At 45.9% G+C, this 71,348-nt stretch overlaps 1 protein-coding gene and 1 long non-coding RNA gene across 3 annotated transcripts; one reads left to right on the forward strand and one right to left on the reverse strand.

Annotated features, from left to right (window-relative positions):
* Positions 1-13,749: 13,749 nt before the first annotated feature.
* Positions 13,750-34,732, forward strand: Slc34a2 (solute carrier family 34 member 2). 2 transcript variants are annotated; one of them, XM_040292577.2, is made up of 14 exons: positions 13,750-14,063; positions 16,175-16,322; positions 22,678-22,789; positions 22,880-23,014; positions 23,149-23,277; positions 24,519-24,662; positions 25,877-25,988; positions 27,857-28,052; positions 28,666-28,761; positions 29,309-29,429; positions 30,333-30,500; positions 31,380-31,496; positions 31,581-31,705; positions 32,376-34,732. In XM_040292577.2, exons 3-14 carry the CDS (start codon positions 22,681-22,683, stop codon positions 33,006-33,008), a joined length of 2,085 nt encoding a protein of 694 aa, XP_040148511.1. In that variant the 5' UTR covers positions 13,750-14,063; positions 16,175-16,322; positions 22,678-22,680; the 3' UTR covers positions 33,009-34,732. The 2 variants fall into 2 exon arrangements, with proteins under 2 accessions (XP_040148511.1, XP_005318971.1); XM_005318914.4 differs by lacking the exon at positions 16,175-16,322.
* Positions 34,733-36,637: 1,905 nt separating this feature from the next.
* Positions 36,638-40,825, reverse strand: LOC144366640 (uncharacterized). The gene is made up of 2 exons (XR_013425739.1): positions 40,577-40,825; positions 36,638-36,993 (listed from the first exon to the last, which is right to left on the reverse strand). It is a non-coding gene; the product is annotated as an uncharacterized LOC144366640 (long non-coding RNA).
* Positions 40,826-71,348: the final 30,523 nt, after the last annotated feature.

The raw sequence follows: 71,348 nt of genomic DNA on the forward strand, positions 1-71,348 counted from the left end.
CAGGGGCGCCCATTCTACTGCTCCGACAGAGTCGGTGGGGGTGGATAGAGTGAGTGGGTAACAGGCCTGCGGATGCCCAGGACATTGCCCATGGCTGAATTAGATGGTGCCGCTTTTTCTTTTTGCTTCTGGGGATTTTAGATAAATAGTCCCCTCAGGGTAGGACAGTTCTCCCTCATCTCAGGGAGGTCTCTTCAAGGCCCTATTGATGCAGGAGGAAGTCACCTAATTGAGGTCTTCCGACAGTACTCTCTTTGAAGATGCAGGACAGTGTGGAAGAGGGACGAGGGTGCCTGCCCATTTCTCTGGGCAGGAACTCAGGATTGAGAAGCATTTTAAATTGGACAGCAACTTCAAAGAATATTTAGTGACAAAGAAAAAGCTCTGGGTAATATGGGAACTGGAGAAGTCCATTTATGTAAGGAATGCCAGCAATTCTGTTAACATCTCCGAGGAAATCTCATGGCCGCAGTAGGGGTAGTCCAGGTTATTTCAGTTCAGGACTCCCATCCTGGAGGGGCAACATGAGAGCAGGCGCTCCACTGAATCTGGAGTCAAAATGTTGACTGCACACCTGTAATCCCAGCAGCTTAGGAGGCTGAGGCAGGAGGAGCACAAGTTTAAGGCCAGCCTCACCAATTTAGGGAAGTCCTAAGCTATTTAGTGAGATCCTATCTCAAAATAAAAAATAAAAATGGCTGGGGATGTAACTCGTGGTGAAGTGCCCCTAGGTTCAATCCCCAGTACCACATGCTTCTTGCTTTAATGTACATACATTTTAGCAAAAGCCGGCCTTGGTTCCAAGTTGGGAACTCATGCTAATGTACCACCTGGTTGGGGGAGTTTTTTCCAGATCTACCCAGATATATCCACAGGTACCCCCCAGCTAGGCCAGTGCACTCTAAGAGTAGATTGCAAATGCTTTTCTATATTTAAACAATTCAAGTAATCCACACGGCTTCTATAAGGCGTCATAAAAGCTCCTACCTCAATAAGATGAGGGTCAGAAGACCAATGACCTTTCTGGCCCACATTCCAGAGTTGACTCAGATAAGCCGCCCAACCTCAGGTTTCCGAAGTATCTTAGATGAAGAAGGTCTCAGACTTCAGCCCCTCAGATTCTGACATCTGGGCTTAAGTCAGCACCCCCCCCCACACACACACACACACTACCTAGGAGACTTGGGAGATTCTGGTTATGTGAGTGCAGCGGTGTATGGGGGGGCAGATGAGGTTTGTTTTGCAGGTGAACTTGAATGCTTTCTGCAGGGCACACCCTCTACTGTCTCAAGGTCCACGTTGGCCTGTCATTGTCCTCTGGTCATTCAAGGTTTAACCTGCTTGGAATGGAAGGCATGGGAAGTCCATTTTGTAAGTCAAAAATAATTTTAGAGTCCCTATTGTGAATAAGGCACTCCAGCTAACAAGAAAAGCCCGAAGCCCTTCCCCAGAGGCCACATCTGAGCAGAGACCTGAGTCGGGAAGCAACTTGTGAAGACCGATGCCATCTGGGCAAGGGGATCTTGTCTGTCTAAGGAGCAGCAGGAAGGCTGTGGCTGGAGAGCAAGGACATGCACTTGGGTCGAACTTGGTTGGTCTCCTAGAGACTTGCAGTTGTGTTGGAAGGGGCTGGGTTACTTAAGGAAGAAGTTTTGAGGAGGATGCGATTTATGTCGTCATGAGCACCTATCTTCCGCAGGACATAGGAAAGACACCCAGATGTGCAGTGGGACACAGCTCCAGGGAAATACAATAGAACTTGTATGTGTGGAGAGATTTAAAAAACAGGACAGGGCATAGTTGTGATTGACTGCCTATAATCTCAACCTCTAGAGGTTGAGGCAGGAGGATCACAAATTCAAGGTCAGCCTTTGCAATTTAGCAAGACCTAGTCTCAAAATAAAAAAATAAGTAAATAGGGCTGAGGCTGTAATTTAGAGGGCTCCTGGGTTTAATCCCCAGTACCAAAAACAAAGACAAAAAAGGAAATGCACCTAATACAATAGTGGCTATTTGGGGCTGGGGATGTGGCTCAAGCGGTAGCACGCTCACCTGGCATGCGTGCGGCCCGGGTTCGATCCTCAGCACCACATACCAACAAAGATGTTGTGTCCGCCGAGAACTAAAAAAAATAAATATTAAAAATTCTCTCTATCTCTCTCTCCTCTCCCACTCTCTCTTAAAAAAAAATAGTGGCTATTTGTCAATAGCTTACTCTCCTTTTATGGAATTTTTTCACAATTTCCACAGTGACTAAATTGCAGGTAGAAATCTTAAGCAAATGCTTTCCCTCTAAATATAGGGATTGGATCAGATTTTTCATCTGCATCTCTGGAATTTGCAAATTTACAGCTCCACCCTCTTCACATGCCCCATCTCCCAAGGCTATCTCTGAAAGGGAGATTGGGAGGAGGTCAGGCCAAAAGACTGGCTTTTTTTTTGTTTGTTTGTTTGCACGGGGAGAAAAAACAACAGGAAAACCGTCGGGCCAGATTCCTAAGGCTTGTTCCAAGTTAAACATTCTGTGCTTTTTGTGTTCCCCATAAATCCTGGAGATGACTGCAGCACTGTGATTGCACCTGGGCGAAGGTTTCCCCAGAATGGTACTCAGGACAGTACCTTAAAAGCCGGGGAGAGGGGGAAGTTTTGCCAACTTCCACCAGAGAAGTGGGAAGGGGTCAGTGGGTGCGGCTGTGCCTGGGTAAGAGGGGCCACACTGAGATTTTCTGGAACCAAGTAAAATTTCATCCACATGGGCTGGGGATGTGGCTCAAGTTGCAGCACACTCGCCTGGCATGCGTGCGGCCCGGGTTCCATCCTCAGCACCGCATACAAAGATGTTGTGTCCGCCGAGAACTAAAAATAAATAAAAAAAAAAATTAAAAAAATTCATCCACATTTACAATTGAAGAGGAGAGACTGAGACTTGTCCAGTGGCCCTAAATTGGGAGGTCCACTTCCTGAAACAAGGCTAGGTAGGCTGCCTGTTGGCAGGAGTCACTTTCAGGAATCCTACGCCCTGTAGCTCAGAATGAAGTCAGCAGGAGCCCTGCCACTGGCCTTTCTCAGGCCAAGCCTCCAGCAAGGTGGGAAAAAGATGTCAATTTTATTGAGTTTCTTTGTTCTGTTTCCTGGCAGCTGGTCTGGCTGCTGTGCTTCCGGGGATGGGGTAGATGATGGAGGGCGGGAGGGGGGTAGGGGTAATTGGAAGGTTGGTAGAAATTGTGCTGCTGCTGCTGCGTCCTGGCAGGGTTGGGGGCTGTTCTCGCTGAGTGTTGTAGGTTCTGATGAAGGGGGACTTGCCAAGAAGACAGGCTGAGCAGTCGAGGGCCACCCGAGTCATTCATTTCTCAGTTGTTAACTGAGCCCTGCTGAGTTCCACATCCTTCTGGATTTGGGGAATCTCTGCTCTGGACTTAAAGATCTTTCGACTTTCCAGTGGTTGAGAAATCAATACACACTCAGTAGAAGCTGCACTTTGAGATTTTGAATTTTGATCTTTTCCTGGGTCAATGATACATGGATGATAGTCTCTGAGGCTGCCGTGCAGCTGAGGAGAGCTGCAGGTCTGGGTCTCACATGCTGTCGCCAGGCTGTGATGCTCAGTAGATTAGGGACATGAGATGTGTTTTTCACTTCCAGTATTTTGTTTTCCTTTGAGGGGCTGGGGATGGGACCCAGGACATCATGCTTGCTAAAGGCAAGGCTCTGCCACTGAGCAATTTGTTCCCCACCCCCATCTTAGTATTTCCAGTAATTTTAAATTATGATAGGATTATTCAGATAATCCTACCTCAGGTTGAGGGCCCTCTGAATTCTCATCAAGAAGTTAAACTCTGGGTAAATCTAACGGATGCCGGGTGGAAAGAGCAATCTGGCGAGCTAACTGTTCTGCATTTAGCTTGGTATTTTCGCTTTTATGGTTGCATTCTTGTTTTTTTCCCAAAGAAGTTGAACTCTAGCTGGGTTTGGTGCACTAAGGACTACTTTTCTGTAATCCCACTAGGAAACCTGAGGTAGGAAGATGGCAAGTTCAAGGCTAGCCTGGGCAACTTACTAAGACTCTGTCTCAAACTAAAAAATCTTAAAAAAAAAAAAAAAAAAGGGGCTGGGTGTTGCTTAGCCGAAGAGTGACTGAGTATTGGGGGTGGAGATTTAACCCCACCTTTCTAAAATTTTACCTAAATTTAATTTCTGGCACTTGAAATGTGAGACAAATAGTGACACTGGCCTCATCCCCAGCAGCAATCAGCTGAAGTTTGCAGGGGCTGCCCCTTAAAGGAAATTAAGAGGGTAGTTTCCCTCCTCAGAGTCTTAGTCTTACACAGTCTCCATGGAAACAAAGACTCTCGCCCCGCCTCCCGACTTCTTCTTTGCTTCCATTATTATTCCTTAAATATTTTCTTAGCAGCTTTGAAATATTTTCAAAGGCAGAGGGGGGCTTCCTGGGGCAGGTGATGCAGAGGGAAGCCAGGGCAAGGTGTGTGTGGGGGTGGGGAGGGGACTAGCTAGGTTCTGCTAGGGCAGAGTTTGGGTTCCAGCTCAGATTAGGAATGCTCCACTTAGGCACACACTCAGGCCTTCCTGATCAAAGAAGCGGTGCCTGGAAAAGCGAGGCCAACATCGTTGGCCATAGGCACTGTGTCCTACCCCAGTGATTGACACACAAGTTAGCCAGTCATCAAGCCAGCACACAGAGCTTGCTCTTCTTGGAGACCACACACAGGCCCAGTGCAACTTGCCCTGCCAGAACGCCAGGGATGATGAGCCATCGAGTGACAGCCTTGGAGCTGGCTAGAGGCCAGCACTGAGCCGGGGCAAGGCAGGAAAAAATGTGGAGAAAGCAGTCTACAGTAGAGAAAGAAGCTATTTCCATAGAAAACCTTCAGATTTCACACCAGGTGGGAGATGATCACATCAGTAGACTTCGAGGTGATGGTGGGCATGGACCTTGGTCACCATGATTTGTGGTTAGGTGCTTCTCTTGCTTCACTCTGCACATGGCCTTGGGTAGCTCTGGAGTGAGGCAGGCTTGAGTGTGAATCCAGCTGGTTGGGAAAGCAAGCTGGCATGTGATCTGGAATTTCCCACTGCTGGGACAGAGAAGTTAATCAGTTACTGAAGACAAATGGGATGATACAAGGAGCCAGAGTTATGGCAGGAGGGAGGCTCCCCACACAGGACTGTGTGCAGCACCGAACAGTCATCAGCTCATGGTCACCCTAGAGGGGTTGGAAGAGGATACACTAGTTGCAGTGAAAGTAGGGAGGTCATCAGAGGATGGGAAGGGAATATTTGAAACTTGTAGAAAGATCCACTCATGACTAAAGCTCTGATTCATTCAATGGGTAATTGTATCCATTGCACTTACTATGGGTTGAGGACATGCAGATTGTGTTGCAGGAAGGGTTTGAGACCCAGAGGCCAGGGTCTGAGATCCTGGCTCTGCCTACAGTTTTAACAGACCTATAAGAAGGAAAATGGAATGACGGTCTTTACTGAGCCCCTCCTGTGTGTCAGGTATTATGGCAGTGCTTGATATTCGCTACAACCTACCAAAAAGGACTTCTTTGTTAAGATGCAGGCAAAGCAATTTATATTCTCTTACTGGTACTAATAACCATCACAGTGATTGATCTGTTAGACTCCTGCAAGGCACTTTATCATCAGCATTACCACTTGCCAATTTCATAATGTGATTGTGTTCTATCTGTGGCTGTAACTCTCTAGGGTGTATTTATTACTTGGCACCAGTTCAGTACCTGGCTATTACACCATTGAAGAATGGCACCATAACTATTTCTATGGTTTCTTTACTTTTATTTTTGGCCAGGGTATTGATATATTGCCTCAGCTTGCTTTGAATTTGTAGGCTTGAATGATTCTCTCAGCCTCCAAAGTAGCATGGGACCACAGGCTTGCACCACTGCCTGGCTCTAAAGTTCTTGATTAGATTAATGTAACTTAATCTTGAGTACTCAAAACCACCATTGGAGGTGGATTGAGAGGATATCCTTGTTGTGAAGTAACTCAGGGTGGAAACCTGGATCAGTATCACTTTAAAAAATATTTACTTATCCTGTAATTCCAGCGACTTAGGATGCTGAGGCAGGAGAACTGCAGGTTTGAAACCAGCCTCAGAAACTTAGCAAGGCCCAAAGCAACATAGTGAGATCTTGTTGCAAAGAATAAAAAGGACGGGGGTTATAGCTCCGTGGTAAGGTGCCCCTGTACCCCAAAACAAACATTTACTTAAAAAAACTGATTATAAAAAGGAAAAAATATGCTCTCAGAATATATATAGAGAGAGTTTTGAGTATTTAATTTGTGAGCATTTAAATTGGTCTTTGCCTGATGGAAACCATTAGCATTTAGCTGGTTTCTCTTATTTGGTGACTTAATGCAACATTGGCTCTTAGTTTAAGTTGAAGCATAAAATTTACAATGGCAGTTACCTAAGGTTCCGATTACTGTAGACCCTGACTCTTTTCTGCCTCCATATTTTCTGAACTTTTAGCATTTCTTCTTAAATTTATTTGCCTTTTCTATTTTTTTCTATCAACTATTTGTAAGCTCCCATAAATCCTTGTTGGAGCAGCATACAGTAGGAAATAGACACCAACTTCCCGCTCGCTGTCAGAGACCACCACGAGGAGCCCTTTTATGTATTTCTGTTGACTCATATACACATCTAAGCAAGAATGAAAACAGCCCATAATTTTGTCAGTCCCATGTTCTGTCCCTTTTGAATTTCTTCATTTAAATCTGATCCCTTGAAGTCGCACTTTCATGTCTGTGCCATACATTAGTTGACGTAGCTTGAGTTCTGGCTGGATCTGGGGGGACAGATTCAGTGGCAGGAGGCCTGATGGGGCGATTCTAAGGTTGTCATCCCGGCCCTGGGGTCCTGAGGAGGCCCCTGGTGAACACGAAGGTGCAGAGTGGTTTTGTCTAGGTGTTTGACCACTCTGCCCCTTTGTGACAGTGGTTGAGGGCAGGAAAGGAAGCAGTGGGAGGCCATGTGCCCAGTGGCCTCCAGGCTGGGAACCTGAGCACACAGGCCTGGAATGCAACTGCCCCCTCCAGCCCAGCCCGGACAGACGGACAGACAGCCAGGTGGCAAGCTGGCTGCAGTCCTCATGGAGGGAATTTAAAAGAAACTCCCCCAGCGAGGCTGGGGCTTTTCCAATTCCACTGAACTCTTGGGTTTTCCCGCGCCTGATGACTCAGAGGGTGTGGCACAGAGGCCAGAAGAGAAATGAGACCCAGGGCTGCTGGGCGTCTCTCTCACTGCACAACCATCTCCCAGGAAGAGAATTGTCACTCGTTCCCTGGGGGAAGCACTGAGCACCCCAGAACAAAGCACGCCAGGAGTCCCAGGGTCTGTCCAAGATCTGGCCGCATCACACGTGTGTGCCAGGCAGCGTCTGCAGCTGGGCAGCAGCACCCTGCACGGTGGGCTTCCTTGCCGGTCCTCCCCTTCCTCCCCTGAGGGTTGGGGGGGTGCTTGCTGCCCTTGGCTCAGGCTGCTCATGTTTCCCCATCTGCTGAGCAGGACTTAGCTGAGGCTCAGGAGCCAGAATCACCATTGACCAATCTCCCTCTCCTGTCCCCTGCTGGGGCCCACTGAAGGCGGGGACAGTGGAGGAGAGGGCAAGCGGGAAGGCAGGGATGTTTGGGGAGGCCAGCTCCAGGATTGCTGGACTTTCAGGAAGTAGTAGATTCTAAGAAAGAAGTACAAGAAGGGCAGGGCCTGGTTTTGAGCCCAGGATTGCAAAAGACAAACAATCAAAACAAATTCTGCAAGAGAGGGTGCTGTTCTCATAAGATGTTTGAAAAATTGCAGCAGGATGTGGTGGCTCACGCCTGTAACCCCAATAGCTCAAGAGGCTGGGGCAAGAGGATCACAAGTTCAAGGCCAGCCTCAGCAACTTACGAGGCCCTAAGAAACTCAGTGAGATCTTGTCTCTAAAAAATAAGAGGTTGGATGTGGCTCCGTTGTTAGGTCAAAGTGTTAGGCAAAAAGCCTAAAGAAACTCCTGTTAGCTGCGAAGGTGGCTGAGAAAACTGAGGCTCAGTAAGTAGCTGGTTTTTCTGTGCTAATAAGGACTAAATGAATGAATACATTATTGGTTTTTTTTTTTTTTTTTTAGAACTGAGGATTGATCCAGGACTGCTTTACCACTGAGCTACATCCCCAGACCTTTTTAATTTTTATTTTGAGACAAGTTCTTGCTAGTTTGCTTAAAGCCTTGCTAAGTTGCCCAGGCTGGCCTCTCACTTGCAATCCTCATGCCTCAGCCTCCCAAGTTGCTGGGATTGCAGGAGTGCACCACCATGCTTGGCTTACATAATTTAAAATCTCCATTTCTGATTTCAACGTTGCCATGTGTGGATAAAATAGTAAGTCATCACCCTCCATTATCCTTATTCAGGTTGGCATGTATCTTCTAATCTATTCCACTAGCTCATGGTTGGCTTGATATAGACATTATTTCTGAAATAGGAAATGTATTGTCAGTCTTTGTCTGTTTTCTATTGCTAATAACATAAGGCCACAGATGGGCCCAGTTATGAAGAAGGGGTTTGTTTTGATTCAGGGTTCTGCTTATTGCTGGCAAGATTTCAGGGGTGACACAGGCATCAGGTAACATTAAATGATGAGACAGGAAGTTCAAGAGATCTGGCAAGCTGGCTTTTATTGAGACCTGGAGATAAGCCGTTAACCATTAATCATTCAACTGCATGAATGGATTAATTCATCCATAAGGTCAGCCCTGGGTACCTCTTAAAGGTCCTAAGTGGTCCCCCCTTTTTAAACTAGGGATTTAACCCAGGGGTATTTAACCACTAAACCATGTCTTCAGCCCTTTGTTTTTATTTTTGAGACAGGGTCTAAGTTGCTTAGGGTCTTGCTATGGTGCAGAGTCTGGCCTTGAACTTGTGATCCTCCTGCTCAGCCTCCAAGATAGCTGGGATTAAAAGGAGTGAGCCTTGGTCCTTGGTCCTATCTATTAATATCTAATGATGGGAATTAAATTTCAATTTAATTTTTTTTTGAAGTTTTTTTTTTTTTGAGTTTTGAAGGGGACAAGCCTTATTCCATCTAAAGAAGTAAGGCAGAGGTAAGATCATGTGAACCACTGATAAATGGTCCAACAGGTCCAACATTCTGTGCTTGGGTATTATACACACTTTTACAATTTTTTCATAGCTTCAGTCCTACTGAGTTAACTTTGTTATTTTCACATAGTAGATAACAGGAGTCTGTGGTAGGAAATTGTTCAGTGAAGCTCTGGCAACAAGAGAAGTATTCAAGTGAAAGTCTAGGAGGAAATGTTCCAGGAAGACAGGATGGCTGGGGCAAAGGCCCTGGGATGGCCCTGAGTGTTGGAAGCAGAAAGTAGGCTGGAATGGCAGGTGAAGCCCCCTCTTTCTCTGCACCAGACCTGGCCACCAGGCTGTGGGGTCTGGAGTAAGGCTGGTCCATGCTTACTATCCAGGGCCTCTCCTGGGGCAGTAGCTTTTCCATCTTGTGCCTAACATGTCTGTCCTGCTAACCTGGGAGTTCAGCCATTGGTCTCAACTATTTAGAGCCTATCACAGTGCTATATAGTAAAGAGGTTCAGGTTATTTAAAGCAGAGGCTATTGAGTAACGGCAGTAAAAGATCCATATAATTTGATCCACCACACCTCAGACTTATTTTCCATTACACACAATTTTAATGACTTAGTTGAATAGATAAAGGAGATGAGCTATTTTATTAATTTACAATAGATGAGAAAGAGCAAAGTACAAATGATGGGGTATGTGGTGGCAGCTACTGTCCCTAAATGGCTTGCTCACCTGGGTCTATTGAAAAGAAAAACAGATCTATGACACTTAAGGAATTATGTGGCTATAATGGGATTTGTTAAATGATTATAAACCATTATGAGTCGACAAAACAGTCTGCTTCTAGCATAAAGTGTGCATCTTTAATTTAGAGAGAGTCTTGCTAGGGCAGGGTTGGGTGGGTAGGGAGATCTCAAATTCCCGAGCTGAAGGGATCAGTCCCAGCCTCCCTAGTGGCTGGAACCACAGGTGTGCAACCAAGCCTGGCTTTTTAAAATTTCTTCAGGCCTGGTAGAGTACATGCTTAGCATGTACAAGGCCCTGGGCTCCATCTCTGGGATTGCAAAAAGAAAAAATGTTAATAATAATTGGCTAAACAGTTTGTGATGATTAAGAATCTCAGTCTAAACTGTTAGATTTACCCAGAGGAAACTAAGTTGTAAAAGATGGTAACAGAAATGGCATGGGTTTTAGGTGAGGTACAGATGCTGGAGCCAAACTACCTGGGTTTAAATTCTGGCTGTGTCACTCACTCACTGACCTTGGGTAGGATACTTAATCTTTCTGCATCAGTTTGTTCATCAATAAAGTGGAGATGATAAACTTATCTCAGGAATATGAGTCAATCTGTGAGAAGCAGCCAGAATAGTATCTGGCACAGGGTGAGCAATGTGTGTTAACTTGTTGATGGTCATGGTGATCATTTATGGGTCAGCCAGTGAGTTCAAACCTGGCTATAGATTTCAAATCCAGAGCCCACTTTCTCCACCCTCCCACCAAACCATTCAGTTTGAAAAAACCTTCGCATAGTGAGATATTTACTTAAAAAGGACATAGAACTTGTGGATTTAGCATAAAGCAAAGGATCATACCAAGAAGCCGGGTCAGGGGTCAGGTCTCAGGCTCCCATGATTGCCTCCCTCCTCCCCCAAGAGTCTTGGGTAGTGAGCCCTCCTTTTCCTCAGGATATTACCACTTAGACGTGGATTCCTGGTTGTGAAAATTTAGTTTGAGCTGATTTTGGAATTTTATCTAAATGGAATCAGTGTGAACTCTTGTGGTTTCTTTGACTTTGGAGATGTATCCATTTAGTTCTGTGATTCCATAACAGTATTTCATGCACTGAAAGTTTTCACAGTTAGTGACCCCCAAGCTCTTGGGGGCTGTGCTCTTCTAGGTGTTCTCTTGGTGAACCTAAATGCATATGGCCAGGAGTGGATGCTTGTCTCTCCCACTCTGGTTCTTCTTGCTTTCTTTAAAGTGTCTTTCCTTTATGGTCAATACACGTTTATCTTGTATACGAAGCCTTTTCCTACCCTAGTTCATGAATATTTGCCTGTACTGTCTTTTAGAAGTTCAATTGTTTTGCTTTTTACCTTTAGACACATTGTGTGTGTGATGTGAGATTAGAGGTTCAAGATTTGTTCGTTCCCTCATGGATATCCATTTATTACGGATAACTTCAATACTTCTGCAGGGTTACTGTTATAAATCTAGTGCCCATATATGTTCTGTTCTCTATTTTGAACCTAGGAGATCAGAAAGGGATCTTGACACAGTATGAGCATTCAGGATTATGTGGCTATCCTTATAGTTATGTAGTCTTGGACAAGGCTCTCAGTTACCTTGAGTCTCAGTTTTCACTTTAGTGATATCACTTAAATTATACTTTATTAAATTATACTTTGACTCATGAGGCTGAGGCAGAAGGATCATAAGTTTGAAGCCATCCTTGGCAATTTAATTTAGCAAGCCTCTAAGTAGCTTAATGAGACTCCATCTCAAAAACAAAAACAAACAAACAAAAAAACCCAACAAAAACCTGAAATGAATTGAAAAAAAGGTCTACATTTTTGATTTTAGAATATTTTAGAAGGTTGCATAAAAACAGACTGCTTAAAGCATTCAATATGCTGGGTCCAGTGGCATATGCCTGTAATCCCAGCAACCTGGATGTTGAGATCTCAACATTTGAGAACAGCCTGGGCAATATAGTAAGACCATCTCAAAAGCATTGGAGCTATAGTATAGCTCAGAGAGAGTGCCCATGTCTTCAACCTTGTACAAGGGAGAGAGAGCAACCTTGTACAAGAGAGAGGGAGAGGGAGAGAGAGAGGAGAAACAGTATTCTGTAGCTGAGAAGATGAAAATATTCTTTGCACATTATATTCTACTAAAGGGAGAGATTCCATTTTTTTGGTAATGGGGATTTAATCCAGGGGTGCTATGCCTCAGAGTCAGATCCACAGCTCTTTTTATGTTTTGAGACAAGATATCACTAAGTTGCTTAGGGCTTTACTAAGGTGTTGAGGCTGGCTTTGAACCTGTGATCCTCTTACATCAGCCTTCCAAGTCTCTGGGATTACAGGCATGAGCCACTAGGCCATGCTCTAAAGAGAGAGATTTCAAATGTGCACAATAACACATGTACACACTACTCCACACTGTACAAGAAGTAAATACTAAGATTACATCTAAAACTAGAATCATATACTATCCCTGATTTTATAACTTGAGATCCACATGAATTTAGAAAAAATCCTGGATCAAACTTTGTGTTTTGCCTTTTTCATTGCACTGTAGAAGGAAGACCTCTCTTTGCAAGTGTTTTGAAAATGTTGTTTTCTGCACATTAACTAGTTCCTTGTTTAGTGATGGAGAAGCAATGGGAAGGCACTGAGTTCAGGTCCCACATCAAAGACCATAGTCACCAGGGGAGGTTCACGGAATGAATGTCTAGTCAAGGCCTGCTCCCTTGAACCTGGGTTGGTGTGTCTGAAGTCTGTCTTGCCCATGGTTAGAAGTAAAGCTGAACTCAAGAAACACACCTGGGCACACTGCTGGCATTAAATGCTGCTTTAGAAGGGGCTAGTTGACCCAAGTCCACTTACTGCCATCCCTTTCAGAGTCACCCAGGCTGATTAGCTTCCTCCAATGCCCACTCCCCATGCAACATCAGTACCCATGGACAGTACCTCAGGCTGTGTGGCCTGTCCCAAACTTCCAGATGGGTGAGGCTTCCCACCTATCTTGTCCCAACACCAGAGATTCCTATGGAAACCAGCATGGCTGTCACACAGAGTCCTAACTGCCAATCACGGTTCTGTATGTAGAAATACTCTAACTGGGACCAACATTCCCATTTAACTCAAGCAAATGGAGGCAGCATAAACTCGACAGAAGGGGGAATTTATTTCAGGCAGTTTGGCCCAGAAGTCATGCTTCACCCCTGGTTTCTCAGCCCCAGGGAGCCCAGCACTGCAGGTTCCTGGAAGGGGCACTTCTGAGAGCTCTTGGTTTTGGAATGAAACCAGCTTGTTCCAAATGGGGTGCTTTGACTACTAGTTATGGACAACCAGCAACTGGCTGGTTAAGTCTCACTCCCCATCTATAAAACCAGGATAGCAAGGACGAGAAAGGGGCAGGATTTTCAGACCCAGGTCTCACACCCCACCCCCCACCCCTGGATCATGCCCCTAACTTCTACTCTCAGCTAGGAAGGGAGCTTCTCCTAGCCCTAGGGACGGTTATTGTGTGCCCAAGTAACTGGGTAGCTGTTATGATAAGGACCAGGATGGGTTTCCCGGGACAGGAGACATGTAAGCACACAGGAGATGCAAGCTCCCAGAAGGGGCGGTGGGAGCAGCCTCTTGCCCTTCCGCGGGCTGGCCAGCCCCACCTGGGTGCAGACCCAGGGCTGCGCGGGCAGGCGCGAGGCTACGTTGAGGCTGCCCAGGGCCACCTCCAACGATCCGGGCTCTGTTGTCGAATTTGTTCCTGAGTCTCCGACCCCTCCAGCCTCACGAGCGAGACTGGCAGAGTGAGGCTGCTGGGGAGGGAAGGCGGGCTGCAGGGAGCGCAGCGGCGGCTCTCGGGACCTCGTGCGGCCAGCGCCGGGCGGGGCGCGGCACGCGGGGCGCCGACAGGGCTCGGGCCGTTCGGGCCGTTCGCGGGCCGGACCGTCTGAGGTTTCTCCGCCGTCCGCAGCCCGCAGCCGGGCCCGCCGCCTGTCCTCCCTCTGCGCAGCGGGCGGGTCACGATGGGCTCATTAAGCCGGCGGCAGGTAGGCAGTGCCCCGGCGGCTGCAGGCGGTCCTGGAATGTGCGAGGGGCGTGATGACAGCGACTGCCGCCGGCCTCTTTGCGCAACACCTTCGCTATATATACCCGGCGCGCCGCTGCGCTCCACCTGGCTGCCTCCTGTGCCTCACCTGCAAAGGGAGCGCTGGTGAGTACCGCTGCCCGGCCAGGCGCTGCCTCCCCTCCTCTCTCACTTGCAAAGCCATTCTCAATTCCTTTAGAGCCCTGGATGCTGACTTCAAGGAACTTGGTTGGCTCTGGGCTACGGAAGAGAAAATAACCTTTTAGACATTTTTAAGATTTTTCTTAAGTGTATGGCTCTTACGACAACTCTGATTGCTACACCAGGGAATTCAAAAAGGTGTCCTAACTCTCAGGGAGGAAGCACCAGGTAACCCCTTAGGAGTCCAGATGGCTGTGTTCACTTTTTGGCTGGTCTGTAACTAGCTCTGTGACTCAACAGATTCCTGTGAGCCCTTGGTGAAGTTTCCTTCTCTTCACAAGAAAATGGGACCATCCCAGATTGCAGTGTTTACAGATTGAGCCTTCTTAATCCCCCCATCTCAGGGTCTTTCCTGCCCTGAAAATGCTAGGTTTGTGGTGGCTCACTGTGATGGGGTGTCCCCTGCGTGACTGCCTCGCACTTGTTTGCAGAGTTAACTTATCTAAGGTGACTGAAGTCAGACCTAGTTTGCTGTCCCCCGTAGGACAGGTGTGCATTATCACAGGGCCTGTCCTTCAGTTGTCTTGGGGGAGAACAGGGTCCACAATTTGGCAAGAGGATGGTGGCCGAGGGGTGGTTGATGACTAACTGATGTGTACAGGGTGGTTGTGTTGGAGGAAATGAGCATCTTCAAATCAGAAAGAAGGGCACCGGTTATGGAGTTAACCAGGTTGCCTGGCACAGATGCCTGTACAGGTAGCTGGCACTGACTGAGGAGAGTTGGAATCCTCCTTTCCCTTGGTGAGGAGTATATGTCCCAAACATGTTTTTCTTGGAGGCAGTTTGTGGTTGGTTGGTTGGCCCTGAATGCTTTGGGCCTTGTTTGTCTTTCTTCTCCTTCCCCTCCCATTCTGGCCGATCTTTAACTTGTTCTGTGTTGCATTTTCTTAAAAGATGTGCCTCATACGATGGTCATTGTTTCAGATGGTTAAATGACTGTTGGAATCTTTTGTCTCATGTCAGCTGATCATCTTTTTTTTCCTCTAGTTTTTGAAGTCTTGTAAGATGGGTAGCAAAAAGGGTACCTTTGTAAAAGACTTGGATGCTAAACAATTTGGCTTCCCCTAAGCCCTTCCCAAATCATTCAGCCATCTCTCTGAAACTGGGGTTTCTGGATTACTAGATACAAAATGGACGGAAGAGGAGACTGAGTTCAGTTAGTGAAGTCTTTCAGAAACAGTGACTTGGAATAAACTGGATTTTAATATTGCTTTCAGCCATCTTCCACTCTGTTGTCCTCACCCCTATCCCCATGTCCATTCTGGGGAAAGGATATGAACAGCAACAGAAATAGGCAGGACATCCCATGGAATATTTCATCTCAGTGAATTAAAAATTCAAAAGTGCAAAATTTTATGTTTACAATTTCAGCCCTTTTAATCCTCCTAATACAATGCAAAGTAATTGTTACAGTTATGGGTTAATTATATGATTTTATTAAACTGTAAATATAAGCAGGAAGTGCACTCTAATGGAATGGTGTGGCAATTGGGCCCCAGTTTAAAGTGAGAGGATAAATGTCTTAAAGAATCTGATTAGTGCTTTTCAACACATCTAAAACCATTCATGACCTGAGGCCCTGAACCCACATTGCTTCTTGTTGCTGTGTCAAACATAACCCTCCATTGCGTGATCAGCAGGTCCTTGAGGGTGGATTTTACTTTGTGATAGCTGAAGGAAAGTAAGTCTTGGGTCATTCTTTCAAAAGAATTTCTGGGGGCTGCTGAGAACATGAACTGCATGAATTTGAATTGTCTTTTGAGTGTAATGTGTGTCACTTTAAGCAACGAATTTCCCTGTGCCTCGGTTTCCCCCTCTGTAGGTAGTAAAAAAGACTAAAGAGTAAATATTTATGTCAAGTGCTTGTGAGGGTGAATGAGACCCTTCATGCACAGAACCTCCAGCGCTACTTTAACCCTTAGGCAACATCCTACAGGTCATCTTCCCTGTGCTGTGGAGACCATTGCCTAGAGGGAGGTGTGACTCTGTCCTGGTCTCTGCAGGACCACTGCCCCTGGCTCTTCTCCCCCATTCAGGTCGCTGCTGCTACTCTGAGCACAGGTGGCCCCGGAACAGGTCCTGGTTGGAAGGCCACAGACAATGCAAACTGTTGGATGACTGCCAGGTGCCCTACATATCTCTGCTTCCTAAGTCCCAGAAGAGCCCAGAAGCTGACTCTCTTTGGTCAGTGTTGTTCTTGGCACTGGTTGCATGTGTGCACCCCGGAAGTGGAGCCAAGAGGGTTAGACAGTGTGGGTGGCTTGGGGCAGGGAAGCCCATGTGTGATCACAAGGCCTCATCTGCCAGGCTCTTTCCTGGGCATTACTAGCACCACGCTGCCTAAATGGAAGGTTTTCTCTACCTGTTCCACCGCTCTGGCTGGTGGCAGGAATGTGTTGGAGTGTGGCCTTGGGCATTTAGGGAGGTGGCAGCTGCATGGGGGATGGGGATAGGAGAAAGACTTTGGAGGGGGCCAAGGGCTACAGGAACCCCTGGTGGTTCTAAAATCTTCTCACTCGGCCAGCAGGGTCAGTGTGTGCCATGTCCCTGGGAAGAGTGACTTCAGCTTCCTGCTGCAGCCTGTCTGCCACATCCACTACCACCTCCTGGTTGTCCAAGTCTCCCAAAGGACTTGGGAGTTGCTGAGTCCAGGTCTCCAGTGTGCCTGAGGCCTTGTGGGACTTGGCAGCCTGTCATTAGAGCATTCTTGGCCTGCATGTCTGTCTGCATGACTGTGCAGGAGTGACCCCTGCAGACTCAGCCAGCTCTCCTAGCCGAGCTGCCCTGGCACTTGGTTGGGGTCCCTGGCTGTGGGGTCTATGGAAAGGCTGGCTTTGAATCAAATAGTCCTTGGTTCAGATCCTGACATACCCCCAGGTGGCTTTGAAACACATTGCTTAATTCTTCTCTGTCCCCCAGTTTCATGTCCTACCCCAGGAAAAAAAAAAAAAAAAACCTTTACTTCATGAGGTCACAAACCACGTAGGGACTCCCCAATCACAAGACACCTTTCTCAAAAGCTTTGGTTCATTTTGAGCAAATATTTACTGTGAGTCTGGTGCTGAGCTGGGAGATGGTGTAGGGCTCAGCAAAACTGAGATGATTTCTCATTCATGATTCTGTGCAATTCAAGAGTTCCAGGTGGTCACTGCCAGGATCTGCTCGGGCCTCACACTTTTTAATCAATTGGTTGTTTATATCTCTGAGGGAGATGACCATCCCATCAATGAGATGAAGAAACTGGTGCCTAGAAAGACTCAGGGTCCCAGAGAGGGGCAGCCTCTGTAGAGCCAGTCCTCTTTCCTCCAGGAAAACACAAGGGTCTCTACAGAGGTGGCAAGTCCAGGGACCCAGAGATTCCCTGGAATGATTGCCTGGTCCGGGGGCTGATTGCTCCAGGCCCTCCCTCTACTCTAGCTAGCTGTAATCTGCACTGGCTGACTGTCTTGCTGCAAACATACTGTGGCTCTGCCGACTGGGAGGGCCAGGTGATTGGGGACTGTGTGGCTGAGCTGCAGCCTGGGGTGTCTGATTGGCTTTTAGGAACCCTTTATTTCCCCACATCCTGGGTGCAGCTTGAGCTGTGGGGGTGGAGAGGACCAGGAGGGAGGGTTCAGCAGTCTTGAACTGGGCTGGGTCAGATGGCTTCCTGAACATCTGTCCGAGGGGTCAGTATAAGGTGCGTGGACTTGCAGCTGCTCGGAGTATCAGCATCCAGCACCGTGAGCACCCAGGAAGTGATGGTAGGGGGGATGAGGGTTCAGAAGCTGAAGTTACTGAGGGAGGGCACCTCTGCTCATCAGGGAAGTGTTTGGATAACCTATGACACAGTTGGGCTCAGAATAGGGAAGACGGCTTCCAAGAAGGAATGGAAACATTCAGTAGAAATAGTCTTTGCTTTTTGGTGGCACAATGAAGCTTTGGAGGTGAATGGAGCCATCATGAGCCTCATGAAGGGACACTGAAGACATCTGAGCCGCCTGGGTCACAGGCCACCCTATCTTGTTGCTTTCTGCAGTTAGATTCCTATGAGTGGCTGCCCAGCAGGGTAGCTGTGACATCCGGGTTACAGTCCTTGATAGAGTTGCGTCAATGCAACTTGCACATGGTGATAAGGGACAATCACCTGTCATTAGGATTCAGGCTCCAGTTGACTTTGTAGGCCTGGTCACCATGGGTCAAGTGCAATCCTTCAGTGACCCTTGTAGGCTGACTCTTCCATTCAAAATCAAGTATCTGCCGTGTTCTACTTTGGCCTGGATCATAAAACATAAAAGATGGTTCCTGTCCTCTGAGGACTTTAATTCTTTCTGGGAAGTCAGGAATGTGAATAAGATGAGAAAAACAATCTAGATTGTTAGAGAGGTGGAAGCCAGATGCAGTGGTGCACACCTGGAATCCCAGCAGGAGCATGGTGGTTTAAGCCTAGCATGGGCAATTTTATTTTTTATTTTCCCACATTTTTAAATTGGCCTATTATAGTTGTACATAGTGATGGGATTAGTTTGGATATCACAGATGCACACAATATAACAATATAGTTGGCCAGTGTCACTTCCCAGCACTCCCCCTTCTCTCTCACCTTCTATTTCTTGGTCCCTTATCTTTACTTATCTCCCTTTCATGAGATCCCCCATCTCTTTTTCCTCTCTACCTTGCACACTTGAGAGAACATAAAGCCCTGGACCCTTTTTGACTTTTTTGCTTAGCATAATGGTCTCTAGTTCCATCCATTTTCCTGAAAATGACATGATTTCATTTTATTTGACCGAATAAAACCCATTGTGTGTATGTACCACATTTGCTTTATCCATTCATCTGTTGATGGACACCCACAGGGGTTCCATAGTTTGGCTATTGTGAATTGTGCTGCTATAAACACAGGATGCACAGCCTGTGCCATTTAGCAAGACTCTTCACAACTTAGCAGAGACCCTGTCTTAAACAAAATGAAAATGAAATAAAAATGACCAGGAATGTAGCTCTGTGGTGAAGCACCCCTGAGCTCAGTCCCCAATATTTAAGAGAGAAAGAGAAGGTTACAATAATGTTCAAATTTTGTTCTTCAAAGTGCCTTCAGGAGCAAGAGCCAGACTTGTGGTAGCCCTGAATAGCTTATTACAACTTCAAGCATTAATTTCTATGTCCTGTTAAGATTTTAATTTATGTAAATCTTCCTATACCATATTTACAATATATCCATATTTAAGATAGCTGATAACCACACGAGGTTTACGATGAGTCAGACCCTTTTCTGGGGATTTTAAAATGTACTTTATCATCACAGCAATGGCAGAAGCAGAGGAAGGTGCTGGCAGTCAATCCAGAGAATTGACTGCCAGTTTCTGAACCTCTGAAGCAGTTCTCAGCCCCTCAGGAATATTTGGCAATGTCTGGGGACATTTTGCATTGTTAGAGTTGGGGTTGGGAGGTCCTCCTGGCATCTTGTTAGTCAAGGGCCCAGATAAATACCCCTCAGTTCCCTGGACAATCCCCTCATAACAAGAACTCTCTGGCCCCAAACATCAGCCGTGTCAAGGTTAGACAATAGCTTGCACCATACAGACATCGTATCTCAAATGCAAATCACCTACCAGTCCAACCACTTACCATTCCCTTTCCCCAATTCCATGAGTAGAATCAGTGCTGCAGGAAGGCGAGTCATGCCAATGTCATGGCCCAGGGTGTTGTGGACAGGGCCTAGCCTCGCTGACAGAGCTATGTTTAAGAACTGGCTCTCTCTCACCTGCTGGGCAACTTTGAGTTGCTTCTCCTGGGCTCCTTTTGCAATGTGTGATCTAGATCTAGATCTGTTTCTCATCAAGGCATTAATATGGCACCTGGCAACTCTTTGGAGCTCATTAAATGTTATTAAAAATCAATTAAAAGATGTCACAGTGGTATATGATCGAGTACAGGTGAGTCACTTGGTAGCACATGCCAGGAGCATAGAGTAGGTCAGAGCTGGCTGGAGACTAAAGCAGAGAAGGGCCTGAGCCCCAGAGGGTTGTGGGGCTTGAATGGTCCATCATGGGCACCAGGGCAGGGATGGGACTCTTGGAATGTTCAGGTCCCACTTTTAGGAGAAATATGACTGGAGAAGAGGGATTATTTGGAAAGTGGTAAGCAACAGAAGACGGGAAGCCAGATTGGCCCACATTACAGCTGTGTTAGGGAAGCTCACCTGTGGAGAGATCTGGGGCCCAAACCAGGACAGCAGGTGGGATTCCTGAAGCCCTGACCAGGGATATAGTAACAACCAATATGGTACCAGAATCTGAATGCTGTGAGGCCCTCCAATTAGACTCTGTAGGTCCTGGTGCTGGTGGGAATCAGGGTGGTCAGAGGTGACTTTGAAAATGTGGGAGGATAAATTCAGGAATCACAGGAAAGTTCTGCATGGGGCATGTGTGTGGATTGCCTGAGGCCAGCTAGATTCAAGGTGAATTTGAAGTGACTGTGGTTGACCCTTGAAGAATGGAGGCCTGGGGTAGAATGGAGGCCTGGGGTAGAATGTAGGCAGAGGCACCTGCACAAGCATCCAGGGTGGAGGTGTTGGCTAGAGACCTTGATCATGGATTCCTTCTCCTGCCTCCCAGCTTCAGTCACAGGAAGTGGGACATCCACTCCTGCAGCAGACTCTCCCAACTTGCCTAGTGTTGGGCCTTTGAACCTCTCACTCTGTATCATTAACTCAGGAGGCCCCCTTGCCTGTCATTCATCCATTTGGGTGTTTCCACATGATGCGTGTCAGGCTGGGTCTTTGAGGGCTCAAGTCACATAGTAATTAGAGGTAAACATAGACTTTGGAGTCAGAAAAACTCTAAATCATGGCCATGACCTTGAGCCAAGTGGCTTCACCCCTGAGATTCTCAGTTTTCTCATCTATACAAAGGAAATAATCCTAACCCCTTACAAGGTTGCTAAGGGGAGTGGCAAACCAATTCATTAATCAGATAACAAATACTGCTCTAAGCCCCCAAATAGAATTACTAGTAGCTTCCTAATGGCCCAGTGTGGTAGGCCCACTCATTTGCTTGTGGGAAACAGTCACAGAATGGTCAAGTGACTTGCCCCAGGTGACAGTGTCAAGGGAAGAACCGGAATTTGGTTCTAAAACACTGTGGTATATCAAGTGCCCAGCTTAGCACCTATCTGAAATAGGGAGTTTCAAAATCACTAGTTCCTTTCCCATTTTTTTACAGTGCTGGGGATTGAACCCAGGGCCTCAGAGTCAGCTCTCTCTGAAAAACAAGTGATATAGGTGTTGTAGAGCCATCTTAACCCTTGTACATTGAGCTGTGCCTTTTTAAAGACTTTGGAAAATTAAAATCACCCACAATTCCACCCACTCTGAACACTATGGAACATTTTAGGATCCTGTTTACCTTGTGGAGATCATGCTAAAAATTGGACAAAAAAGTGCCATTTTCCCACAATTTGAAGTCTTTTTCATTGTAACATTTTTTAATGTCATGCTGTCACACTGCTTGGATATACCATAATTAGTGCAATAAACTCCCTGTTTTATTTACAAATCCATAAAGCAACTGTCTTTTGGTCTATGTTGTATTCATTCTTTAATAAATATTTTGTGCATTGTCAACATGCCAGGTGGACTTCAGGCCCTTAGGACATAGTGATGAACAAGACAAAGCCCCTTTTGGGTAGTGCTTGGCATTCTGGTAGGTAGGAAATGGCCTGATTTAAGAAGAGGAAAGAGACAGACCCAGGTTCTTGGAAGCCCTCTTGCAAGAAGTGATTAGAACAAAGCAGTTAGTTTCCTGAGAGCGACTATTCCTAGGTTCCCAATTCCTAGAAGTAAAATGACAAAGATGCACAATGAATGTAAAAAATGGTCAAAGATGCACAATGAATGTAAAGCACTATAGACATTTTACCAAATCATGCACTCATCTCACAACACCTTCTCCAGCATAGTGTATCATGCCTTTCAAAGATCCTTTTGCCACTTTGATAGTTGTTGTTAATTTTGGTTTGTTTATCTTGATAACTAGTGAGGCTGCACTCCTTGTTTTTTAACAAGAATTTTTGCCATTTGTACTTCCTTTTCTTTGATTTTTCCCATTTTAGTTCTTGGAATTGCTTTGTCTAATGTATTTCAAAGGACAAGGACTACAAGGGTCAGAAGACCCAGGTAGTAGGAGAGCAGGTGGTGTGAGGCATATGCCCAGTACACACATGTGTTTGCTAAGTCCATGATGCATGTGGCAGAGGGTCACAAGAACTTGGCCTCCCTCCATGGTGGATGGGTTGGTGTTCCAGTTTTGATCAGTGCAAGAAGCTGTACAGGTGGAGACAAAGAAATTCAAGGACTCATAGGAAGCACAACTAAGGGTCTAAATATGAGGCTAGAATGGACACAATGAGGCTTGATACAGTGGCAGCCTGGAGCATGGTGGAGGGAGGACCCCTTTCCCTTCCCAGTAGACTTTACCATGGACAGTTGCCCTTTCTCTGCCAGCCACATGCAGCCTCTGTTTAATGGCTGCTCTTAACTCTGTCTTCTGATCCACAGACCATGGCTCCTTGGCCTGAGTTGGAAAATGCCCAGCCCAACCCCAATAAATACATCGAAGGGGCCACGAGTCATCAGTCCACACCAGCCAAAGGCCAGGAGACTGGCAAAAGTAAGTGACCTCATCTGCCATGGGTGGGTCCCCTGCCAGGACCTGAGGAGTTATGGGTCTGATTCTCAAGGCTGCTGCTTCTCTGGGCAGATGACGGCAGTGGTCCTGCAGCCAAAATTGAACTTCTGCCCTCGTACTCCACTGCGACTCTGATAGAGGAGCCCACTGACGTGGAAGACCCCTGGGACCTGCCCGCACTCCAGGATACTGGGATCAAGTGGTCAGGTAAACAGGGAGCAGCAGAGGTTGTTGTTCAATGTTACCTCCTTCGAGTCCCTCTTCCTTCATTGGTCTGATGCTCTTAGAACCAGTGCTGTGGACACTGAGAGCTTTGTGCCTTCTTCCCCCTCCCCCCACAGAGAGAGACGCCAAAGGGAAGCTCTTATGTGTCTTCCAAGGGATTGGAAAATTCATTCTGCTCCTGGGGTTCCTCTACTTGTTCGTGTGCTCCTTGGACGTCCTCAGCAGCGCCTTCCAGCTGGTTGGAGGTATGGGTGAAAGGCGTGGAGGTGGGGGGTGGGGAGGCACTGCAGCGGAATTGGGTTCAGACAGTCCCCATTGAAGCCCTGCACTTGACAAGGAGTTAAACTGTCTCAGATCATCTTGGGAAGTCCACTTTCCCCTTTGTATAGAGGAGAAAACTGAGGCCCACACAGCTATGACCTGGCCCAGGTGGCAGGCCAGGAGCCGGTGCTGGAGCCACCACAAGCTATCGCCCTCACCTTTGTTCACTAACCCCAGGCAGGAAGCTGTTTGACCTGAGGACTTAGTGAGGGATCCCTGCTGTCTCTCAGCCTCTCTGCCCAGAGATTACAGCATAAGAAAGAATGCTCTTAGCCCAGAGCAAGAACAAAAAAAAAAAAAAAAAAAAAATCAAAGCTAGGGAAGGTCAGAGGTCCCAGGCTGGGGGAATCTGTATCCACAGCACATGGCCATACATCTCAGGCCCGAGTGGAACCCGGAAATAGGTCACCTGGTGCTTGGTTACCTTTGTAAAGAAGGCCTGGTCTCCACATTCCTTCTCAAAGCCCCTCCCATCTCTTGAGGGGAGGATTGAGGCTCAGATCATTCACCAGCCCCAAGAGTCTTGTAGTTAGCAAGATTCAGTCTCAGGTTATCATGAGACGCTATGGGATCCTGCATCTCTCAGTGTCTGTCGTGTGCTTGGGAGACCATAGTGGGTAGGCTCTCACGGGGAAGCTTGAGGTGCAAAGTGCCTACTTGTCACTTCCAGTCCTCCCGATCTGTGGCAGCATCAGCGAGGGGCTCTGCTTCATCACTTTCTGATTATCTCCAAGTAACATCCGCTCTCTGGCCTGGGTCTGCATTATAAAATGGATCAGGGAAGGGATCAAGGGGGTCAGAGGCATGCCCTCAAAATGACTCAGCCCGCATTCAATCATCCCCTGGGGCTGAGGATGGAGCTGGGGCTGGGTAGAGAAGAATGGGGAGGCCCTCTGGGCTGCCACACAGCGAGGCCAGGTTCCTGATCAGAAGGTGAGCAAGAGGCCTGCTCATGGAGCGGTAAGGGTGAGAGGCTGCAGAGCAGGGGACCCGGAACAAGGAGCTGAGGCTGACGGGGAACTAGGTCAGAGAGGTGGGCTGGGAGGCACCGGCAGCCAGATTTCCCCACTGACCAGGGGGGTGCAGGGAAGAAGCAAGATCCCAAAGGGCCCTGCCGTGTTGGAAACTGTTCCCTCTTCATGTGACCATTGAATTTGTCTTTTAGGAAAAGTGGCCGGGCAGTTCTTCAGCAACAACTCCATCATGTCCAACCCCGTGGCGGGACTGGTGATCGGGGTGCTGGTGACCGTCATGGTGCAGAGCTCCAGCACCTCCTCATCCATCATCGTCAGCATGGTGGCCTCCTCATGTGAGTCCAGGCACCCATGTGCATCCCAGGCACCCCATCCATCTGGGGAGCCTGGAATTTACTCTGAATATATCTGGGCCCTGTCACCATTATCTTCACATCTTGTCCAACTGTGATATGTCTCACCTTTGATCCCAGCAGTTTCCTGTTTGCATTGGATGGCTGGGTCCAAAAATAGACAGATGCTTGAGGTCTCTGAATTTTCTAGAAATATGGTATCTACTCCAACTGCCATTATGTGGCTGATTCCATTTAACCTTAATGAATTTAAAATATGCTCAGTGCCCCACGTGCCCAGCACCTGCCATATCAAACATTTCCATCAATTTAAAGTTCCCTAGTGAGGCCCTAAGCAACTCAGCAAGACCCCTGTCTCTAAATAAAAAGGGGATGTGGCTCTGGGTTTAAATGCCAATGAGTTCAATCCCTGGGTGCAGTGGCACATGACTGCAATCCCAGCAGCTTGGGAGGCTGAGGCAGGAGGTTCGTTAGTTCAAAGTCAATTCCTTGGGCTGGACAACTCAGTGCTAACCATAAAGGCACTTAATCATACTATACACAGGCTTTGGAACAACTGAGTTTGCAGACATTGTTCCAAAGCTGCCCTGCTTAATATGTGCTCTGAGGTTGGGATGGAGGGGAATCACTTGTAACTGATTTTCAGCTCAAACCAGCATTTTAACCAATATGAACCAGAATTTTTTTTAGAGAAAGATAATTAGTTCCAAAAGCTTTACTCTCCCATGTCAGAGAATGGTCATTTGCTGATTTTGTTAGCAAAAGGAAATGATCCTTCCAGGATTTGCCTGGGAGATACAGAGGACTTTGTCCAGTGTGGGTCTGACTCCTCCTTAAGTGGAAGCCTACTGCTCTGGGAAACGGAGTCCATCCCCTTGAGCCCTGGACTTATCCACTGTTCCTCAAACAGTAGCTGTCTGTATGCTTCTGGCCTCATTGGTAATATTGAGGAGAAAAAATTTAGAAGGCCATTTTTAAACTTGGATCCACAGGAGGGTTTCACCAGCTCTGTGGATGCCCCAAAATTATGTGCAGGAATTTTGGACAGTGGTTTAGCACAGCCACATGCATTCCTGTCCTGGAGACTGAACAGGTGCTTTAAGGGACACCAGCCCTAGGGAGTCCAGCCCACCCTGGGTCATGTAAGAGCAGCCGGGCTCATTCTGAAATGTGCTAACCACTCTTCCAACCCCCAGTGCTGACTGTGCGGGCAGCCATCCCCATCATCATGGGGGCCAACATCGGGACCTCCATCACCAACACCATTGTGGCACTCATGCAGGCAGGAGACCGCAGCGAGTTCAGGAGGTAAGAACCTCAACCAGCCTTTACTGCCATCAGGCCTGTTGTGCATTACGCTGAAGGACCCACCTGGTGCCACCAGCACATGCTTGCCTGGCTCTTGAAGGCAGTAGGCAGGGAGTCCAGCTGGGGCTGGGGTCACACACTCCCCAGTTGATCAGACTCTGCTCCCTAGTCTGCAAACTGGGACAATCATAGCATCTTTCCCCAACGGCTTATCTCAAGGATTCAACAGTCATGCCTGCGAGTGTTGGGCAGGGTGCCTGGAGCAAGATCAGGGCTTTCGCTGGAGGCTTGCTGCTAGTGGGGGAGTTAACACAGCCAGTCAGGGTAGGAGTTACTGTCGCACTTAGTCATAAATGATTACAACTTCCATATTTGGCCAGCTCAGCTGGTGCCACTTTTTCTCCATTGTTCAGAAGCATGCCAATAGAAGGCATGGATGTGTCAGGTCTGAAAATAGAGCAGGTTGAATATATAGGCAGAGGAAACCTTTTCTTTCCAAAAAATGAATGAAAAAATTAACCCATTTCCTGGCTTCTCTTCCCAGCGATGGTCTTTACCAGAGATTATTAAAACTGAGACATGGTTGCCTGCATGCCTCTATGATTACCTTGTGGTCAAGCCGCTGACATTACTGCAGGCTAATGGGGGAGACAGCAAACGTCATCCCTTGTCTGTTGGTGAACTGGCAGCCAGTGGACGTCATTGGGGTCCTTCATTTTCCCTTAGCCACCTCATCTGGTCCCTGATGAAATGTCCTGATGGTCACAGTAATGATACACACCAAGCTGGGCGTATTCTAATTTGGTCTTCTCATGGAGAGGCAGGGTTTTCTACAGCCTGTTTTATTCATGTTGAAGCTCAAGGAGGTGAAATGACTTCATTGGGGGGCACAGCTGGGTTTCCCCATTTGAGGTTTTGGATTCTTTTCATTGTTTCAAGTGGAAGAATATCAATGTGGCTACATATAGGATACCATTGACTTACTTAGCTTCTTTTTTTTTTCTAGTGATGGGGATTGAACCCAGGGTCTCATGCATGCTAGGCAAATGTTCTATTGCTGAGCCACACTTTAGCCCCTGAAACTGTCTTGACTCACTATCTGAGAAGAGTAAGACTTCATTAGAAAATAATAGCTAATAGGACAGATGAAAAATTACACTTGCCAATTTTATGTTTACTAGTAAAGTGGCCCCCCTCATTTTATTAGCCACTTCTAAATATTCATGTTCCACATTCCATTTGGCTTGATGATTTTTTTTCCAGATGATTTTTAAAGGAATCATTTTTGCTTGAGGGAAAGCATAGTTCTCAATCTGGAGGTGAGATGGAGTTCAGGGGGAACCAAGGACCTCCTTGGTTTTAGAGGCAAAGGGTGGCATATATAAGCTGGGCTTCCTATGGAGACTGTTCATGTTTCACCAGCCTCTCAAGATTCTTAAAGGGTTAAGAATTCATGTGGATAGAGAACTTTGTTACCTGCTGCTGGACTAGACCTTTCTAAGGGGAGGTTGTATTTGTGTGATTCAAAGAGGTCTTGGGCTGGGATTGTGGCTCAGTGGTTCAGCATTTTCTTAGCATGTGTGAGGCACTGGGTTTGATTCCCCAGAACCACAAAAAACTAAAAAAAAAAAAAAGTCTTGATGCTACTCCTCCAGATGGTATTTGCTGAGAGAATTATTCCAGACATACCTACTAGCTGGCTCTCCAGTGCAAGGGGAATGGTAATACCACCCACTTTGGGAATTACAATAAGAACAGAACTGAGATTCTACATCTGTGCACACACTGGACAGCAGCAAGCAAGAGCCCGCTGGATGGGTGTCCTTGCCCTCCTTGATTAACCTGAGGGCTGGGTTCCCTTCCCACAGGGCTTTTGCAGGGGCCACTGTCCATGACTTCTTCAACTGGCTGTCTGTACTGGTGCTCTTGCCCCTGGAGGCTGCCACCCACTACCTGGAGATTTTGACCAACCTGGTGGTGGACACCTTCCACTTCCAGAATGGAGAAGATGCCCCAGCACTTCTGAAAGTCATCACAGATCCCTTCACGAAGCTCATCATTCAGGTACCACTATCCAGGAAAAAGGGCATCCCATTCCCACCCCACCCACCACACTGAGCCTGTAAGGAGATGAGGGTTTATGCACACGGCTTAGTGGTACCTCTGAAAAAGGCTCAGGGAGGCGTATTTCAGGACTCTTAGGAGCAATGGTCTTTTAAATTCCTTGACTCCAACAGTGTGTGTGTCTTTGGGGGTGGGGGGACGGGCAGTGAGCACTTTTCAGGGATTGTTCACCGGACACATGGACAACTTTGTCCTCATTGCCATCTCTGGACCCACTGTTATCCTACTCCTGTCCTTTCGACCAGGGGCCATCTCCCCGCAGTGGTCTCTGGTGTCTGCCGTCTGGTTTTCTCTGGCAGTCAGTTCATCAGGAAATAGCTGCAGCCTGCTTCCTAAATAACAGTGCTCTTGCTCATGGGCCAAAAGCACTCATTCTTCTAGTGATCACTTGGTAATACCTGGATACTCGACTGCACCCTGTGGGGTGCAGACAGGATGCGAGGGCTCACAGTCAAGCTCACCTCCCCAGAAACCCTCTCACAGCGAAACCTGCATCTGTGTCCTCAGTTCTGAGGATGGGCTGATGGTCTTGTCTATTTATTGCATTCTTCAGCTGGATAAAAAAGTCATCCACCAAATTGCAATGAATGACGAATCTGCCCAAAACAAGAGTCTGATCAAGATTTGGTGCAAAACTTTTACAAATACGGTATGTTTCCAGGAATAATATTATTGGGTGGGTGAATCCTGGCAGTCAAGGAGGCAAAGAAAAAGGGGAACCAAAAATGGAAATGCCTAGAAAATCAAAATTGGCCAGTTGAGTGTCCTTTTGGAAATAAGTCTGTGAAATGATGGCTGGACTCAAGCCCCCCACTGAGCCATGGATATGCTATGCCAGTTTTGTTAGGTGTCCTGGATAAGTCAAGCCTTGTGCCTTTCCCATTTTGGAGGGAGGCCCATGGAACCTGTGTGTCCCACTGTATGGACCGGGCAGCAGGTGGCATCTCCCACTTTCCCTACTCTTCCAGAACATTCCTCCCCAGGTGGTCGATAGGTTCTTGCCTGTGTCAGGGAATCTGCCACCCTGTGCAGTAGGGGTGCCAAAAACTAAAATACAAAAATGAGATTTAAAAAAAAATCTATTGGTTTCAGTTTTTCCAAGAACTTTTAAAATTAAGATGGGAAAACTCTACTGATCACGTTTCTAAGCATTTCCCACCAAAATTGAGAGTTGTTGTGGCATGTTCATCTCTTAGACTCAGATGAATGTCACCGTCCCCTCGCCTGAGAACTGCACTTCCCCTTCCCTCTGTTGGACGGACGGCATCTATACCTGGACCATCAAGAACGTGACCTACAAGGAGAACATTGCCAAGTGTGAGTGGACTCAGCAAATCAGCCATTGGGACAGGCTGTTACTCAAGGAGGCTTCTGGGCCCAGGAAGTAGAGCAAAGAGGGCATCAGAGGCCTAGCACAGGACCTACTTGAGACACGAGGAGTGGGCTTTTAAAACAGAAGAAGCCACGGCTTAGGGACTAAGGACAGGCCCAGGGTCCCAAGGGAAGGGGCAGAATGAGGACCTGAAGCCCAATGTGGGACCCACACAGGACAGATGATATCCAGTGAGTCCCTTCTGCACAGCTGGCCCCATGAAAAACAGCCTGCAGGAGGCTGTGATTCTTTAATAAGCTGTGATGTTGCCCTTGGGATCTTTTCCAAATCAGGTATCCTCCGTTCTTCTAATTGTTCCTTAGGGACCCTCTTATAGTAGATCTTCTCTCCCTCTACAGCTGACATTAATTCTGAACAGTATACCTTTGCTCCAGATGTGACTTACATCACAGAATTTAGTGACCCTGTCATCTCCAATGTTCTAAGTGCTACACATCCATGTGATATAACTGTGCTTTGCTGGACTTAATATGGGGACACATTGTTACTTTGCAAAACCAGTAGCAATACCTCAATGCTTTGCTGTATCTCAAGTTACAAAAAACAAACAAAACAAAACCACCAATGGGAGAAGGAATGGGCTGTGGACATAGATCTGCCCTTAACTGGCTGGGAATTTTTTTTAAAGCCCCTCATTTCATTTTCCAGCCTCAGGATGTCTGACTGTCCCAGGGCTATAGTTAGCTGCAGAGGAGTCTGGGAAGGGCTGTCTGTATAGCTGCCATGTGTGTACCCAGGATTCTGTTACTGTGAGGGAGGATACCAGAAAAAAGGAATCTGAGCCACATGGCTCCTGCCCCTTCTGACAAGGCTTTCTGTGTCTCCAGGCCAGCACATCTTTGTGAATTTCAACCTCCCGGATCTGGCTGTGGGCATCATCCTGCTGATTGTCTCCCTGATGGTCCTCTGCGGCTGCCTGATCATGATCGTCAAGCTCCTGGGCTCTGTGCTCAAGGGACAGGTTGCAGTTGTCATCAAGAAAACCATCAACACTGGTATGTGTACCACCTCTCCAACACCTCTGGCCTACCTGGGGAATAGGATTATGCAGCCAACCCAGGGGCTCCTTTGATTCCCATCTTGTCATGGCCTGTGTGTGGAATCTCTCTTCCATCTAATGAGCTGCAGGGGTTAAGGTAGGAATTCTCCTTCATGTCCTGATGGTCCTGGGGCAGGCACATGCTTCCATCACTGGTCAGCAAGGGCATGAGAAAGCCAGTTTACATCCAGAGCCACGAGGTGGGCCTTCCCTTCTGGCTGGTTTTCTAGACACTGAGGCCTCCCTGGGCCTATCAGGAGCCCGTGGAAAGGGTAACAGGCATCCACATTTGTCTTTACTTCTCTTCATTCTTGAAAGGAAATGTGATTCTCCATAAATAGCTTAGCATCCTCAGGTAGCCAACAAAACTCACTGGCCAAGAAGAGCTCCCAGTAGAGGGTCCCAGCCAATGAGAGCTCACCAAGCAATGACGTCACCACCCCAGCACTCTTGAGCAAGGGACTCTTTTGCACTGAGCATAAACTGAAGGCTGGCCAGGCAGGCAGGGCCTGACCCGGTGCAGGCTGGGCAGAAGGCTGGACACCAGGGAGAAAGTGCTAAGCTCTACGCTGGCCAGGTCCTTTGGGAGGATGTTGTTAACCAGGCCTCCGTGCATCTTGTCTGTATCTTCGTAACACCTATGTCCCTGGTTCACCTGGACATGCAGGGTCAAAGTCAGCTGGGAGAGAAGCAGGGGCCTGAACCAAGATGATGTGGGGGGCGTAGCCTCAGCCTCCAGCCCGCTCTGCTCCTGGGGTCCTAAGGAGGTGCCGGCAGTGCATCTCGCCAAGCTTTGGCCAGGGGTTCTTAAGTCTTCTTCCCCTCTGTCTTCCAGATTTCCCCTTTCCCTTTGCCTGGGTGACCGGCTACCTAGCCATCCTCGTCGGAGCAGGCATGACCTTCATTGTGCAGAGCAGCTCAGTGTTCACGTCTGCCATGACCCCTCTGATCGGTAAGTTTCTCCCTGACTCTCTTGGGCCTCCCTTGCCATTTGCAGTCACCCTGAGGCCTGATGTCATGTGCTCTTTCTCTCCAGGTATCGGTGTGATAACCATTGAGAGGGCTTATCCGCTCACTCTGGGCTCCAACATTGGCACCACCACCACCGCCATCCTGGCCGCCTTAGCCAGCCCGGGAAACACTCTCAAGAGTTCTCTTCAGGTGGGAACATGCTGCAGGAGTGGGCCCCTGTGTTTTTGGGGGGTTTTTTTGACTCAAAAGTTGCGGAGGCTGGCCTCAAACTTGATCCTCCTGTGTCAGTCTCCCAAGTCCCTGGGATTATAGGCACACACCACCAAATCCAACTGGTAGCCATATTTTTAAAAAGGAAAATACAGGGAGGTTCATTTTAACGTGATTAATTCATTATCACACCAACCTATGATATTTCACATTCTTTTACACTTGGGGCGTATCTCAGTGTAGACTAGCCCTGTTTCAAGTGCTCAGGATTTCCTGTGGGCTTGAATCCCACCTTGGACATCTCCCACTTGTGGTTGCTGCTGCTCTGGCTTTTAGAGGCTGGCCATCCTCCACCTCCCTCTCCCTACTGTGGAGGCCACCAGCCAAGCCAGCTGGAACTTCTGCAGGCCTTCTGCCCACCTGCTCCTACCTGCTTGGCTGGAGCAGCGGAACCACTGCCCGGGGAAGAACTGGGCAAACCCATTGTTAGCTGGTGCCTTAGGAACCCCAGGTCCTGAAAACTGAGCTGAGACTCAGCCTGGCCACGTCCCTGGTCCCCCTTCAGGTTTCCCAGAAGCATCTGTAGCTTTTCAGGAAGGACTCTGCTAGGTGGCCGCCCTCCTCACCTGTCCCACCTCCTGTGTTTCAGATCGCCCTGTGCCACTTTTTCTTCAACATCTCTGGCATTTTGCTGTGGTACCCGATCCCGTTCACCCGCCTGCCGATCCGCCTGGCCAAGGGGCTGGGCAACATCTCCGCCAAGTACCGCTGGTTTGCGGTGTTCTACCTGATCTTCTTCTTCTTCCTGACCCCGCTGGCGGTGTTCGGCCTCTCGCTGGCTGGCTGGCCCGTGTTGGTGGGCGTGGGGGTGCCCATCATCCTCCTGCTGCTGCTGGTGATCTGCCTCCGGCTCCTGCAGTCCCGCTGCCCACGTGTCCTGCCCATCAAGCTCCGCAATTGGAACTTCCTGCCCCAGTGGATGCACTCCCTGAAGCCCTGGGACAACCTCATCACCTTGGCCACCAGCTGCTGCCAGCAGCGCTGCTGTTGCTGCTGCCGCGTGTGCTGCCGCGTGTGCTGCCTGATGTGCGGCTGTGGCAAGTGCTGCCGCTGCAGCAAGTGCTGCCAGGACCTGGAGGAGGTGCAGGAGGTGCAGGGTGTCCCCATGAAGGCCCCCGAGGCCTTCCAAAATGCCGCCATGAACATAGAAGCCCAGGATGAGGTCAAGGCCCACGATGATGTCCCGGGCACCAAGGCCATCTGCAATAGCACGGCCTTCTAGGACCACCCAGAGGTTGGGGGGACCTCAGGTGCCGAGTGCTCCGCCCTCCCTCCCTGCATGCTTTCCGCTGCCTCACAGGGATTTGTCCCTAGTGGGGAGCTTGATGTCAGGCCTAGCTCTTCTTCCCTTACTCAGACTGTCAGCTTCTGTGCCCTAGACCCCCCTCCCAGAAGGCACAAGGCATCACCAAGGGAGATGAGGACAACCAAGCTGGCCAGGAGGTGGCCACAACCACTCCTGCACACAGGTGAAATAGGATGTTCTCAGACTGAACCTGCTTTTCAGAAAGAACCGCCCCCTCCTCCAGGAGGGATTTATGGAAGGTTCTGGAAGGTGCCCATGTAAGGGTGTGTATATACACATGTACAAAGCTGTTCTCCATTGCCTAAGGGCCTCTTTCTTAGCAAAGACTGACTTCTTGCTCACAGGCCTCCCTGCCCCAGAGCCGCCCTGTTGAGGGCAAATAGCAATTGTTTGGAGACTTGGACAAGAGCATGGGAGGCGGGCTTCCCACTCCTCAATGCTCCCCACAATGTCAGGAGTTCCCTACCTGGGCAGGTTTGGGTGGCCCAAAGTTTACCTGCAGTGTCCTCAAATTTTCAGGATGGGAGCCAGGCCTGAGCTACAGAGAGGGTTAGGCGCACATACAAAGATTGGTTGTTGATTGATTCTGATCCTGTACTGGGCTGATGGAGGATAAGAACAGGGAATGGTCAGCATTTGGGGAGATGTTGATTGGCCAGAGAACCTCAGGTCAAAGTCAAGTCAAATTGATTGACAACCATTGAGGCTACATTGATGCCACTTCCTTGGCCAGATAGAAATAGTTCCCATTGGAGCCCTTGAAACAGAATAGGCAGTCCATTATCTCACTCCCTCCACTGCTGTCATCTCTAGGGCCAGGAATCACCTGCTCCTGGGACAGGTCTGTTCGCTTCCAGTTCCTCTTTTGTGTAAGATGACTTTTGGGCCAGTGGTCAACTTCCATCCATGTTCACACCCACACATACATGCACTGGAGTCTCTGTTCAAACATTTCCACCCTCTCCATGCCTGTGAGTCTTTTCCAGGAAGATAACCAGGTGCAGCTAGATTGCCCTGGGAACCATGATTACATGTGGCTGAGGGCTAAGGGGTGGCTCCATGTCCCAGGTGCCTCCTCTCTTGTCTTCCAGAGTCCCTTTTCATTTACACCATTGCTGCTCACCTCATCTGTTGTAATTCTTCCTTGGAAGGTGAGCTTCAGACTTATCTGAGACCAAAGTATCAGTGCAGTTCTGCCGTCCTCTCCCATCCAGGCATCTCCATCTTGTCAGGATGGGATACCAAGCTGAGCCCTCTCTGACCTTCCCCCCTGTAGATACTAATTCCCAAAAAAGAGCCATTTATACTCTGTATTTATAGTCACGCATCTGTACAGCATTTTTCATAAGTTATATAGTAAATAGTCTGTGATTTGTGTTTTATAGTGTCTCATTTGGAAATGAGACAGGGTTCTAAGATGTAAAGCACAGAAGACCACCTTTGTATATTTTGTAATACCACCTTCCAACCTGCCTCTGGCCATGCCACCCTGCACGCTGTAAATATGTAAGTTAACCTGGGCAGTGGCCGTGGCTATCCTTGCACTCTGATTTTTAAAAATGGAATCCTTGTACCTGAGCTGATTGTATTTTTTTAAACTGGTTATGGGAAGGAAAAAATAAAAATGATCACACCCAGAAGGAGTGTGTTGTATTTATCTCCTAAAGATGGGAGGTAACCCTTGTCTAACCCTCACCACCCACCACTGGGGCAGTTGCACATTTTGTGGGGCCTTCTGTGAAAATTTAGTGGGAGGACCATTATAGCTACTGAACACACAAAGCTTTCCTTTGTGTCTCCTTGATGGGAGACTGGCTATTCAGGGACAGGCATTCAAATTTAAGGTGTCAGTGTGAGTGTCACAAGTGTGCAATGGCAGTTTTGAATGCAAATGTGAAGAGCTTTTGTGGGATCATTGTATCACTCGCCAGCCGAAGTAGTACATGTGTTTTCCCAGTGACTATGGAGGCTGAGGCTCAGCAGCTTTGTGAGACCCTGTTTTGAAATTTTAAAAGGCCTGAAGATGTAGCTCTACAGTGTTCCAGGGTTTGATCCCCAAAAATCCAAAAGAAATTTCATGACTTGTTTTAAAGTTTGGCTGTGCTTTGTCCCCATCAGAATGGAGGGGATGCTCTGTCAAAGCTGGATCTTGTTGGCTTCACTTCTCTCTGCACACATCCGCCAACACTCTGCCTTTCTTCCTTTTTTTTTTTTTTTTTTGTAACAGGGACCACTAAGCCACATCCCCAGACCTCATATTTTGTTCAGAGATAGTCTCAGTAAGTTGCTGAGGCTGACTTTGAACTCACCATCCTCCTGCCTCAGCCTCCTGAGCCGCTGGGATTGTAGGCATGCACCACTGTGCTCTGGAAAACACTGCCTTTCTGATGAGTAAGGAAGAGTTGAAAGAAAAAGAACCAGGGCCGCTTTTCTGTCATCTTTTCTAGCCCAAGTGGTTGGCTAATGAAGGCTATGGTAGGTTCCTTGGTTGTGTTTCCTGCAAAGCCAGTGTCTTTGGGGCTACATTTTTAAGGGCTCTGGTTTGGATTAAAAGTGTGGCCTTTCCGTGCTCTCAGTCCCCTCCCCCCCACAGGTCCCTGCCCACCACCCCATGTGAGTTAATAGTATTAAAGAAGAATATTTTGGGTGCTGGGGCTCAGGCTTTCATAGTGCTCTGCACTGAGCTACACCCCAGCCCAGGAGAGGATTTTAAATAAAAAATGTGAAAGAAATATAAACTGGGAGCACTCATTTTAGGCCAGCTGAGGCATTTGCTTAGGGCTGGGTCAGTATTGTAGGGCAAAGCTGAATTTGCACTTGGACCACCTGGAGACCTGGGTTTCCTGTCAGTAACTTTCTCAGTGTTGACTTCCTCATTTGGAATATGGGACTATAAACCAAGAAATATTAAAATGAGGATAATCAACCCCTCTCTATCCTGAAGGCAGCGGGGAGTGGGGGGGACCTGTTTCTAGGACTATCACCTCCCACTTGCAGACACCAGAATCAGAGATGCTCAAGTTCTTATGTACAAGCCTAGCTTGTGCATGAGCAAGCGTGTAAAAACAAATCCCACCATTATATGTCATAATACACCAATAAAAATGTGGAAAAAAGGCAGCAAAAAGTACTTTTTTCTTACCAAATTATCACACTGTACCCCATAAACATGAATATTTTAAGTAATAAAGTTTAAAAATAAAAGAGGTTAATATTCTTCCATATATCTTAAGTCATCTCTGGGCTACTTGTCATACCTAATGCAATTAAATGCCATGCAAACAGTTAGCAGACTATTGTTTAGGTAAATGATGACAAAATAATTCTGTACATATTCAATCAAGTATTTTCGATCTGAGTTTTGTTGAATCTGTGATGCAGAAGGTGTTTGCATGACCCTTAGCCCACGGACACAGAGGGCTGACTGTGGTGTATGTGAACCACCCTGGCTGGGTTGGTTGCTGAAAGTGCTTGGCCTTGCCTTGGGTCTCACAGTGCAGAGACTCTCTGTGCCTGGCAATGACAACATAGGACACTTTCTACTCTTGTTTTGTTTTTTTCCTCTGAGTATTTCCAAAGCGAAATGCCAAAAAACCTGCCATCAATGCAAAGAACAGACTGGAAGTGGTTTCAGATTTGGGGTTAGGAGGGCAGAAGTGTCATGTAACCTGGGGTGATTGTGAGGACTGGGCTAAGATGCCATAAGAGGACAGGATGCAAAGAACACTCTTCATCAGTCCCAGCCAAGGGCAGTGGTGGTTGGATTTAGATTTGCTTCGTGGGTGGACTGACAATCTTCCCAGCTTTTTGAGCAACTGTTAATCGAGCTCTGTGCCATTCTTCCAGACTTGAACCTGTGTGCTTGATTTCATTTCTTAATTTTCTCATTTATGTCGAGTACCTAAGAAAGGATAACAGGAAATAAAGCTTTTTGAGTGTGTGTGTGTGGAAATATTTGATCTGCTTACCTGACAGGTTATATGAAAGCCACTGCCTTGGTCTCTGGTCTATGGAAAGAATTGCTCATCTTAATGATAAGACAACTATAAATAAGATGATAAGGATCTTAGCAATGAGAGTGAGGAAGGCCAGCTAACACCATAGTCACTTGTGCATAAGCCACTATGGGTCACCCAGCACCTTCCTGCTAGGTAAGGACCCCAGGAAACCCAACAAAGCCCATGCCAACTTGCTGACGTGAGGAACCAAATGGTGATCACATTAGGCCCCATGTTTGGGGGATACTGTTACACAGAGTAAGATAACTGATACAGCACTCTACTCTTTGGAGCGGGGACTTGGGCTAAAGTTGGCTCCATTTCCTACACCTTATTGCCCATCCCCTGTCTTTTCCGTGGCTCCTTTGATTTAGTTCCCTCACAGAAAAGGCCTCTCTCCTGTGTGGAATGGCAGAGCAGAACTATAGTTCCTCCAGGGTCTATTATTTAATCATTAGCTTTGGCATAATGTCACTGGTGTGTCACATTTGCAGAATAAATCCTCCTCCTCGGGCACTGGGTGATGTTAGGCCTGTGAGCGCTGTGTAAATCACACTGCCATGAGGTAGGATCACGCCTTCTCATTGGCCCACATACTACACAGCATCCGAAGAGGTTTTGGGCCTGCCTGTTAGGGAGAGGTTGTGCTTTGGCAATCTTTACTGCCTTGGAGTCTCAAGAAGTCAATAAATCACATCCTTTTCTTTCCGTGCAGAATTTGGAATCCATCAAAAAATAAGACATAGCAGACAGACTGATGGAGATGAAAATATCCATTTTATGTCTAAGAGGCTGATTGTAAGACGTGGCTGTGTGTGTGTGTGTGTGTGTGTAGTGGGGGACCGAGGGGCGGAGGGGGGTGTCAGTAACACTTTGCCCTTAACTTAAACCACAGCTGACCAGCACAATGGGCCCTTTCTCAAGCTGAGCACACCTGCTTCATATCAGAGTGGAGGTCCAGTTGTGAGGGCTGTGGAAGCTCCAGTGCCCTCACTCTCCCGGGGACTGCAGGGGAGTGCTCTGGATGGCCTCATTGGCTCACGATGCCTGAAGAGATAGGAGTTAGTTTGTTTTGAGATTGGGTCTTGCTATTTTGCCCAGGCTGGTCTCTAACTCCTGGATCCACATGATCCTGCTTCAGCCTCCCATGTAGCTGGGACTTTAGGGACCCACCACCCATGCCCAGTGAGACAGAAGTTATTCATCTCCGCCTAATAGATAAAGAAGCAGCAGTTCCTAGAATCCGGTCAACAGTCCAAGACAAGGGGGTTACACCTGAGAGCCCATTGTGCTGACCACTGAACCATGCTGCCTGTGACTCACTGACAGCCAGGTACGGAGGTCATGAGCAGACGGGCATGCAGGCACTGTCATGTGAAGTTCTGGCAGGAAGAAGTTTGGGAGTCGGTGTGGAACAGTCCAGGGGGTAGGACAGTGAGCCTGGGACTCAAGTCTTAACCAACAGCACCAACATGTGCCCACGCACCCCTGGTCCTCCTCACCTGTCCCAGCTCCTCACCACCGAGTGCAGTGTGTGTGAAGGGCACACCATGCTCAAAACAATAGGAAAAAAACACGTAAAATAGCTCCTTAATGTCTTATGGCTACATGGTGAAACGTAATACTTTGGATATATGGGGATAAATAAAATATATTAATTAGAATTATTTTTACCCATTTCCTTTTACCTTTCTAGTATGCTTACTAGAAAATAGAAACCACATATATCAAATATAAGGGATCCAACACAGATATACCCTGGTGACTGGAGTGTATGGCTCACAGTATATTTCTCTTGGACAGCCCTGATAAGGAAGAGCTGAATGATGTAATCAATAAGATCAAACATGAAATAAAGCTTTGCTAGTTCTCAAAGTTCACTATAAAATGTCATTCAAGAAAGCAACTTTGCTCTCTAACCAATATTAAAACCACAACTAGAGCTGGGCACAGTGGAATGTACCTGTAATCCCAGCAACTCTAAAGGCTGAGGCAAGAGGATCCCAAGTTCAAAGGCATTCTCAGCAATTTAGTGAGGCCCTAAGTAACTTGGAGAGACCGTCTCAAAACAAAAAGTAAAAAAAGGGGTTGGGGATATGGCTCAGTGGTTAAGCACCCCTAGGTTCAATTCCTGATATCAAGGAAAAAACAAAAACAACTAAAATCAACAAAATCCTAATCCTATGAAAATATAGGAAGTCGCTCCTAAATAATAAAGATGAGAACAATATAGCAACCCCGTGAGACCCTGATAAAGCTGTAATTAGAGGCAAATTCAAAGTAGCAAAGAAATGAATGGAAGGGAAAGTGACTGAATTAAGCATCAGGCTCAAGAAGTTCTAACAAAGCATCTCAAAGGAAATCCTGAAAAAGAATATGCAAAGACAGAAAAGAAAATAGGAGAGATTGTCAGATTAAAAACAAAACCACAATAAAATATATAACATTTCACTTGTATGATAAAAAATTGCATACATAAAAGTAGCACACATTTGTGGGACACTTCCTGTGTACCAGGATTAAGCTATGCACTTCACCTGCTCAGGTTCACCTCCCGTCTCATTATGTGGTACAAAAGTATCATTGTGGCTATTATTGTTCACTTTCTACATTTCAGGAAGACAGGCACAGATAAGTTGAACTCACATATTGAATTAATCTCTTCACAAAGGTAGGTGCTAAAGGAGCACTGGAACCCAGATTTTTGGGAGTTCAGATCTTGCTATTTAAAATCTCTGCACCTTATGGAGGAGTAGATAAAACAACAAAGAAATTTAAAAATCCCATGTGCAACTCTGTGCTCATACTCATACATTTGGAAATCTTTATGAAGGATATAATTCTTGACTAAAATATAAATAATCAAAATTAACCAAGACATGGATAATCTAAACAAAGTAATGATCATGAAAGAGAAGTTGATAATTGCATCTGGAAAGAAAAAGGGGGTGGTTAGTGATTCCAAGAGGAAATTATTTTAAAAATGACCTTCAAGGAATAGAAAAGTCCTATGATATAGGACAGGTTCCACAACAAGGGAAATAGAAAGCTGTGGGTGTCCTCACTATTTAGTTAATAGAATGAACTCAGACATATAATTTGAAGAGAAATATAGATAATGTTCACTTACAAATATAGAAAAAAGAAGCTTTCAACAAAACTTCCATGAATAAGCCCACTTGAATATAAAATGTCAAATGATGTCATATCAGAAAAGTTAGGACAGATCTACTCGACAAACATGAAATTCACAGAAGTTTCTGTCCTCTTGATATTAAAAAAAATCTGATGCACTCTAATATCCATTTATAATTTATTTCTAAAAAACATTTAATAAACTATCTTTAGAGCAGTGTTAGGTCCACAGCAAAACTGAGGGAGGGTTGGCATGTGCACAGCCTGGTTGTGCTGGGGCAGTGGGGTAGGTTGCCCAAAGGCCAAAGAAAGTGCCCAGAAACATCTCGGGAGACATCAGGGAAGGCTTACAAGGGATCAGTTGCTGTTCCTAGAGGTGTTCAGAGGTGACAGCAGACAGATGGCTCCTCCATCCCCCACAGGGCTTCACTGAGCATGGCTTCTCTTCCTCATGGTGTCTTGTCCACCCGTGGCCAGCAGGACAAGTGACACGTGTCCCCTCCACAGTGTCCTCTGTTCTGTGCCCGTCTCCACAAGGAGAGGGGTTTTATGTCAGGCTGCAGAAGCAGTGACATCATCAGCATTGCATGGTTGACTTGTCTGACCACCATCCCAACCGTCCTGGTGAACAAGTAAGAAAGTAGCTTTCTACAGATAATGCTGACTCGCTCCATTCCCAGAGTGCGGGAGAGAAGGCCAGCATCCTCAAGGGGATGTGTAATCTGGACTTTCTGACTCAGGCTTGCTCTCATTTTTCCCCTGACCAAGCTAGATTTGGGGACAGAAAGGGGCATTCAGGAACATGGGGTTTTACTGCCCCCTTTTCTTTAGGTGTGAGACAAGGGTACAGCTTTCCCATACACTCCCTGCTCCCTTCCAGATAACCTCCACCCATTACCAACATTCCTGTCAGAGTGGTAGTTTCATACAGTAGAGGAGCCTAAGCCGACACACCACTCATTATAGACAAAACACCATGGTTTACACTAGGGTTCCCTGTTTGTTCATGTACCAAGCTATAGATTTGGATCAATTTATTTATTTATTTATTTATTTTAGAACTCTTAAACTCTGGTATTGGATCAATTTATAATGACATGAATCCACCATCATAATATTGGACAGAGTATTTTCACACCCCATCACCCCAAATCCTCTGTGTTCCACCTAATCACATTTCCCTCCTAACACCTGGCAGTAAATTTATATGGAATGTTATTCTACCTTTGATGGTATTATTAGAAATATTTAAAAAAGCTCTATTTAGTTGGCATACAGAAAAATAAGTGCTTATTATAAATGGTTTTCTTAGGAAAGAAAGGAACTCACCCAAATACTTCATGTGACTTGAACAGTCTCACCTAAATAAGAATATAGGTTGTTAAGTAAAAATGGATATTCCACCTAACTTGATTACTCAAGTAAACTCATTGCTGTTACCAAATCTGTCAACAAGAAAAGTAACTTGAAATGATAGTTTTAATATTATGTCAGTCTACGCTTTCCATAATTTTGGCAACGTAAAACCTTAAAATTTAAACTAGGTTAAATTAAATAGTAGATAGTTATTAAATGTCTAGATCATTTTCAAATAAAATGACCTACTGAACTGTTCAATGCAGGAATTTTGGGCCTCTTACTAAAGAGGGACTAGAGACAATTATTCTGCCAGTAAGAGGGCCATGCTATTCGAAAACTATGAGATCATGCCATTTCACCAGCTATTAAGGTTGTCAAGAATTAAGAATTTTAATTAACATATATATAATTAAACTACTAGAAATAATAAGAATGAACTGCACAAAAATATAGAAAATGTATAAAGCAAGCCATATTTTAATATGAAAAAGTATATGTGTGGTATTTGTTTTCATTGGGGGAAAAAGACAATATTGGTTTCAAGATTATGACCTATTGTTCCAGAATAAAAAAGAAGAAAAATACTGAGATAAAAACCGAACATATATAGAAAGTTGTAAATCTGTGAAAGAGGAATTCTATATGTGGCTGAATTACCAAGATACTGGCGCATTATAGTTGTACTGACTGATAGGATTTGTTGTTGTATATGTGTACATGCACAGTTTAACAATATAATTTGGACAATATTGCCCCCCAGCATCTCCCTCTTCCCACCCCAAGGTCCCTTTCCTCTACCTCTCTCCCTTTGATTTTTAGGAGATCTGTCCCCATCTTGGTTTTCCTCTCTAGCTTCCACATATGAGAGAAATCACAGGATCCTTAACCTTCTGAGTAGGACTTATTTTGCTTGACATGATCGTCTCTAGTTCCGTCCATTTTCCTGTAATAATAAGCTGTTTGCCAGGTGTGGTGGTACATGCCTGTAATCCCAGCAGCTGGGGAGGCTGAGGCCCTAAGCAACTTAGAGAGACCCTGTCTCAAAATAAAGGGCTGAGACATGACTTTGTGGTTAAGTACCTCTGGGTTCGATTGTGGTACCAAAAATAAATAAGCTCTTTAATATATTGATGAAAATTGGATATTCTCTCTGTTAAAAGGGCAAAGTTTTCTTAAAGTATTGGTCTGCTTTTGTTTAATAAAGTTTTTTTAAAAAACTTACCTTTTAAGTAATTTACCAGGTAAAAATATCTTGTATTTTATTAACACAATTCCTTATGCTAGAGGTTTTCTCTAATTAGGTATGTTTTAATTTCAGAAACATGATTATTTTCAATATTAAAAGAACTGAGTTTTATTTTCATGACTGTGTCACTTCCTGTGTTTCTTTTTCAAACCTTTGGTCACTTTGGTGTTCACAGTGATCTGTGGTCCTATTTAATCTAGTGTTGTAAATCTTTTAACATAATTTGATAGTTTTGTAAACCCAAATTCCAAATTAAGTCTTTTTGGCATTAGAAGTTCTAGAAAAGTCCCTGAAATCTCTCAAAAAATTTAATTTTTTCTCCTTATAAGCAGAGAAATGTTAAGTTCATTGGGCTTACTGGATCTGGTAAATTGCATGGAAGGCATTGTCAAATAATAAATGATGCCAAACCACCTTTAAGCTCTATTTGTTATTGACATGAATGTTCCAGAAACTGCATGAAATTCCTGAAAGTCTGAGGCAGCCCCGTATGATGTCAGGAGCCATACTTTCCGTTGTTGGGGTCAGATTGCTTCTGCCACAAAAACAACCATGTTTCCTTGTTGACTGCATTATGATAAGCTCATCAGATGTTTAACCGCACCCTTTGATTTAAGTCTTCTGTCATCCACAAATAGCTGTTATTGTATTCTGAGGCTTCTCTGAAGGCTTTTGAAAACAGCTATGATACAAAATTACAAAATATTCATAAAAAAGACTCTGACAACTTTATTTTTGTAGTGCTGGGGATGGAATCCAGGGCCACGAATATGCTGGGCAAGCAATCTCCCACCGACCTTCGGCCCCGGCCCTCTAACACCTTAAGGTCATATTGTTGGATTGCATAAGAATTTCTAGAACTTTAATGGAAAACTGATGAATTCATAAAACTGCTGACCAAATATCAAGCAACACAAAAATGACTCATATCAGACTGAATTAACTGATTAGAATAATTATACTTTTGATAGCACTCATATTCTTATTTGTCATCTGAGTATCTGGAGAGTTTTAATAAGAACCTGTTTTCCTTATAACAGGATGTTATTGGGCAAGTCCTGAGTTTGACTCCTTAGAGAAGTTTTTAAAAGTTTAATCTGAGATTTTTCATCATCTGGTAGTCTTAAAAAGCTGAAGTTGGCTGATAATAATATCGGTAAATCTCTCTGGATATTATCAAAGCACTCACTGAAATATCATATATTAAAATATATATAGAATTATTGCTTTTGTTTTGCTTATGTAATCAGGTCAAGTTTAACAAGGTTGGACTGATTTTGTTTGGTAAAATGGGGGTAGCCACAAAAGAGATCCTGAATTTAATAGAGTGTCCATTATCAAAAGCTAGTACTATTAATTTTCTTTAACAATTTATTATGTTTCTGTAAACTGGAAGGAGTCCTAACATTTTCTGAACCTGCCCTGTGGCGAGCAGACGTGCCTCCTCTCAGCTCCTCTGTGCTGTGAGGAACAGAAGCTCTCAGGCTGCACCTGCCTTGAGCTAGTCCATTTTGAGTCCAGGTGCTAAGGAAGAAAGACTCGGTGACTTGTCAGGGCAGAGAGATAACCACCAGAGGCTGCCCATACGGACTTATTGAAAAGAGTCTGCACAGCACAATCATAAGGCCCAAACTGGTAAGTCAATTAATAGTACAATAAAAAAATGACCACCCGTGAACTTATCAAATTAAATCAGAAGCACATGGATGCATGGGCATATCAAGTACAAATCAGAGATATCAGACTCAGGAACTTATCAAACACCCCAGACCCCTCTCCTGAGATGCATAAGAGGAAGGTCACCTAAGACAGTGGCATAATGGCACACACAGAGCCACCATCTTATCAGACCACCTGTGACCATGTCATGAAGTTGACAGGTGATGCGCTTCAAGCTGTTCCCCCAGGACTTCAGCTCAGCTTGATCTCCCTGCTTGATATGCTCACTTTGAAAGCACCTGTCTCCTGGACCTCTGCCTTGAACAGCTGCACCTTCAACAGCTCTGTGCCCTGAGCAAGTGACTCTGCTGGTTCTTAACCTTATCTGACCACTCGCAGCAACTCTTTTATGTTTGCATCTGTTCTCTGCCTTGGCTCTCAGTGCTTCCTCTGGAAACCCTGTGGCTGCCTTAACCTTTCCAGAGCCTTCTGTTATGATATAGAGTAGTGAAGCTCCAGTGTGACTGCAGGGTTATAGAGATAAGTAATTAAGGGTTATCGAGTAAGTAATGAAGATTAAAATGGAATAAAAGAACCTGTGATTGACTTGCTCCCAATTCTGAGTGAACCATGAGTGTTCGGTAAATGAAAGCAAAGGAATGTGATGTGCCTAGTGAGTTTACCGTTATTCAACAAATTCTGGCCTTGTGGAAAGACAAACATGTCCCGTCTATGTTAATGGCAAAACCCACTCACCACAAGCCCTTTCCCTAAGCCATGCAAGCTGGAACGTGATGGCTTTGAGCTTTACAAAGATGACTACAACAGATCTCAGGTAGACAACCTTCAAGACAGCTGCTCCCATGTCATGCAGGGAGTTCACCAGAGTGCCAGTGACAGAACCAGAGCCACCCAAACGGAAAAGCAGAAGAGCCCATCTGGTCACACCTGTCCTCATTCCACCAGCCAGAGATTCTTCAAACTCAAATCCTCAAATCTAGAAATCTTCTCAACTTGCTGCAGTAGACTCAAAACTTTCCCAATTTGCTCAAATATTAACCTTCATATTCATTTTATTGTCACAGTGCTGCCTTGAATTCCAGAAATACAATCTGAATTGAAACTTTAGTTCAATAGTACCCAGATAGAAATTCTTGTCACATAACAGCTTAACAAGGAGTAGCTTATGCTCTCGTTTGTAGAAGATGCTGTTTCTATGTTAGTAAATTAAAAATCACTGCCCACAATTTGAAGGACACTAAGAAGCAAGTCCAAATCTTTCACTGACAGGTGCTGCTGCCTCCGTTGATTTTTTTTTCAGTTGATTAAATCTTGTTTCCTAGGATTCTCGGTTTTGGGAATTTTCCAGGCTTTGGCCCTTATTCTCCTTATAATCACATATTGAGATGCATTTTTTCAGAGGTTTTAAGGCATCCCCACTGCCACTCACTCGTCCAATGATTGCCATCAGGACCAAACATTTGGAGAACTAAGCAATCTTACTACCCAAGCTAATAGTGATCATGCAAGTTCCGATAATGAGGACTGTGTGTGTGATGAGAGTCTATTTCAGTGACCATGTCAATAGTGAAACAATGTCTCACTTCTCTTGGGAACCATTGTTTGAGTGCATTCTCAGTAAGCCGAGAAAGTTGTCAGAAAGGGGGATTTTGTTAAGTAAAGTAAAACGAAGAGCAGATCTGAAGGAACCCTGAGCCAACCGAGCTGGTTAGGCTTCGTAGTGACCTGACCTGCTCGATTTGCAGACAAGTGAAACTTAACCTGAGTTATTTCTTCTATTTGTTTACTTGTTTTGGTGCTAGGGATGGAATCCAGGGCCTTAGGCCTGCTAAGTACCCACTCCACTATTGAGCTACACCCTCAGTCCCTAAGCTATTTCTTACAAATGCCTTCAGTCAACAAAAACAGAACTGAAGCCAACCAGTCAGAAGTAGCCAACAACATGTAATTATATAACTAGGGACATTCTAAAGGGACAGACCAAATAGGGCAACGGTATAACTGGAACCCATCAGATGCGTCCTTCATGTCACATCCGTTCAACGAAGCCTCCCTCTGTGTCCTTCTATGAAGCCCCTGAACCACTTGTGGCTTGGAGCTGCTGACCATGGAATGTGCTGCATTTGACCATGCCTCAGTTTACCTTTTGAGCAGTCCAGAGCTGACTCTGACCCTCACCTTTTCAGAACACTGCAGTTCAAATTCCTCTGTGAGTCAAGCGGAAACTTGGTGTTGATTAGATGGCTGTAAAGGACAACCACGAGCAAGGCCCTGTGATAAAGTCTTTCCGACTGGTCAAAGTCCTCTGTCCCAGATCGCTTCTGGGGCACTGGGCCTTCTCAGGGAGGGACCAACCCTCCTCACGGAGGGTGTGACCCCAGCTCCAGACAAGAATGAATCTTTGCTGGCAAACTTTATCTTTTATTTCTGCTTTTCTAGGCATGAATTTTGGCCTAAAAATTCATAGGGAGAGGAAGAGGTAGGGTGCATGTGTGGCTGAGTGTGTGTGTGTGTGTACACTCAGCTGTTGCTATGTTCTCCAGAAGTTTCCTTTAAAATTCACCCTCTATTTAAACAACAGGAATCTCTTCCCCTCCTCTCAGATTCTGAGGCTTTCTGAAAGTGTGCCCACACTGGTTGTGACTGGACCGTCACCTCTCACTCACACTGCAGCTGTCTCCTGCCCACCACCGCTGGCCTTCAGATCACTACTTACTCACTGGGCTCCACTCCACCCATTCCTGTAGGCCCTCAAAGCATCAAGATGGAGCTGTTTAAAGGTTTAGGGCTTTCCTAAAACCTTGACAATGCCACAGGACAGGCAAAGCGGGAAAGAAAACTTGAATCTCAACTCTGCCTGCTGGCCCCAAGCAGTCACCTGAGTCCCTTCCTGCCTGACTTCTTTCTCTGCTGACCTCCATGGTGCTGGGCCAGCTCCTTCCTTTCTGCGCTCAGCCTTGTTTCCATTTCCCCTTCCGTCTGGTCCTGGGACCTGGAAACTCGCAGTGCCACAGAGAAGCTCCAAACCAGTTAAGGCCTGGCAGGCCTTGGTGGGCACAGTTACCCTTTACCATCCAGCACGGCTGAACTCTTAGAACCGTGGGCATCCTGGCCAGCCCTGGCATGCGCACTGGAGTGATGTTTTTCCCCACAAACCACTGCTCCCCATCCCTTCCCCCCCACGAGGATGACTTTGGAGGCCACCTGTGCAAGCACTGTTCCCAAGGTGGCAGGGCCTGAGGAAAGGCAGGACCCGGGTCCCATCTCAGGGACTGCGATGCACTGGGTGGGAGCCTAGAATCTGCACTCGTGAAGAGTGCCTGCTGTGGAACAGTGGGGATGCTGCTGCAGGTGATGCTCAGCCCTACTGTGGGGACTCTGTCCCCAGTAAGGGACAAACAGCAAGACCTTTCCAATGAGGCTTGCCAGCCTTCTCGTTCTCCTTATCCTCCTCCTTCCCTCCTCCTCATCCTTTTCCTTTTCTCTTTTGCCGTCCTTTCCTCCCCTCCCCTTTCCTCTCCTCCTTCTCCTTCTCTGCCTTCTCTTCTTCTTTGTTATAATGGAACCGACATATTAACAGTCATTTGTGAGAGGTGAAGTTACACGTCATTTTAATTTTCCTATGTATATTTTTGCCCTTCTCCCAATTTTTCCACCATGAGCTTATTTTTCATTAGTAGGAAAATGTAATCAAGAATATAAATCCTCAAATGACTGAACTACACTCCAAGGCCCTTAAAAAAAATTATTTTGAGACAGGGTCTCAGTAAGTTGCCCAGACTGTCCCCGAACTTGAGATCCTCCTGCCTCTGCCTCCCAAGTAGATGAGATTACTGGTGTGAATCCCCGCACCTGGCCAGTCCCTCGTCTCTTGCTCAAATGGAAGTTTGAGATGTAACCGTTTGCATGATGCACTTTCATCGTGTGTGTCACCTTCATCACAGGCCAACCCAATAGGCTCACCTAATTTGAGGCTTGAACCTTCACAATTATGAGATACATCAATCTTTTCTCTTTTTAAGGTTAGTTGCCTCCAGTATTTCATTGTAGGAATGCAATACACTCCACGCCACAGTTCTATTAACTTAAGCAATTTTCACCTTCATGACCCTTAGGTTTCTATCTAAAAAATGGGAACAAAATTTCTATTTCATAGAGTTGCTATAAAAATTAAATGAGGGGCTGGGGATGTGGCTCAAGTGGTAGCGCGCTCGACTGGCATGCGTGCAGCCCAGGTTTGATCCTCGCACCACATACCAACAAAGATGTTGTGTCCGCCGAGAACTAAGAAATAAATGTTATAAATTCTCTCTCTCTCTCTCTCTCTCTCTCTCTCTCTCTCTCCTCTCTCACTCTCTCTTAAAAAAAAAGAAAAAGAAAAAGAAAAAAAAAATTAAATGAGATTTCCCCAAACCTCAGAGATTAAAATCTCTCTTTTTAAATGTTTGCTCTATCTCCCTGCAACCTCTACAATTCATTTATAAACCTCGCAGCAGCCTGCATTTGCTTCATCTTAAGCAACAATATTTGTGAAGTCATGAGGCTGTGTGCAAGTCCTTTTTTCCCCTAAGAAACATTAGATCAAATGCTTAACTATTAGAAATTTAAAAGGTCATTTGGGTCCCACTGCAAACATCCCATATGCCTCTAAGTGTATAAATAAAGGACTGGGATCCGTGATGAAAGCACCCAGCACAGCGCCTGGTGCTGGTAAGGATTCAGAACACAGAATTTTGTTGATCCTGAGAAATGGGTACAGGGCGGTGCAGGAAGTGGGGTAAGAGGAGGAACAAAGGCTTCCCAGAGGCAGCAACAGTAAGGTACTAGAGCCTGAGTTGTCACCAGGCAAATAAAAGGGGCAATTCTAAGATTGCCTGGAGGGCAGGGTGAGAGGTGCCCTTGGAGACAAAGGAGCTGAGATAAAGAAGGGCATGCATGTGTGGACTTGATCCTGATGGCTGCCTGCAACACAGGAATTTTAGACTCTGGAGTCAACACATTCCAGTTTGCAGTCTAAGACTTTCTCAGGAGAATTACCTGACGTGACTCAGGACACTGCATAAGCTGTTCCAAGGTAGATACTGAGCTATTTGTAAAAAGATGACTTTTTTTTTTCTTTTTTGGTACTGGGGATTAAAACTGGGTGTGCTCTATCATTAAGCTACACACCCAGCTCTTTTTATTTTGAGACAGGGTCTAAGTTGCTGAGGCTGGCCTCAAACTTGAGATCCTCCTGCCTCAGCCTCCCAAATCCCTGAGATTACAGGCATGCGCCATTGTACCCAGCCTAAAAATATCTCTTGTGCTTTTCATTCTTGTTCCTTTGTGTTTTTCCCCTTGTTCTTTGGAGCTTTCTAATAAGTCAGCTATGTGGAGCTTTTAATCTATCTATGCGGAAGTGAGTGCCTTGTTTCTGGGGTCAGCCTCTGCTGTCCCCAGGAACTGTGGGTATTCCAGAAATTGGAAGTTGTCTGAGCGTCTTCCTCAGTAGCACCCCAGCAGCCACAGTTAGCAGGTCGGACAATCTCCTCTTTTCAGTACTGAGCAAATCTTGTCCCTTCTTGGCCGCCTGCTACTCCTGCAGCTCACACCCTCATGGTCTCTCAGTGTCAGCCTGAGGGTACCTCGGTCCCCATACTTAGCAACTACGGGATCCTAAGGAAACCCGTAAATCTTACTGAATCTCAGTTTTATCATCTATCAAATGGGGCTAAGGCAATACTATGTTTTTTTTCATAGGATTGTTGTGGGTTATGTCAGATAGGGCTATGGTTTGGATATAGGATATCCCCCAAAGGCTCATGTTGAAGGCTTGATCCCCAATGAAGCAGGGTTCAAAGGTGGGACTCTTGGGAAATGACTGATTCATAAGGCTGTGACATCATCAGTGGGTTCAGCTATGGATGGATTAATAAGCTGATGATCCTATTGGGAGGCAGTGGAAACTGTGGGGGTGAGGCCTGGTTGGAGAAGTAGGTCACTGGGGCCATGTCATAGAAGGTATGTCTTCTCCCTGGGCCTCACCCTGCTCCTCCCTTCCTACCACCACGAGGTGGGGCACTCTGCCTTGCCATGTGCTCCCCACCATGAGGTTCTGCCTCATCTCCACCCCAAAGCAATGGAGCTCGGACTGAAACCATGGAAACTGTGAGGCAGTGTAAAGTTTCCCCCTTTAAGTTGTTTTTCTCAGGTATTTTGCTAACAGGAAGGAAAAGCTGACCAGCACAGATGGTGTAAAACACTTCTGCTGCATGGTGCATGACAGAAGCGCAGGGAAGACTTGGTATTGACATTAGAACCCCACCTCAGCCCATTCTGTTCATTAGGGCTGCCTAAAAACCCTGCGCTTGGGGGATGGAAGCAACAGTGATCACTTCTCATCACTCTCTCCGAGTTCTGGGAGTTGGTTGGAGGCCCAGTGTTCCCCTCAGAGTCTCTGGAGCAGTTGCAGTCAGACGGTGGCAGGGATCCGAGCAGAGTCACTTCGAGGCTAGTTGCTCACATGCCTTGTAGTAGATGCTGGCTGCTGCAGGATGAGCCTTGGTGGAAGCTATCACCCAGAACACCGTACAGGGCCTCTCCTGACGGCCTGGACTTATTCATCATAGGGCACCTGGGGTTTCAATATAAAACGTCCCCAAAAGGAGTCAGATGGCAGCTGTAACACCTTTGTTTGACCTGGCCTCAAAAGTCACAAGGCCACTCTTGCTACTTTCTAGTGATTAGTAATCAATCACTAAGGCCAGACCTTTTTCCAGGGGAGGGAAATAGACCCCATCTCTTAAAATGAGAAGTCAAACAGTTTGCAAGCATGTTTTAAAACCACCAAAGTGCACTCTCTGGTTATAAATTATTTACATTCTCCCCACATGCAAAGTATACCCCTTTCATTTCCAGGACCCCATAAACCTCTTGTGCTACAGCATCAAGCTTAGTTTCATAGTCCAAGATCTTGTCAACCATATCAAGTCCAAATGCAGATAAATCTCACTGGGTATGGTTTCTCACTTACATGTCTTTGGATACCATTCCTCTTGGTCTCAAATCCTGTGTGCTAAAGAAACTAGAAATCGGCCCTATACACATCTGACATTCTGTGGTTAGATTGGCATACATTACAGACTCTCACATTCATGAAGGAGGAAAATCTGTGGCACGGTCAAGTATGGCCAGTGTGTTGATCAGTAATCAATCCTTCCACTTGGGAAGCACTCTCCAGATCTTAGCTCCACTTTCAGAGCTCAGGTTTTTATATTCTGAATTTGTTTTTCTTTTCTATAAAACATAGCCCAATTTTGCAGCTGAGTATCCATTCTCCCTAAAGAAAACTCCACAGTTCTCTTCATTTTGCCATGCCTCTGTCCTTTGACTTGGCAGTGTTTCTGCCAATACAACTCTCTTAAAAACTTTGTGGTTTTCTTATTAATCTTATTATGGCCTACTAAATTAGGCAAAATCATAACAATGAATCTCACAGTGCTTAGCCTTTCTCTATCCTGAGTTCCCTGTAAGTCTGCTAAGGGAAAATCTCCTTAAGATCCTATTGATTGTTTGATGGAACAGGTCTGAGAAGAATATTCTTAAAGTCCTTACAGATAGCTGTATCTGTTTGAAAGGATCTATAAGGTACAGCCTTAGCTTTCTCTGAGATATAACTTGAAGGTTTTATATTCACATCCTTGACTTTGTCATTAGATCATCTTTTTTTTTTTTTTCTGATTGGCTCTGATTTGACCTTTGCTCAGTGTTATTTCTTAATTTGAGAATTGGTTGCTATCTGTTGAGGATGGGAATAACAAATAGTTTCATTTTCAAACCCAGAAAATTCTAGCTCCTTTATATTTAACAATTCATTGTTTATCTTTTATTCTTTTTTTTATTCTAGAAGAGACAAAAATAGCACCTAACCTTCAACATTCTGTCTGGAAATGTCCTTAGATAAATCATCTTTTCATACCTGTTATCCATTTTCCATGTTGCCACATGTAACTGTGTTGATAAACTTTCCACAGCATAACAAGGGTCTCCTTTTTTCCAGCTTCTAGCAGCACTTCTCTTACTTGCATTAGGGACTCCCTGACAAAAACCCTTTAGGCTTCTCACTGCCTGCTGTCCCGTCCCAATGCCAATGCCACATATTTAGGTTTCATTCAGACACACTTCTTACTATATCAAAATATGTTTCCATTTACTATAGCTGTGTAACAAACTGCCTCAAACTTAATGATACACAGAGCAGTAATCTTTTATTATTTCTCCCAGTTCTAGAGGGTGACTAATGTATTAGTTTGCTAATGCTGCTATAACAAAGTACTTCAAATTGGGTGACTTAGAAACCACAGAAATGAGCTAGAAGCAGTGGTGCGGCCCTGTAATCCCAGTGGCTTGGGAGGCTGAGGCAGAAGGATGGTGAGTTCAAAGCCAGCCTCAGCAATGGCAAGGAGTTAAGCAACTCAGTGAGACTCTGTCTCTAAATAAAATACAAAATAAGGCTGGGAATGTGGCTCAGTGGTCAAGTGCCCTGAGTTCAATTCCTGGTACCAAAAAAGAAACCATAGAAATGTATTGTTTCACGGTTCTGGAGACTGAAATCAAGATACTGGCAGACCCACACTCCTCCTGAAACATTCAGGGCACCTCTCCCTTGCCTCTTTCTAGCTGCTGGCGTTATGACAACAATCTTTAGTGTTCCTTGGCTTGCAGATGCACTGGGCTAATGTCCCTTCACAAGGCAGCCCCCATGTGTCTTAGAATTGTCCAAATTTCTGTGTCTGTCTCTACGTCCAAATTTCTCCTTTTTTTTTTTTCTTTTTTAAAGGACAGCACTCTTCATTGGCTTAAGACTCAGGCAACTACTCCAACCTCCCACAAAGAAGCAACACCTGGCTCTACTTTCTTCCAGTAGTATTACATTTGTAAACTATTTTATAAGCAGCAAGTCAACTCCATGTTATAAAGCACCATAGAGTATTTCATTTCATACAAAGGAAATAAATTAGAAGATTTTACAACAGGATTCCTGGGAAGGCACTTTAGTTAAAAAAAAAAAAAAAAGACTCACCTAAAGGACATCGTTTTAAGGTAATCGTCTCTGTAAAGACAACAACTTCTACATAAAGTCACTGGGGCTTAGACTTCCACGTGTCTTTTTGGAGGAACACAATCAATTCCACCCTTGACAACTGGGCTCTGCTAGGTGGTTCTCTCTCAGTCCCCAGCAGCTGCTGCTGCATGCTGGTTTGGGCTGGCGTCATCTCGAAGGCTTCTTTTTGTGTAAGTCTGATTTTTGATCTGGGGTGTTGGCTGGGGCTCAGTGGGGCTGTCAGCCAGAATACTTACATATGGTCACTTTATGTGTCAGGGGTTCTCAGAGCAAGGCCACCAGAGGGAATAATTGGAGACTCCACTTCTTGAGGGGACCAGTGTCAATACATTTGCAGCATAGGTTTAAATTGCACTCTCCACCCCAGTCTTTTGACTGTGCTGCCAATAGTGCCACTGTCACAAATCCAATTGTGACATTCTTTGCTTGAAACTCTTTAATAGTGTCCCATTTCCAGTGAGACAGAGGCAACACCCTTGAACATGACCTTGGAGGCTTTTGCTTTCCTCTCTGCCAAGGACCACAGAGACACCAGGGAGCCTGTCAGTGCGGGGCATCCTTAGGTGCTGGAAGCAATGAATCCTAATTGCCATTTGAGAAAGGCAGGTTTCCAGATCAATAACAATGAAATTGAAGCTGGCATATGCAGTCACCCACAAGAGACAGAGTGGCTTCCAGGCCAAAAGACTTGGCTGTAAAACCAAGTGAAGGAGTCTCCACATCCAAAGTGAGGCTGTGCTTATCAGAAATGGGGCTGGTCAGCCCCAGAAGCTAGCGGGCAGCCCCACTCCGGTGTGGTCAGGAGATGGGGAGCCCTGGCCTAAGGGCCTGGCCTGTTGATTCTGGAATTCCTGCTGCAGAGATTAACTCTTGGAATCCCTAACACACTGGGACTACTTCCTACTCTCAAGATGCATATAACTGCACCGTGACTACCACTGGGCTCCCAGGTAGCTTGTGCTGGGAGAGCACGTACTGCAACACATCCACGTCTCTCCACACGAGAATGAACTGGGCTCGGGTGTCTTCTCCAGCCTTCTGCATTGGGCTCCTGGCAGTTGTTCAGATCTGCTCTCCGGAGTCTTACTGTTGGTCAGATCTTCTCTCCAAGGTCAGCAGCAGATCTCTGAGTTCATGTGACTAAGGAGCCACAAGGGTGGAGCTAGGATGAGGCCAGAGGGGCACAGACCCCGAGGAGGGGCTCACTTGTCTCCTTTGTGTTGGTGATACTTCTCTTGGGCACCCCAATCTCAGCTGTGGTGCACACAGCAAAGCTAATGCATATTTGGGGTCAACTTCATCCAACTGAGACTAACTTCCTAGTGATGGAGGTGAGTCTAAAATCTCTTGGGTCGCCTCTAGTCTGAGTGGTCCAGCTGGGACTAAAGAGCAAGCTCTCATGTAGCCTGTTGGGTGCCTTGCTCTTGGCCCAAGAGGATAGGCGGGATTGGGGAGAGCCCAGGGAAGATTAGGTTTACAGGGTCACCAACGGAGGGGGCTCAGGCATTTACTGATTGTGGATTACCAGTGTCCTGAGTTCCCAAGCACCCAGTAGGGATCTGTGCCGCAGTCTGGCTGGGCACAAAATAACCGAGCCACCACACAGCCTTGTAGGTTCAAAACAGGAACTCCTTTATTCTCTGCACTCCAGCAAACGCCACGCACCCGGCCTTCTCCCAGGACACACCACACACCAACCGGAAATCCCTCTCCGGGCACTTACTTCCCCAACCAATGGGAACTCTCCAGGAATCCCTCGAGAACTTCAAAGTAGCAGGCCTAGGCAGACAGCAGGGGTCTAATATACACAGCTTAACATAACCACTATCATCTCAATGGCTTGCTGGCGTCACCTCTCAACCACTCCCTTCTGGCAAAAATGCCACGCGTCATGTCATTCAGACTCGGCTATGGCTCTCAGCAGATCTGCAGCAATTCCAGCAGACAGAGGCTGGCTAACGGGGCTGGTACTAAGATGTGCATCTAACTTCCTGCCCCTCAACCTCTTGTAAAGGAGAAAGCCCTCCCTCTCAGCTGCTCTCCCATTGGTCAGGCATCTGGTCCTGAGCTACTAAGGCACTTGCTGATTGGAGGAGGTAAACTAATTTCTGATTACACAGGAAGAGCCCTGGCCCTGAGGTTGGGGTCCTGGGGGTGGCAGAGGGCAGGGACCAGGCATCATCCTATCAGAGGGGGGTCAGGCAGACCTATGTCTCTGTCTTAGACTTGTCATTGTGAGTGGGTGATGGGAAAGGGGATCCACTTCATAACGATGGGAATATTTTGGTGTTTGCGCAGCACTGAACTTACTATATGCTACTTAACTTCTCACTTTAAAATAGTGGTCCCTCTTGCTAGGGTTGAGGGATGCAGGGGACATAGGAGAGGAGTGATGGAAGTAGAGGACACAGGGAGGTCTCAGCTATCTTGTGCATCTGTCCTGGCCCATATTTTAGAACTCCTTTCAAATCAACGGGTTAATGTAGCAAAACGAGACCACATCAGGTCGGTCCCAATCTGGTACTTGGGATTAATGTTTCATGAAAGGAATGAAGTGTGCAGATGAGGCCAATTAGGAAGTCAGCAGTGTTAGGAACGCCAGTCAGCAGGGTTTGCACCCCGTGGGGCTTTCCGTTTGTCCTGCTGTTGTCCCTCCTGCTTCCCCTTTAGTTCCTGCTCTATTCCAGCCCAGAGGGAGTGCAAGCCATGGGGGAGTCTTAGGAGGAAGCCAAATGTGGCTTTGAATTCTAGATCTGCCACTGACCATTGGTGAGAAACAGGTTGTTTAACATCTGTGAGCCTCAGTTTGCCCACTGCAAAATGGGGACTATAAACCCACCCAGAAGTGGAATGTTAAGTGGGGGTAGTGGCTACAGAGCATCAAGCAGGTTGTAGAGCCACTGATGCTAGTCATACCAGTGAGTTTAGCAAGTCTTTTTTCTTCTTTTCAAACGAAGGGCTGATGATTTTTATAAACTTAATAGGAATGAAGGAGGTAACTGCATTGGAACTTTTTGAAAAGATTTCTAGTGGGTTCTCTGGGCAAGAATTCATAATAATGATGACAGATGACTTAGGGAGCATTTGCCGTGTGTGCGGCCCTGGTCTAAGTACTAACTCGGGGTCCCCACCAGCTCTGTGAGGCGGATCCACACAGATTTAAAAATGAGGAGAAATACCAAAGTCACTTAGAGTACATGTTCACCTTTTTATCTCTCTTGGAATGTTTCTTTATTTGTTAAAGAGTGGTTTTATGCTTCTCCTGATTTCTTAATAATATAATGAAGTGAAATTCCCATAACATGGAATTAAATATCTTAAAGCAGACAGTTCAGCAGCATTTAGTATATTCACACTTCCACCCAACCATCACCTCTAGTCCCCAGACATACCCATTATTCCAAGTGGATCCCTACCTAGTAGGCAGTTTCTCCCTATCACACTCTCCCCTCCCCAGACCCTGGTGACCACCCATCTGGGTTCTGTTTCTATGGGTTTATCTACTCCGGGTATTGCATACAAACAAAATCATATGATATGTGACTTTTCTCCTTTTTTTAGATTCATCCAAGTCCTAAGCTGCATCAGAGCTCTACTGTGCATGTAAAGCATGACTTCTCCATTCATGGGTTGATGACCATAGGACTCTTTCCCCTCTTGGCTATGAATGCTGCTGTGAACAACTGTGCACCTGTACTTTTTTACCTGTTCTCAATTTTTTTCTCTTTCTTTTCTTTTTTTTTTGGTACTGGGTATTGAATCTGGGAGTGCTTTACCCCTGAGCTACATTCCCTGTCCTTTTTATTTTGATATATCTTTGCTAAGTTGCTGAGGCTGGCCTTGAATTTGCAATCCTCCTGTCTCAGCCTCCTGAGTTTCTGGGATCACAGGTATGTCTCACCCCCATGTGATTTTGATCTCTCTGGAACAGGTATAAAGACAGTCATTCCAAGCCTTGGACTAGGAATGAGGGGAGATGCCAAGACGGGTGACTCAGCATGCCAAAGGAAGGGAAGAAAACTCCTACAACTATATCTCTTCCTGTTAAGTGGGAGGACTGCTCTCTATTTATGATTTTATCAAAGGTAAGTTGAGTGGCCCTTTGAAATAATTTATTTGTAAAACTCAGTGGGAAGAGCAAATGGTAAAAACCATGTGGCAACATCTAGAGCCTGTCGGAGCTTAGTGCAGGTGACGTATCTATGCACAAAACTCATCTTTGTATAGGGAAGTAAAATGATTTCCCATCTTTTGAATAATGTACCTCCTCTGTTGATTTTTCTGATATCCTGAATGTGAAAACCTTGTCCAGATTGGTAATTTTAATATAGAATTTTCCGGTTTTCGAGACATGTTCACAGTCTGTTGTAGTGAAAAAGACTTGACCTGAAATAAGACTCCACTCTAATTCAAGGTGGTCAGTGACCTTGAAATAGTGAATAATGCACTTGAGAGGAACTCCACGTTTATAATACGTCAACCACACCAGACTTGCTGCTGGATGAAGAGGATTACTGTTTTCTAAGCATTTACCACTGGATGCAAAACCTTTGTTTTCTCATTTAATCCTTGCAAATGCCTGTGAAGCAGATTTTTTTTTCTTTCTTTCTTTAAGGCATTCTTATTTCTACATTACAGATATGGAAACTGAGATACATCGAAGTTAAGGCTCTTGCTCTAGACAGAGTTCTAAGAAGTCTAAGAGCCAGGACTACATGATTTTCAAGTCTACACATCATCTTTTAGAGTCAAAATATCAGCAGAAACACAGGTTAGTTCAATTGTAACAAACAAAAATGAAAACAGGCCCCCAAATGACCCAACTAATTCACATGGAACATTCTCTTGCCTACATATATTTAAACTAATTAAACTGAACAGTGTATGAATCTCTGGTGGACTTGAACAGAACATCATTTCACAGCTTTATGTATTTATTTGTTATTTAGTTAACTAGTTAGGTAGGTTAAATTGTATGAGATGATTTTTTTTTCTTTTTTTTTTTTTAGGTACTAGGGATTATACCCAGGGGTGCTTAACCACTGGGCCACCTTCCCAGCCCTTTTTATTTTGAGACAGGGCTTGCTAAATTTGTTAGGGCCTCGTCAAGTTGTGGAGGCTAGCTTTGAACTTGTGATCCTCCTGCCTCGGTATCCTGAGCTGCTGGGATTCTAAGCGTGTCCCATTGTGCCCAGCCCAAGATGATATTTTGATACTCATATACATAGTGAAATTATTATAGAAAAGCAAATAACATAGCCCGCCCCCTCCCCCACCCCATGATTGCCTGCTTTGGTATGTGGTAAGAGCACCTAAAATCTACACTCTGAGCCAGTTTTCATATACAACATTGCCAGCTCCTTGAGTCGCTTACTCAAATCGCTGATTGCAGAGGGAGTTTCATTTTCTCCTTCCCCCAGGAGGTTTCCAGAGCAGGTTCCAGGGTAAAGTGACAGTTCTAGGGTGCAGAGGGCTCCCAGGATTGCCCTTCCCTTGAAGCAGCTTCCGGAGTTAGAGCAAGAGAAGAGAGTGTTTCTGTTCCCTGAGAATCCAAGGCCAGCCACCTGCTGTGTCCTAGACTATCACTTCACCCCTGGAGGCAGAGAGACTGAGGATCTGGCTGGAAATCCAAGCATCTTAAGGGAGAGGTCTGGCCAGGTCCAGCCTGAGGCCCCCCAAGCCAGCCACCATATTCCATTCCCAGGCACCTAACACCCAAGCCTGAGAATTTAACCCAAAGGAATTAATATGACCTAGTGAAGATTTGATGACAAGAGTTTACCCCCTTCAGACTGATTATATGAACCAAAGGTCAGAGAGAGCATAAAGGTCTATAGTGATGCGAATAAATAAACAAAATGGGGGAAAATCCATATAATTAAATAAAATTCATACATTAAAAATATAAAGGAAAGGTAATTTTTTCAGCATAGAAAGTCATTCTGTTTAAGTGCAAAGAAAGAAGTCCAAAATATTACAAAGCAGTATCATTTGTCTGTTAAACCCATTCCAAGTCCTCTCCCAGTACCCATCTCCAAAGGCTGAAAGTACAAACCCTGTTAGCCACGGAAAACCCCAGCTATAGGTGATTATGGAGATTTTTGTTCTTTCCTGTTCTCTCCAGATTCTTGGTAAACTACATGTTATTTTTGTAAATGGTGTGAAATTAAAAAAAAAAAAAACAAAATTTAAAATAGAGCTAGAGTTTCATGTTTGAAGAACATAAAATGAGAAGGCTTCAGTTGAATTTGCTTCCAGGGATGAGATTTTAAATGTATGTTGAGGCCACAGCCCTGATCCACCTGCACAGCGGAGTGCAGATTAGGCCATGGTGCTGAGTTTCTGGGGAGCCCTTCTCCCGGTTCTCAGGAACACCACCACTCATGGCATCAGGCCCCTATGACTGGCATGCTGGGGAAGATTCTAATGCTGTGCACGGGACTCCTGTGTTTGGAGTCCTGCATGTTAGCTACGGCTAGGCTCCTTGACTGACCTCAAGGCCCCTCCGTAGCCAGGAGGGAGTCCTACCTGCACTCCACAGTTACCTCTTCAGACAGAGGGCCTCTGACTATGTCTAAAAGGCATTTATCAAGATGAGACACTTTCTTATGTTTCATTTGTATTCATACTTGGCATTAGAGGGCTGGCCTTGGTTTGGGGGCATTAAACCAACTATTCCTGGAAATGCAGGGAGGAGACTGCTAGCTCTTGAGGACTTGGGGACCCCAATCAGCCAGCTTGGGTTTGGAGGCAGGCAGGGAGCTTGCTTACATCACACTCTGCATCCGGCCTGCAGATAAACTCGGGGCAGCTGCTCATCTCTCTACCACACTGTTTCTGCATTTAAAAGCAGAAAAAATAATCCTCACTGCACAGGGTTGCTGTGAGCTTTCAGTAGGATGTAGAAACATGTGGGCCTCTTTGTGTCACAGATTCCATGGTGTTTCAGTGTCTACCCCACTCCTGACTTCTCTCCAGAGGACCCCTTGTGAGTGTGTGCATGGTGTTTTAGGATCTTTTAAAAACCATTCTGCAAAGGCAGAGCAGTGAGCTTCCATCCCAGCTCTGCCACTACCAACTGGATGACCCTGGGCAAGATGAATAACTTCTCAGTGCCTCAGTTTCTTCATCTCCAAAATGGGAGTGGTAATAGGGCCACTTAGTAGGACTGTTTTAAGTTAGAACAGGTATAGTTCTCAGTATAGTGCCAGGCTCTGTAAGTGGTAGCTACTTGTACCAGTCTCCCCCTCCATGGAAAGAGTCCCAAAATTAATCTATAAATTCATTGATTTTAAAATTATTTTGGAATAACAAAGGCAAGCAGAGTAGTTAGGACAAATTTGGAGAACAAAGAGGAGCGATTTGCCTTGCCAGACAAATATCAAGATGACATCAGACCAGGGAAGACCTAGAAAAGCAGATAGCTCAAACCACAAAATAAAATATAAACATGACCATTTGCATGAGAAAAATGTCAGTATAGATGAAAGACCAGCAAACCATCTGGGAAAAAATGAACACATCACACCACAGACAGAGCTCTAATTTCATTAATAAATAACTTATAAATTAATGAAGTGCCAATAATTTGATGGGAACAGGCAGATCACAGAGAAGTATGAAAGAGGACTCTTAAAAATCTAAGTTAGATTTTTGTGGCTTAAGTTCACTAATAGTAACAGAATTATAAAGTAAAGCCACGTTGAGATCCCATTTTCCATCTATGAGATTATAAAAATCCAGATGTCTGACCGATGTCAGTGTCCATGGAAAAGGAAATAGACTGTGGTCAAAAATCAAAGTTACTCAGTTTGTAACAGCAAAAGGTAGGAAACTGCTAATTATTCACCAGCAAGGAACTGGTTAAATATGAATTACAGTACCTTTATATTATGGAGTTTATGGAGCTGTTAAAAAATTTTAAAACTCTGATGTCTGATATGGAATAACCTCCAGGATACATAGTAAAGGAGAAAACCCCTCAAGATATATATGGTGTTTACAGTATGCTAACATTTGGGTTAAAAAAGTAAAAATGTTTATTTATATTTTCCTCCTGTGTGCATAAGATAATTCTGGAAGGGTACCAAGGTATGTACAGTGTTTACAGTATGCTAACATTTGGGTTTAAAAAGTAAAAAAAAAAATTTATATTTTGTGTCTATAAGCAAGATATGATAATATAATTGTGCATAAGATAATTCTGAAAGGATATAGGGGCAACTGGGTGACTTAGAGGAGTCAGGAGAGACTTTGATGTGTGCTTTTGGTATCTCCTGAATTTTGAGCTATAGCATGTATTATCTTTTGAAAGAAGGAATAATATATTTAAACTTAGCAAATTACATTGAAATTAAAAATTTCAATACCATAAGAGAAATTATTAGAAAGGTAAACAAGTAAGTAACATAGTGGGAGAAAAGATCACACATAACTGAGAAAAGATCAGCGCCCAGAGTTCCCAAGCAAAACAATCCCATAGGAAAATGCACAGAAAGTACCATGAAAGCAGCCACAGGAGAAGCAACGTGTGCCCAGGACACGCTGCTGCTTCTAACAACCAGGAAGCCACGGGCTGAAATGAGCTGCTGTTTACCTTGTCAGATTGGAAAGTAGATAAAATTCTGACAATACCGGCTGGCCGCAGAGGAGATAGGAGAACAGCTAGACCTCCTGGGGGAGTGGGCGTGGCTTTCACCACCAGGGAGCTCCAGGGCCAAGTGGTGGAAAACAAGCATGCTTATCTGACAGCCCCTGCACTTTTGGTGTATTCTAGGAAACTTCTAGAACATACGCATAAAGAGGACACATACAGAAAATACTCACCGACACATAACCAAATCCAACAGAGAATGGATAAATAATGTTATTTAATCACACTGAATTAGAAATACTGAATAGAAATAAAGGTGGCCTCTGGGTAGAGAGGGAGGAATTATGGGATATTTTTGGTTTGTAATTCTTAAAAAATTGATTAAAAAAAATTTTAAAAAGCCCCTTTTTATTTCAAAACTGGTTGATGGGTACCCTAGTATCTTCCACACTTTTTAATGTTTGAAATAGTTTATGAAAATTATATGATCACAGTAGGGACTTGACATAGAAAGCTCAAGAGCAAAGATTATTTTTCCAGGATTTCCTTCCCAACTTCACCATCTTGTAAGTACTGGGACGCAGGGAAGGTCACAAATCTCTTTAAGATGGATTTTCCTCAGATGCAAAAGGATAATAATTATACAGCAGAATCTAGAAGATGAAGTAAGATGAAGAACAAAGTTGATGGATGAATGACCCTGTGCACAGGGAGGGAAAAGTAAGCATCGCCAGCATTAGCCTCATCAGTCTGAGAGGGAAGCCTTTCCTGAGTTAGCTCCCAGATTTTGACTGTTCAGGTGAGATTTTGGTCTCAGGTTTGCATGAAGAGTAACTCAAAATAAGGTTATAAGCTTAGAATTCTTCCTTTCTTCCCTCCTACCTTCTTCCTACCTTGTCTGCTTTTAATAAGCTGAGTTCTGGCAAGGAGCTACTAATTAAGTCTTCCAGGACGCAGTGCTGATTAATCTAGCCATACCTGCTGATAGAAGATGCTCCGACATAATGAAGAGCTGTCAAATTCTCCCAGCACTGTGGGGCCACAGTACTGTGCTCAGCTCTTCCGGGCTTGTTTCTGCGGAATCTGCCAGGATACCCACAGTGGTGCATACCACAGGTTTCTTGGTAGGAAGGTAGGAGAAAATGCACCTGACCAGTCCTACAAATTATGGGCTGGGGGTACAGCTCGGTGGTTAGGACACACACATTTTCCATGCATGAGGTTCTTGTTTTGATTGATCTTCAGGATTGCAAGAAAGAAAAAACAATACCATTGCCATTACAATTACTCACTGTGTACCTTCTCTCAGCCAGCAAGATCAGTGCTAGGGTGACCCACAAGTGCCCTTGATGAAATAACTCAAAAATTCTACTGGGGACACAAAGCAAACACCAAAGAACTAAGACCTGAATAATGTGGCAAAAGTATGTAACTAATTGCTTTGTTGGGCAGTAAAGACAACAAGCCAGAGGAATTCCTAAGGGGGGGCCACAATGGAAGCAGCTCCAGCTTTGGTATCAGACAATGGAAGCGTTAAACCAGCCCCTCTCCTCTCCGTGCGGGAGGTGTGGCCCTTGATTTGACTTGGCTGCATTCTTGTACTTTGGCCAAGGGACCTTTAGTGGAAGTGACAGGAACAAAGCCTTCAAATGTGAGGCTGAGCTGTGCCTTTGATCCTTCTGGCCATGAGATTTTGAGAAAGAAAAACTTCTCCTCCATCTTTTTAGATTCATTCCTGGAGGTCTGTAAATTTAAAGGTAACAAAAGAGATGTACAGAAGAAAAGGCATATAATTTTTATCAGTATGTTACATGCATGGAAGTTTACAGAAAAAAAGGGAAACTTAAGTGGTCAGCCTCGGGGCCTTACATAATGTACCACCTTAACAAAGGAAAGGGGGCTTGGGCTTGCAGGAGGGCTGAATCATGGGGAAGTGACTGGGAAATAAACAGGGTAAGGTTGTTTCTGCAGAGTGACCAGGAGCTGGCTTTCTACCTCTGGTCCTAGAGTCTCTCCTCTTTCTGGTATGGGAGAGGTAGACCCTTTCTCAAGGGAAATTTATGCCCTGATTTTAGGCAGAAAATGGAAGGAAGAATCCTCTTCTGCACCCATGACTCTCAGAAATTCTTACACCCAAGTGGCACATTTTTTTTGGGGGGGGGTACCCAGGATAGGGGCACTCAGCCACTGAGCCACATCCCCAGCCCTATTTTGTATTTATTTAGAGACAGGATCTCACTGAGTGGCCTAGCGCACGGCTTTTGCTGAGGATACAGGCTTGCACCCAGGTGGCACATTTTTATCTGACATATTTAGGATGAACGTGCCCTAGTTGCCTGCTGATCTCAGAATAAAGGACACACAGAGCGTGGCTGGACACAGCCCAGCCAGGACTGGAGCCTTGCTGAGTGCAGCCAGATCCACTGAACCACAGCCAACCTGCAGGTATCTGGTGAGAAAGACATGTTCTAGCTATGTGCCTCTGAGATTTGGTGGGGCTTGGCACTTGCATTGTTGTGCTGAAAGTTTATTCTTCTGTAAAATGGGGATGTGTCTCTCTTTTAATTTATGGGAATTAAATGAAATCTAAACCTAATATTTCTCAACAGTCTGAGAATACAACTGTGGGCACATTAACATTGTCACATGATTTGTAGCAGTCCTTAGGTAGGATAGAAAGAATGAAAAATAGGTAGAAAGGAGACATAAAGAAAGGACAAGAAAATAAAACTTAGTCAGAAGTCCCACCTGCTTTTCCAGGTCTGTCACTTCCTAAGCCAGTCTCTCTCCTAGGCCTGTTAACTCCCAAATTCCTGGGAAATCTGTAAATCTACTTGTGCACTGTCAATTATCCTCACCTACCAATAAACTGATGAAGTCAAGAGAGATATGATATTTTGAGATAATTTAGGGGATCCAGTACTATCTACTGATCAGATAATGAAGACAAGGTCAGCCTGAGGATCTGGAGATTGACCAGCTTACCAGAAACCACCTTGAGATCACCTGACTAGTGTAGTTCCTACTCACCTTCCCATACCCACCCCTCACCTTCCCATACCCTTCCCTTAAAGGAAGAACTGGGAACCCAAAAACTGTGCCTCTCACTCTCCAGATGGCCCGATCCTCCCTTGAATGAGAACCTACCTTCCTAAGTAACCGAACGTCTACACTTCTGACTGTTATGTGCCGAGATCCTATGCCAAGAACCCTCTGGTCTTGGGCAAGCTCCCCACTCTCTGGGAACTCCTGGGACCCTTCTTTGGAGGAACCTCTTCTCCCATGACAACTCCCCTAGGCAGAAGGAACTTGCCTTCCCAGAAAAGAGGTCCCAATGTTGCTCAGCCTTATAGGGTGCTCCCCAGTGCCGTCGCCAGCTGCTGGGCCTCACACGTCCTGGAGTGTCACTCAAAATTTTGGGTCAGCACTTTTTGATGGACTTGGGCTGGTCATCTGGGGGAACTACCATGGAGAGTCATCAACCGACAGCGGATGACTTGAGCTTCAGGATGCAGGAGAGCCCCACTCTGAAGCATTAATAGGTTACTTAATACCTACCATGTACCTATTATGGCCAAGCAGGGCACAGCATCCACCGAGCCAGGTTCTGGACTTCCAGAAATTCCTTTACTAGGGAGAAAGAGGAGTACGATATTAGGTTCCTCATTCGCACTCAGTAGTGAACTCCACAGCTGGTCAGGCCCCTGGAGTCAGAATCAAGGGAACACCTCCTTCAGTCTTGAAGAGTTTCTAGAATGGCAGGCTTGAGGAAAGGTCCTGGGAGAGGACAAGAGCTCACCAGGCCGGTTCTCTGGAAGCCCTCAGGGCTGGAGCTGGCCTGGGCCCAGGGCCCTGGGATCCTCTTCTCTGCACCTCTGCAGGTCCTTCCCAGAAGTGGTCCTCAGCTCTGTCAGGCCTGTCTGGGAATGCTGGGTCCCAGCCACGAACAGGGGCGCAGATATTTTCTAGTCTCTAGTTTAGTTTTCTAGTCTCCAGGTAAATCCATTTACAAATAGCTTCTGGGGTACCCTGGGTGCTCCCAGGGACAGATGGGGTCTTGCTAGGACTTGTGCTTACAGAAATCAGTGTGGACAGCCCTCAGAGGGTGGGCCACAGCAGCCCTCTCTTCCACGCCCCGAGGGAGAGAAAACTTGAGGTGTGTGTTGGAACATTTGGATTGAAAGGGGGAAGGGCCAGAAGTCTCTGTGCCCATCTTGAGGGGGCAAAACCCAACTGTTGTACTTCAGGACCTGGGGTGGCGAAAAAGACCAGGAAGTGAGCCTGGGTGCCGCCTCGGAGCTGCATGATCCTGTCCCTGGATCCCTGCGTGGGGTGATTTCCACAAATGTTAATTGATGTTTTCATTTAAACCAGTTATTGATGTTTTGGTTGCTGCATTTCTATTGGGGGTAAAGCAGGACCCTGTATAACTGATCATGTTGGGAGACACCCCTGTCTTCCAGGCTTGTCCCCACTGAGCTCGCCCGTGGTCCTGCCCAGATGGTTCTGTTCCTCGTCAGAGCTGTGACTCCAAGTCCTCGGGCTGCTGGTGCCAGTCTCACCAGCAAGTCACGCTGGCCACAGGTGCAGACCGGAGCCTGGGGTGCATCCCACAGTAGGCAGTTGGGGTCAGAGGGAGAGAAAGGGACAATTCAAAACAGCCCCAGTGGGCAGGGCCTCGCTGGCCCACACCCGCCTTATCCTGTGGCATCCCGCAGGATGTTCTTCCTGCTTCACTGAGCAGCTCAGCCACGGAGGGGGTGCAAAGTGTGGGCCAGGCCAGTCACTGAAGATGAAGATGAAGAGAAACTGGAGGACAGAGCTCCCGATGGCCAGCCGGCTCTGGTCTGTCCCTGGTTCACTCATGTCGCCGTACGAAGAGGGGAATGAACTTTGTGTTCCCAGCGTCTCAGACTCACCCCCCAGGAATGATCTCGGCCACTCTAGGCAACTCGTTGAGGCTGTTTGAGATACCAGAGGGCCACTTCCGGCCTCTTCACACCCAGAGAATGATCCAGCACTTGGCTGGCCACAGCCTCCCTGTGGGGAGGCTGCCTTTTGTGAGCTCACGCACGGCTGGTTTCGGTGTGTTCTAACCACTGGGCAACAACCGGCTCCCCTGCTGACAAAAGCCCCACTGGTCCCTAAAATACCATGTAGCCCTCTCACCTCCATGTCTTGCTCAGGCAGCCCTCCCCATCTGACATGTCCCTGGCCCAAATCCTGACACCTGTCAAGACAGCCCCTACCCGCCACTGTCCTGCACTCGGCGCCGCCTCTCATGGTCACTCACCTGCTGCTGTGGAACACGTGCCCTGCTGTCTGATGGTGTGCTACCTTGAGGGTGGGCCTGCAGATTGATTAGCACAGCACTCAGCCGTGCATCTGGAATGCATTTTCCTTTTTTCGAGGTACTGGAGATTGAACCCAGGGGTAACCTACCACTGAAGTACACCCCCAGCCCTTTTAAAAAAATTAGTTCTAATTAGTCATACACAACAGTAGAATGCATTTTGACACATCATACATAGTGGAGTACTACTTCTCAGCCTTCTGGTTGTACATGATGTAGAATCACAGCACTCCATACAGTCATATATGCACACAGGGTACTAATGCTTGATTCATACTATTATCTTTCCTACCCCTGACCCTCTCCCCTCCTTTCACTCCCCTCTGCGTAATCCAAACTGACTATTCTTCCCTAGCCCCGCTCCCCATTGTGAATTAGTATCCTCATATAGAGAAAACATTCAGCCTTTGGATTTTTGGTTTTGGCTTATTTCACTTAGCAATGATATTCTCCAGTTCCATCCATTTACCAGCAAATGCCAAGATTTCATTCTTCTTTAAGGCTGAGTAATATTCCATTGTGTATCTATACTACATTTTCTTTATCCATTCACCTGTTTAAGGGCACCTAGGTTTGTTCCATAGTTTAGCTATTGTGAAGTGATGTGGCTGTCACTGTAGTAAGGTGATTTTAAGTCCTTTGGGTATAAACTGAGTAGCGGAATAACTGAGTCAAATAGGTCCATTCCAACTTTTCTGAGGAATCTCCATCCTGCTTTCCAGAGTGACTGCACCAACTTTCAGTGCCATCAACAACGTATGAGTGTGCCTCTTCCCCACATCCTCACTGGCATTATTGCTTGTATTCTTGATTATTGCCATTCTGACAGCGTCCAACACACACTAGGGAGCATATCACCTGGAGAGGAAGGGGCCTTGGAGTGGTGCATTCATACACCCAGGAAGCCAAGGACTGCTGACCATGCCCAGAGTCAGGGGAGTGCCGGAGACAGAGGCCCCCACAGCCTGCAGGAGGAGCCCACCCTGTGACGTGCTGATTTCAGACATAGAGCCTCCAGAACGTTGGGAAAATAAATGTGTATTGCTTCAAGCTTCCAGTTTGGGATGCTTTCATGGCTGTGCCAAGAAAGGAGTCTATCCTTCACCACCATGGATGCTGCCTTTCTCCTCACCCCCGCCCCTTCCCTCTCCACGGTGCTCTCTCCAGGATTCCACACAGGTCCCTGCCTTAAGGTCTCTATGCCCACCGCACCCTTTTCCTGGAGTGACCTCCTGCCGCCTGTTCACGTGAGCCGTCCTTACTGTGACACTCCTGTGGTGGGAAGTACTGAAGAGCATGTTGACTCCTGGGACACTCTGTCTTTTGGGAAATGAGCAAATGCCATCCAATGTAAAAGCAACACCTGGAATCTCAATAAATACTAGAAAAAGGCAAACCTGCTCCAACACACCACCCAGGAGTGTCTGTCCCCCACAGCTATCTGGCCTGGTCCCAGTCACCCTCACTCCTTCAGGTGATCTGTTGCTCTGCTAACGCCAGAAGCTGTCCGAAACTGGAAACTGCACTATGTCCATCAGAAACATCCTTGGCCTCAGAATTTGTAAAGAGAAGACAAAATCAAACATCCATAAAATACAAAGCCCTTAAGAAACCCAGGCTCATTAAGGGCTGTGGCAGGAGTGAGAGCGAGAAGAAGACAATGGACCAAGTCAAGAAGAAGAACACAATGACAGGGAAATGAGATCAAAACCTCCGTACCACAGGGCGACTACTACCCCCAACAAAACACACAAACAAAAGACCCAGGAAATAACATGCTGGTGAGGAGGTGGAGAAACGAGAACTCTTAGGCAGTTGGTAGGGATACAAAATGGTCCGATTGCTCTGGAAAACTGTGTGATTCCTCAAAAGATCAAACACAGAATCACTGTATGACCCAGGCATTCCACTCTTGGGTATATACCGAAAATAACTGGAAGCAGGGTCTGATGTTTGTATACCACATTTAAAGTAGCATTATCCTTAACAGTGAAAAGTAATCCAAGTATTCATGGACGCATGAACAGATACCAAAATGTGGTCTATATCGTGCATAAATGGAATAATATACAACCATTTCTAAGGCAAGCTACCTGACATCCTGGATAAACCTTGAAGACATTAAGTGAAATAAGCTAGTTAAAAAAGACGAATTCTGGATGATTCCACTTACTTGAGGCCCCTAGAGTAGCTTAATCCATAGGGGCAGAAGACTCGGGGTTGTTTCATGGGTATAATGTTTTAGATTTGCAAGATGAAGAGAATTCTAGAGACTGGTTGTATCATAATGTGAGTGTACTTCACCATGGAATTGTGCACTTAAAAGTGCTTGCGATGGCAAATTTGATGTTATGCATATTTTGCCACAGTTATGTTTTTAATTTAAAAAGAAGCAGAAGAAACATGATGTCTAATATAAATCTGGGAAGCCCTTGGCCACCACGGAGCTGGCGTGGTCATTGACCATAGCAGCAGTGTCACACGGGACCACTTGGGCCTGTCCCTTATGCACACTCTAGAGAAGGTGGGTCCAGAGGAAGGGAGGTTTAAATGAGGTGACCCCCCAAGCTTATGCCCCTTCATAGCTCAAGAGCTGCTCTAGGCTAGAGATGCCCTGTTTTCAATTGAGGGATAAACCATGGCCTTTGTCAGTTTTTTTTTTTTCCCCTTTAGCACTGCATTGAATAGGTCGCACACACATATTGTCCCAAATTCAAAAGGTACAAAACACGTATGCCATGGAAGTTTCTGTCTTTCTCCAGCCCAGCCTCCAGTTTCTCTCCTCTCTGGTTTCTTTCCTATTCTAGAGGAAGGTGATTCACACACATGTCCCTTTTATATGTTCCAAATGGTCTATGGCCATTGTCCTGGCTCTTGCTTTACTTCTAAAGATATGATCCTGGAAATCAGTACACATCAGCAGGGGAGACAGCGTCACCCCCTCACCTCACCCTCCTCGTCCCTCCTCACCCCCTCACCCCTCCTCCTGCTCTGTCTCCCTCCTCCACCTCTTCTTCCTCTCTTCCCCTTGTAGAGAAATATATTATTAACTCAAGGAAGGGGCACATACAGAGGCTTGGTCTGAGACTTTCTGAATGGCCAGCTTTTTACACAGCTACCACATCCCCTCTGCTAGGGTGTGAATGTGCCTCAAAGTTCATGTACAGGACACTTAATCCCCTAATCTCTGTCCTGATGGTATTTGGAAGTGAGACTTTTAGGAGGTGGCTATGACTAGGTGATCAGGAATTGATGAGGTCACGAGAGAGGGGCCCCAGATGGCTTAGTGGCTTTGTAAGAGGAGGCAGAGAGCTGAGCTGGCAGGCCCCTGTCCCTCATCATCTGATGCTACTTGCCCCAAGAGGTCCTCACCAGGTGCCAGCCACTGCCTCTTGGTCTCTCCACTCCCAAAACTGTGAGCTAAAGAAATTTGTGTTCTTTATAGATCATCAGGTCTGTGGCATCAAGGCACAGCAGCAGATGGCAGGGTAAGACACACTTGCATTGTTTATTTAAAACATTGAAACAAACATTAGGACCTGAGTACAATGGGCACCATCAACCCACAGCTCAGGCACAATGATAAGCAGACTCAGGCAGATTTATGTTTTCCTACTTAAAAACTTCTGGATTCTGTTCTTGACTGATACTTTTTATATCCTCTGGAAAATCAATTTTATTATACAATTTGTGAGAAACAAACTTGTTAAGAACAGTCTCTGCTATCACAAAAGTCACAGTGAGGAAGGCCAGGGGAGAGTGGGGGGGGGGTGTCCAGGGAAGAGCCCC

This window comes from Ictidomys tridecemlineatus, chromosome 9, assembly GCF_052094955.1.
Source record: "Ictidomys tridecemlineatus isolate mIctTri1 chromosome 9, mIctTri1.hap1, whole genome shotgun sequence".
NCBI lineage: Eukaryota > Metazoa > Chordata > Mammalia > Rodentia > Sciuridae > Ictidomys > Ictidomys tridecemlineatus.

Excerpts from the sequence above, each read along its gene's own strand:
- Slc34a2 (XM_040292577.2), top strand. The coding sequence starts at position 22,681 with ATGGCTCCTTGGCCTGAGTTGGAAAATGCCCAGCCCAACCCCAATAAA. Across the intron at positions 25,989-27,856 it reads GACCGCAGCGAGTTCAGGAG|GGCTTTTGCAGGGGCCACTG; the intron begins GTAAGAACCTCA and ends CCCTTCCCACAG. Across the intron at positions 31,497-31,580 it reads TGCCATGACCCCTCTGATCG|GTATCGGTGTGATAACCATT; the intron begins GTAAGTTTCTCC and ends CTTTCTCTCCAG.